This window comes from Achroia grisella, unplaced genomic scaffold (genome assembly GCF_030625045.1).
Source record: "Achroia grisella isolate CSIRO2021 unplaced genomic scaffold, CSIRO_AGI_Agris_v1 utg903, whole genome shotgun sequence".
In the NCBI taxonomy this organism is placed as follows: domain Eukaryota; kingdom Metazoa; phylum Arthropoda; class Insecta; order Lepidoptera; family Pyralidae; genus Achroia; species Achroia grisella.
In genome coordinates, this window is record NW_026713061.1 from 813795 (window position 1) to 885883 (window position 72089).

General features: G+C 32.0%; 8 protein-coding genes and 1 non-coding gene across 14 annotated transcripts; 5 read left to right on the forward strand and 4 right to left on the reverse strand.

Moving 5' to 3' along the window:
• Window positions 1-257: 257 nt before the first annotated feature.
• LOC131853601 (diacylglycerol O-acyltransferase 1) lies at window positions 258-14328 on the reverse strand. 2 transcript variants are annotated; one of them, XM_059204547.1, is made up of 11 exons: window positions 14022-14328; window positions 12744-12872; window positions 12149-12252; window positions 11183-11235; window positions 10179-10287; window positions 9939-10088; window positions 6941-6967; window positions 5693-5834; window positions 4613-4778; window positions 2375-2647; window positions 258-1638 (listed from the first exon to the last, which is right to left on the reverse strand). In XM_059204547.1, the coding sequence occupies exons 1-11, from the start codon at window positions 14135-14137 to the stop codon at window positions 1423-1425; spliced, it is 1485 nt and encodes a 494-aa protein (XP_059060530.1). In that variant the 5' UTR covers window positions 14138-14328; the 3' UTR covers window positions 258-1422. The 2 variants fall into 2 exon arrangements, with proteins under 2 accessions (XP_059060530.1, XP_059060531.1); XM_059204548.1 differs by lacking the exon at window positions 6941-6967.
• A 1541-nt stretch (window positions 14329-15869) lies between these two features.
• On the forward strand, window positions 15870-18793 carry LOC131853507 (protein slowmo). The gene is made up of 4 exons (XM_059204413.1): window positions 15870-16064; window positions 16136-16301; window positions 16624-16818; window positions 18500-18793. The coding sequence occupies exons 1-4, from the start codon at window positions 16033-16035 to the stop codon at window positions 18791-18793; spliced, it is 687 nt and encodes a 228-aa protein (XP_059060396.1). The 5' UTR covers window positions 15870-16032.
• A 2000-nt stretch (window positions 18794-20793) lies between these two features.
• Window positions 20794-21392, reverse strand: LOC131853509 (mediator of RNA polymerase II transcription subunit 11). The gene is made up of 2 exons (XM_059204415.1): window positions 21198-21392; window positions 20794-21125 (listed from the first exon to the last, which is right to left on the reverse strand). Exons 1-2 carry the CDS (start codon window positions 21271-21273, stop codon window positions 20794-20796), a joined length of 408 nt encoding a protein of 135 aa, XP_059060398.1. The 5' UTR covers window positions 21274-21392.
• A 718-nt stretch (window positions 21393-22110) lies between these two features.
• On the forward strand, window positions 22111-25380 carry LOC131853490 (large ribosomal subunit protein uL3). Its single transcript, XM_059204381.1, has 7 exons — window positions 22111-22198; window positions 22479-22671; window positions 23069-23237; window positions 23645-23967; window positions 24277-24456; window positions 24859-25037; window positions 25149-25380. Exons 1-7 carry the CDS (start codon window positions 22196-22198, stop codon window positions 25341-25343), a joined length of 1242 nt encoding a protein of 413 aa, XP_059060364.1. The 5' UTR covers window positions 22111-22195; the 3' UTR covers window positions 25344-25380.
• On the forward strand, window positions 22330-22408 carry LOC131853687 (small nucleolar RNA U43). The gene has a single exon (XR_009358002.1). It is a non-coding gene; the product is annotated as a small nucleolar RNA U43 (small nucleolar RNA).
• A 1393-nt stretch (window positions 25381-26773) lies between the features above and the next one.
• LOC131853613 (chromatin complexes subunit BAP18-like) lies at window positions 26774-33390 on the forward strand. Of its 4 annotated transcripts, none has more exons than XM_059204566.1 (5): window positions 26774-26858; window positions 30783-30886; window positions 31224-31318; window positions 31647-31767; window positions 32685-33390. In XM_059204566.1, the coding sequence occupies exons 2-5, from the start codon at window positions 30866-30868 to the stop codon at window positions 32787-32789; spliced, it is 342 nt and encodes a 113-aa protein (XP_059060549.1). In that variant the 5' UTR covers window positions 26774-26858; window positions 30783-30865; the 3' UTR covers window positions 32790-33390. The 4 variants fall into 4 exon arrangements, with proteins under 4 accessions (XP_059060549.1, XP_059060547.1, XP_059060548.1 ...); XM_059204564.1 differs by lacking the exon at window positions 26774-26858 and adding an exon at window positions 30096-30119; XM_059204565.1 differs by lacking the exon at window positions 26774-26858 and adding an exon at window positions 30355-30451.
• On the reverse strand, window positions 27191-30017 carry LOC131853611 (FMR1-interacting protein NUFIP1). The gene is made up of 4 exons (XM_059204561.1): window positions 29481-30017; window positions 29084-29312; window positions 28379-28649; window positions 27191-28055 (listed from the first exon to the last, which is right to left on the reverse strand). The coding sequence occupies exons 2-4, from the start codon at window positions 29297-29299 to the stop codon at window positions 27256-27258; spliced, it is 1287 nt and encodes a 428-aa protein (XP_059060544.1). The 5' UTR covers window positions 29300-29312; window positions 29481-30017; the 3' UTR covers window positions 27191-27255.
• Window positions 33169-34512, reverse strand: LOC131853612 (probable RNA methyltransferase CG11342). The gene has a single exon (XM_059204562.1). It carries the CDS (start codon window positions 34322-34324, stop codon window positions 33608-33610), a length of 717 nt encoding a protein of 238 aa, XP_059060545.1. The 5' UTR covers window positions 34325-34512; the 3' UTR covers window positions 33169-33607.
• A 5462-nt stretch (window positions 34513-39974) lies between these two features.
• Window positions 39975-42606, forward strand: LOC131853593 (uncharacterized). 2 transcript variants are annotated; one of them, XM_059204533.1, is made up of 4 exons: window positions 39975-41502; window positions 41584-41776; window positions 41871-42090; window positions 42263-42606. In XM_059204533.1, the coding sequence occupies exons 1-4, from the start codon at window positions 41230-41232 to the stop codon at window positions 42348-42350; spliced, it is 774 nt and encodes a 257-aa protein (XP_059060516.1). In that variant the 5' UTR covers window positions 39975-41229; the 3' UTR covers window positions 42351-42606. The 2 variants fall into 2 exon arrangements, with proteins under 2 accessions (XP_059060516.1, XP_059060517.1); XM_059204534.1 differs by having other exon boundaries at window positions 42249-42341.
• The last annotated feature ends 29483 nt before the right edge of the window (window positions 42607-72089 follow it).

Consider the following 72089-nt stretch of genomic DNA (forward strand, 5'->3'; position numbering starts at 1 on the left):
TATTGATTAGTTAAAGCGTACTTAATTGCATACATTAAATTATTTTTTAACTTATATCACACTGTTATTGTACTAACAATTATGAAAAATATTTGTTCGAAAATGAATCCATCACCTTGTGTTATGAAAATCACTAAATAGATATATTATACTAGACATAAAATTAGTGAAATTATTATAACAGAATATTAATAATAAACTAACTAGCACATGTTCTTCCGATTCAATAATGAATTGTAATTATTTAAGCATATAAATAAATTAGTAATTCAATATGATAAAATATAAATTTTCAGTAGTAAAAATAATGTTCTATTACATATGTTATGCAGGTTCTAAAATCTTAAACTAGCCAAGTAATAAAATATGTGTTTATGGCATTACAGAATCATGCACCATACAACTTTCATAACAACAGTATAAACTCTATCAAACTTCTATTCAACACTTTAAAGTATACTTATCTACTAAATATCTTACTTATCTAATAATATATATATCTAAAAAATTGTGCATGATAATTTCATAACATTAAATTAAATTCATTATTATTTTACCAGAAATTTCTACAGACTCGTCTACACCGGTTATTGCCATCGTTTCTATTATATACATACATATATCTCCCAAGAAAGTTGCTTTGCGATACACCTTAATGTTTAAGAGATTTATACTAAAGGCATAAAAACGTATTTTGTTATTTCCCTGATGCTGTTCACACCAGGTACATAGTCTAAACTTTCCAATATCCATTAATAGGGTCCAGTGGCATCGTTTGCCATCATATATCATAAAAAATATTTTCTTGTTATTGAGTTAACAAATAATAGCAATGTAGAAAGAGCATAGTACTCTAAGTGCGAAATTTCGTAAAATATAAATAAACAAATCATAGAATTAACAGGAAAAATAAGATAGAGATAACAAAGTTAGATTACAAGCAACATAAAAAGACGTCACAATGAACGAAGCTAACAATTAATATAAAATAGAAACATACAGAGTGCTCAAACACAGAACCTCATCCTTTTTTGAAGTCGATTAACAACTTATATTTGGAAGAGCAGAAGACAAATTATAAAACTATTATTATACTAGTACTATTAATACAAAATTTACAAACATATATTTTTTACTACAAAACTTGTAGATGTAGTGTCATGCTAGTAATATATCCTTTCTCTCTTTGATGAATAATGTAAATATAATTATATGAAAATTACAATAAGACTAAACATGAGACAATGTCTCGGAATTAAATGCTTTAAACTTTTACCGCAAGGATGCGAAATTTATCAATTTTCATATTAATACATCTAAATATGAATTATTGCAGAACGGACCAATTCCGATTAATTGTAATTCAGGTCACATTCTCTTATAAATATTTCATGGAATAATTTCATCATAGTAAATAAAAATCTAGTCTTGTTGAACTGCAAAATGAACCAAAGCATAATCATGGAAGTACATCATAATTGCAAGTGGTTGACCAAGGATGAGAGAGCTCCAGACGATGATATTGCCCCAGCGAGGGCCCCACGTTTTTTCCGCGAAGCGTGAAATAATAGCCAGCGGTGGCTGCACCATCATGCCTAAGAATGCCCAAATTCTGAACATTTGCAGCGGTACACTCACCTGTAATGTTATATTTTACAATATTAATGGTTTGATATAGTCTACTAGATTTAGTATTGAGTACAGCACAATTTAGGTGGTACTCTATACGATTAACGACATTAAATTTATTCAATACATTATTCATAATTAATATAAGTATATTATCAGAGATGTACAGAATAGGTTATAAAATCTATTGGATACAAATGCAAATAATTTATATATTTTTAGTTTTAAATGAAAAATATAGTATGTCGTAATAATTATTTAAAATAAAAAACTTTTATCTTAATTTATTTTATTCGTATAATTTTAACCAGTCAGTAAAATATAGGCCACGAATGGCAGTGTGCACTTGTAGTCATTCACTTTGAATTCAAATAAAAGTAATAATACTTAAATCCATTTATTATACTTATTATGGTACTAGTGTATCATATAAGGTTATCTTTTGACATAATGGAGTAAGTCCATTTGGTTCTTTTTGACAGTTTAATAGTTAGACAGCAAGTTTTGGAAGTGTTTATAAAAATATGTTTATACTATTTAAAAATTATTTTAATTTTATTTGGAATGGCGAACAAGTTTACGATAAACCTGATCGTGAGTGGTAACCGCTGCATTTGTACATAAATAAAACTTATACTAACTATTTATGTATATATACAACGGTTACCACATAACATCATGTAGGTGTCATCATTAGCTTGTTTGCCATTCTGTAACAATACATTACATAAAAAGAATGACTTACCAAATATTCGTGGAATAAAGCCGATATGCAGAATACTACGAGACTGGCAACAAATCTGCTATGACCTCTTTCCGTAATAGGTTTATACACGTGGCGTACAGCCCACCTGTGCACAGGCAAGTTCCAGCTACTCCAAAAGATGGCTATATTATTCGCATTCCACCAATCGCCGTAGAAATTACGGTCAGCAAAATGTAGTAACTCGCCCAATAAGTTCAGGAACGAGTGGAAACAAAGGTAGAAGAAACACAGCCAAATGAGATGATTTGGAACCTATAATGAGAAAATTCCACGTAAGCATATTTTTTTTCAAAAACCCATCTGATTTAAATCATAGATTAATCAAACTAATGTAGAATAAGACACATATGATTATTGTAAACTGATAACTTTAACCATATGATACGCATGAATAATAATTATTTGTAGGTCAATACAACTGTTTTCCTAATTCCTCATTTAATGATAAAACATTATTATCTAAGTTTCATGATCATTACCAAAGTATCTGTTTTTAAGTTAATAATAGTTTTCATAGAACAGGATTCGAAATTAAATAATCCTGTATCCAATGAAGTACAACGTACCATCTCAACATTTTCTACAGCGGAGAGTCAGTCAGAGATAACAAAAATATAAATAGTATTTATATTTTTTTCGGTATCGGTCAGAGTTGAATTCTCGACATCGTGGCGTAATTCAGGATATTAAACCACTAGGTCACGACTCTTTGAACTTCGCTCGCAACAAAGTAATCATTGCGGATTACAGAGTATTTGTCTGTACCTATATGTTCGAGAACTACTGCGATGATCTTTCATGGATTGATAGATATGGTGTAGTTTTAATATATTTATGTAATTATTATCACATACATAGTATACATACTACTACAGATTTTTAACTTACATAATATTCATCAAATAATAATATGTTAGCTAGTTTCAGGACATAATATACCTTTATATGGTAATTGTATACATTATATAAATTGTATACTGGTTCTAACGCCAACTTGCTTTAGGAAACATTGGTCTTAACGTTAAACTAAAACTACTAGATGGCATCGTAGTCATTACTTGATATTGCAATGCTATTCTCTCAAAGCTCTGCTACAATTATAGTTTTGTACCCATATATACAAACTGTTTAATTATGAATAAGTTAAAAATTATTAACAACCGACTTCTTTGAGTTCATAGCGCAGAAAAATATCTTATATATAAAATCCTCGTGTCACGATGTTAGTTACCATACTCCTCTGAAACGGCTTGACCGATTTTTATGAAATTTTATATGCATATTCAGTAGGTCTGAGAATCGGCTACTATATATTTTTCATACCCCTAAGTGATAAGGGTTGTCCACCCTAAATTTTCACCCTTCTATCACCAACCCCTATTTTTTATAGCGTTATTAATTTATATGGCAAAACAACGTTTGCCGGGACAGCTAGTACGAATATAAATTTTGTAAAACTTCACACATTTTTAATTTTTTATTTACTATGATTGCTTTTAGAAATAAAATAGTTTCATTGTTATATACATTTTATGTTTTTAATGGAAAGGGCTATTTGACAAAAATAAAACATGTTAAGATAATTAGGTCCAGATTTTTTTAGTATTTGTATTAATCTGTCAGTTAACGCTGCAGAGTTGTTGTAGCCATTCCAAATAAACTGATTAAAAAGTAACAAGTTTAACCATTATGTAGATAGTTAAAGCTCTCTTTATTTACAATTAAATTGTAAATATTTACTTATCTAAATGTCATTAACTGATAACTAACATTTGATTTATTAATTTTATACACATTATCGTCGTAGACGATTTATGTGATACGGAACATAGACAACGTTATTGGTCCGTCGCCGTCCCAATTATATAAAAATATATAGTACAATTTCCAAGAAAACAATACTTATAAAAAACTGAAATTTTAACCGACTTCAAGAAAGGGAGGACGTTTTCAATTACTCTATATTTTTTTATTAGAATTACTTCAATTTTTACCGGGAGGACTAATTTTATACATGTTTTTTTTTGGATCAGCTTCTCATGTACTATATAAATTTTATCAAGATCTGACCAGTCGTTTTTTTAGTTACTCCTAATATTGCGCATTTCATTATTTCTTATCGATGTATACATTATACTATCATGAACACATTGAAGTCGTTTTTTTGTGACTACAACACACGTAGTTATTTTAACATCGAATACAAAAAATATTTACCGCGAGTTTCAATAACCTCTCCGTCATCTTCATAGCATCCATTTGGGAGAACGTATGTATTGAAGAGGTCAGAGAAGGTATCATCCATTGTTGGAGCAATCCCAAAACAAGATGCGTACCAACTATCACTTCTAGCAGCCTTTTAATCAAGAACCTTTTTCGGATGCTGAAATATTAATACACAAAATATTATTAAGTGCAAAAAATATTATAAACTACACAAAATATTATAAATTACACAAAATATTATTATAATGCAAAAGTGTCATTTAGTACTAGCTGTGCCCACGATTTAGTATAACTAACCAGTTAACTCATGTTTTATATTAGTGTACACAAACAGAAACAAAAAAAATCAGACAAAATATTTTTTGTTGTATACCACGATGGTAGCAATCAACACGACCCATCTGATGGTAAACAGTTACCGTAACCTATGAACGCTTGAATACAAATTTTTGATAGTTCATACGTATGCACAATTTTATTACCCAATAAATTATCATTAGACGGTGTGTTATCTGTTATCCTACAAATTATTATTTAGATAAATAATTACTTAAAAAAAGTTTTTGTACATTGATAGTCACAATTGCGTAGATTTATAATGAAGTTTGAGGTTTTAGACCATCTATATATTGTTGTGATATTATTTTAAGATCTAATTAAAGGCCGTACCTAACAAAAAATCCCTACTTATAATACTTATGCTTTTTAATACTCTGTACTTAATGCGACTGGTTTTGTTATCAACATATCTAAATATAATATCCATCCTGTGACACATTTATCACATTATTCCACTGTGATATATATTAGAAAAATATTTTATAACATTGATGTATTTTTTGTGCAAGAAATACAAATTCGATTCTAATTAATTAGATTTGTAGCGCACTAGCTTTTTATATTTCATTTTTACGGTCATATTTATAGTTTTTTTTTCATTATTTATTACATCACAACTCTTTCAAATTTTACCTCTTAACCCAAAAAATACAGTCAGAAATCCTTATCATCTTCAATATATATCTGCTTTAAAGTTTTTCTTTATTTATTATTTGGTTATTCGGTACTTACCGTGCAGTTCGTGGAAAGTTTAGTTCGTAGCACAGCGTGGGAGCCAGCATGAAGTAGAACAGATCCTTTAGTGTCAGGTTATCGGGATATTTGACGAATCCAGCCGCAACAGCCGCGTCACTTTTCTCTTCTTCAACTGTCTCTGCAGATTTAATATAATTGATTGCACCCGTAAACTAAACTGCATAAGCAGCATAAAAATTAATTTTAGAGAAATAAACTTTAAAGTTAACTATTTAAACTCCATTTCCCAAAAATCTAAATTTTTGCGTTTATTAATTCTAGTATTAAATGTGCGATATACATAGATGCCTTTTATATGTTAGTCACAGAAAGAAAAATATATGTTAAAACTAAATATTGATTTCTAGAAAATATAGGAACATATTGGACGATCGTATAGACCGACCGTAAGAAACAATAATAAATTAATTAATTACAACACAGAAGCGAGGTGGAAAGTTTATTATATAATTAGATAGGTGTATCAGAATGGAGAAGATATGTATTATATCATAACTATTAGACGATTAATTCCCAAGTTGGTTGGTTATTACTTTCGATTGTAGATGATAATTATAGTAAATGATGATGCTGATGATGACGGCAGAGAAAATATTATACCAAGTTTTCCGTGTATAAGTAAAAAATTTATTACAAGTAATTATGAATAATAAAGTAATTATAATCTATTTTTGTACCATGACGTTTGATTGAAACCCTGTGGTAAACATTTCATTGTCTATCGATGCAACAGATAATAAATAACGCATAGCACAAAAAGGTTATTAAAACCTTTATTTTTATCATCATAACAACGGTGATAACAATATCTGTTACGAAACTACGAATTTATGTATTATGTAATAAGGAACTAACACAATTTTATATGTATAAGTAAACAAGTATACAGTTATATAAATAGGAAAAATAAGCTAAGCTGAAAGGAAAAGTTTAATGATGAAATGATGACTAGGTACATGATAACATGTTAGATATTAAGTTTTGAAAATAAAAATACTAAAACACGCTTTCAAGGTGTGAAGGTTATTTGAAAACAGAGGAGAAAAGCAGTAAGCAAAACAGTGATTTTAAGCTAGTTAAAAAAAAACGTCAAAAATAATGATAACAAACGCTGTCGCATAAAACAATAGATCGAAACTAAATAAAGCCACAAAGACACAATAGGAAAGAACGCAGAAACCATAGAAAACCAAAAAGCAGGGATGTATTACAAATTCAACTTACGCTCATGTTCAGCGTTATTGAGTGCATCTGTAAATATAACAATATGCTTTAAAGAACAATGAATAAGTGTCCAAATACAGTAATTGACATACTTAACATTTTTTTTTCAATCCTTGGAACCTAAATGCGTTTTTGTAGAATTAAAACATTATTTAATTATATTTTACAACTTGTTTGCGTTTACATTCGCAGATCGACATCATTTCGAATTTAGATTTGAATTATTAACCCGTACTTTTTTCTATAGCCTATATGGTGACCCAAAGTCAAGGGCATATTGTAAGAAATATTTGTCGTAATCCTCACGCCATTTATGTGTAAAGTATTAACACAAACAGATTGTTTTCACCTCGTCGCGATTTTACAATTTTATTATATGTAAAGATAAAGATTATATGTGAAGATAAAGATTATGTCGAGTAGCAGTCATTTCAAAGAAAATAGCACTTATTAAATAAAAATTGTTGTTAAATAAACACATTATGATTAATATTTTAAATATAAAGTACATACCTATATATTTTATATAATACAATACACACAATTGTGGGTAGTTGTATAATATTCATAAGTTATCACTGCAGTAAAGATATAAATGAAGATCAGAATGAAATTAAAAAATTGTAACCAAAATTTGATCTATTAAGTCGCAATTTTATCATTCAATTGACTGCTCCTATTAAAACTAACAACAAAACGAACTTTACAAGTCCGGCTTAATATAAATTTATATAAATACTGATAACCGATAAGGTCTTGAACAACAAATGGAATTAGACATATCGACCTTGGTGATAATTATAAAGACTTCATAGTACATCAATATTGTAGTAACTTTAGTTACTACTAGAGTTATTACTACCGCCCAAAGTTTCAATAAGAAAAAGAGCATTATTGTAGGAGAAGGCCTACCCTTACTTTTATGTAAGGGTAGGCCTCAAAAGGTAGTATGTATACGGTTATGTCTGTTACCCTTACCCGTGTAACAGACATAACCGTATACTCGTACACTGATAACAAAATTGCACCCAATTTGATTTTGATATATATTTTTAATGTGTACTATACATGTTATACTATACGAGTTGCCACACAAAAGGACTCTTCAGAAGCTTTTTGTTAAAACAAATAATATTAAAGAAACAGAAATATAAAATGCATGTCTCATAGACCAGCATTCCGTAGTCTTTTAAAAATGACTAGGTATTCGGAAGATAAAATACTTATAACATGAAATTTAAATACGGCATGTGCCATATTTAAATTTCATATTATAAGTTTATAGTTAAAGGCTTGTGTGACTTGTAAATTTAAAAAAAACAATCTTACTAAGGAGTATAACCTCTCGTAATCGTTACTACTACGACACCATATATACGATCTACGTATTACACCACCATATCTGACTACTAAAATTCTATAAAAAAAACGACGGATTTCATCATTTACTGTTTTAAAATAAATTTTGCCCAAAAACAACATTGTTATTTCGTATCTTTTGAGAATAAGGTTAACAAGAAATACTTACAAATTAAACAGGATATAACAATACGGAAATTAATTTATCATTATTGGACAGGTATCTATAAAATTAAATCACATTAATTACTTTGATAAATTGGTCAATAATATCCTATCAATGCTGTGTAGATAATTTAATATACTATGTAATGGCATTTGAGCTCCAGCATACAGTATTTTTTTTATTTCTATTAAGGGCTTTGGGCTTATTGCTAGGTTAATACCTGTAGCACTGCGACCTACATAGATCTATTATGCTCGCCCTTTTTCAAAGTTCGCTAACTAGGCCCGGGGATAAGGGATAAGAATTGAAGGATATTCTTAGGAGCGATGGTTTTTATTTCCTCAGGTGTATATTTATATTGTGTATACTTTCCAAAGTATATATGTCGCTTATGCATGAGTGGACTAATAACAACCACATACATAGAATGTGTAATAGCGTTTCCTCATCTGTTTGGCAAAATATGCAATTGTTGTTAATCTGAGGTCTAATTTTGCCATGTGTTTATTCAATTTGCAGTGTCCATGAAGGGCCCTAGTCATTATGTATATATTTATTTTTATTCAATAGTAATAGTCTATTGGACTATTGATTCGGTAAACAGTCTCTCTCTTTTTGTACCATCTAACAAAACAAAACCTGCTGAACACATTATATCACATGCATACTTTGAAGAATGGCATGCATTATGCTGTTACTTGGAACTGATAATATTGAATTAAGCTCTTAACGTGGTTTTATTATTGCATTTAGAGGTTGTATTAGTGAATCTGAACACATTTTGGAGCCAAGGTTAAAGGATAACCTTTTAAATTGAATTCAGTACGCTTGGAAAAAACATATTTGTTTGTAACCCCTAATAAAACATGTACTAGTAATTAACACGTGCATAAGCGTTATTCGACCGCACCTATTCGAGAACTATATCCGGTCTAGCAACGAGACGACCGCACCCTACTTTAAATTGTATTTTATTATTAAAAAGATCTAGTATAGGTACATATTTTAAATAGTAACTAGCCAAGTTTTAAAAGCCCGTTTGTATATTAGAGCTCATAAACATTAGATATACATATATAATTTTAGGCAAAACGTTCGTATTATATACTCCGGCATTTCCGGTAATACCTATAGTTAAACGTTATTATTTTTGTATAGATTAACCAAAACTATATGCAAAAGACATTCATCACTTATCGATAGGAAATTTTGAAAGAAATAAAAGTATTATAAAAAAATATATAATACCATAAAGGCATACTAGTAATAAATACAATATCGCATCACGGTTTCATGACCCGGTATGGTAACATGCCTAATCTGCTAAGATTAATGTTCGACGATTATGAAACAACAAATACCTACACACTGATAAAATTACGACTAATGTCGAACAACTTTGTTTAGTTGAAATATAACAATGATTCCTTATCTTTATTATCACAATGTCTGAAAGTAAATCATGTCACTTACTCCAATTGGGTGCTGATAGACTTTGACGCCGCAGTTTATTTTTCGATGATTTCCCTTTAAATGCATTTCGACACCAATGATTAGTTTGACTATAGCTCCATAGCTTGAGAAACAATATTAGATATACGAAGCACACAGTTGTTGTCCCAACTGAAAACAAAGAGAATTTATTTAATTTAGTAATTGTATACACCGATATTCGAAATAAAATAATATGTATAGAAAACATGAAAATATTACCGAAACTGAAATCATTGCCTTTAAAATATAGTACAATAACAGGCAACGTTATCACAAATATTATGTTGGACAGTTGTAAAGTAATGCCGATAGACTGAGAAAGTATACCCTGAAAAAAATAAACAAATTTAAACAGTGCTGATACGTAGATGGGGTCATTGATCGAAATCATTATTTATATTTTGAAAATGATATAGTATATGAACTACAAAAATAAGTATGTAAAGCTTAGAACAGCTAACTTTAAAATCGTGATTTTAATAATAACTTTGTTTATCAGACTCGTTACATTGTCCTGCTAACTGATTTGAATAAAATTTGACATTTGTACTAAGTTTATATACAAGGTTAATCGGAAAGGATATATTGATATGAAATTACCCCAGGTAACGAACAAGTTTTGTCCTACAACTTCCCCATATAATTAATTTAAAAAATCGCTTTCTGAAATAATATTATGCAGGATCAATTACTTATTAGTTATATGTAACTGTGCTTGCGGCTTACATACTAAGCCGCCCTTTCCCATTCAACCTATATTATGTGATATGAATTTATAGTTTAAAATGCATATTGCATAAAATTTTATACTGAAAATATCCCAATAACCAATACATAGGTATATTATGATGACTTTTGATGACTTTATGAAATTGATAGACAAGTGAAGTGACTAATGATAGGTATTTATTATGACTAAAATACTTTGAAATTTCATGTTCTATATTTAATTGGAAAATAATGACTAAATAATAATTTCTCTTAGTCATTAATTTAATTCCGTGTCACAATTGTTAACCATAAAAACAACAACAGTTCATGATAATATTATGTAGGTAAATGTTTATTTCGCTGTAATTATTAATAAGTCATGTCATGTCATATACACACAACCCGTTTATATGTTTATTTGTAATTCTTTCATTACTAAATTAAAGAACATATCAAAAAAAATATATACGAAATCAAGAATATCATAATGCTATAAAGAAAACATAACTTACTACTGCAATACCCTTTTCAATCAAAAGGGTTAAAACCGTGGGTACCACACAAACTGAAATAAAAATAAGTAACTATAACAATCATACAATACGAGGAAATAAATTTAAGTCACAGCATAGACGTCTATTGTTGTACGTATTTTCTAAAGTTTGTGCAATTGTAGATATATACACACAGACATGTACACAAACAGCTACTACTTATGTAATTAGCTACTTGTGAAAATCTATTTTTGTTTGTGTTTTCTCTTTATCATCTGCAATTATCTCTTCCAGTATATAGTATAATCAAAATATCAATCCAAATAAGGGATAGATAACTAACGAGAAAATGACAAAAAATCTCTTATAAGTATGTATAAACGATTAATTAACACGCCCAGAGGTGGATATCGATTTCATTTATAACCGAATCACAATATCAATTTAAATCCACAAAATTTTTGCAGTGCTGTCGCTTATAAATTTAATTAAAAAACTAAACTGAATAAATCTATAACAATTTCATATAATGAATTTTTTGATCACGAAATATGAAATTAATATGTTACTAGTATTTCATTTAATAATATAGAAGTAGCGCAATCCGATGTCATTTTCTCGAAATTAGTTTCTGTGGTAGACAAGTTCCTGGATGCAATGTCTTTTCAATAGAAAGGTGTAGTGTATACTGCTAAATGTTTTCAGCTACTTTAAATTAATTATGCACTGCTTGTTACGTTATTTTATTAAATATTTGGATTCTTGTAGAATAATATTAATATACGTTCTATAAATAATCCAAAGCATAATTGCTGTTTTAATCTGTACTATTAGTATTACTGTATTTCTCCACTTACTTATAAACTAAAAAATAGATTTTAATTTAATATTTTATTATAATCACACTGAAACTCCCTTATATACAAGTACATCCTTGTGAACCCAAGTTTAGTGCCCATTAAACATAATAATTAAAAAACTTACATATCAAGAGTACAACTGCAGGGTATTGCCGATTCTGCCCTAGTTCCTCGCTATATCCAGTCAATACAATGACCCATTCAATAGGGTTTACGCGTAAACCATATCTGCAAAACCACAATAAAATATTTAACAATTGCAAATAACAATTTTGTGAATGTGTTTTTAAATAAATTTGTACAAAATAACACATATTTTGTACAAATTTATTTAAAAAGAAATAATATATAAATGTAAAATGTAATGATAAAAACTAGTTATAAAACTTATATTTGTCTGTGTCTAAGCTGAAGATACTATTTGAGTTTATACTAAAAGATTTTATGTCCTTGCATGTAAAAAAAAAAGTGAAAGAAAGCCTAGTGTAGTCAAATACCAGAACTAAAATTTGTATTACTTATAATTTATATTTGTATCATTTATAATTACCTTTGCCTATATGGAAAAAAATAAAAGAACAGACCTTTTAAATAAGATATATACAGAATTCTATCAATTCTATTACTTATTGTTATTTACACATAGATATATCATAATATTTAATGAAATGTACCCTCTGGTAGACCACCTGTACATTGTGTTTTCAATAAAAACTTACTTTAGAAGATTTTCAAGGAATAGCCGGAATCCTCCTATTGAAAGTAATAGGAAACCCCAGTTCACTAATCCTGTGAAATTTGTGAAGTTTGAACTCCATGAGAACAATGAGTCACGTGGCTTATGGCACCTATAAAAAAATATTTTATTAATTTATTTTTGTATAGCCAAGATTGTCCTAGATCAAGCATTTTTAGCTTAGATCACAGTAATAAAGCCTAAAATATCTTGTAAATAATAAAATATTTTAGGCTTTATTACTGTGATATAGACGAAACTGCTGCGAAATTGTTGAACTATTGCAAATGTAGGAATTAGTTTCCAAATTAAAATAAAAGTGGTCATTACACACCAGCCATTCTATCATATTTTTATTTTGCATTAATTTATTGTGCGTAATTGTCTACAAAATAAAATAAAAATGCCCTGCCATTAACTTTTGGAATGCACTTGCCATTAACCTCAGAAGATGTCAATCCAAATTCTCCTTTAAAAATAGAAATCAAATTATTATTATTCAGCCAAATTACTCTCTGAAGATATATTCCCTGAGACTATATGAACAGTAGAGAATGTCAGCACGCTTTAAGTGCATGCACAATTTTGTGTGCAATATAATAAGCACATAAATATGATATATATAGTATTTTATAATACATAAACCAAATCTGCACATCAACAATATAATAATTACAACAATAAAATTAATTTTGTTATTAATATTATTTTTTAACAATTTTGAGAATTTGTTGTGTTATTCTATATAAAGCAAAATTATTTAAAAATATATAATATATAAGTTAAAAAGATAATCATAAAAACTAGATGTTGAACCAATATTTATTCATTTTATAATTTTCTATTACATTTTTAAAAATTTTATGGTTAAATAAAAAATTACAAAATAAGAAGTATTGATTATACACCACGATGACAAACAGGAAAAAAAGTCTGTATTTTTTGTCTCTGAAATGTAGTTTTGTTTTATGAATTGTATAGTATAACTGCTGTTGTTTTTCTATTCATTTTTTTTCTAGGCACTACCAAACTACAATAAATATAAAATGCTGGGTTCATAATATCTATTTAATAAAAGATATTTTTAAAAATATATGCAATGTATTAATTATAGTTACATTATCAAGTTATTTTTATTAAGCTATTTACGTGAGGAATAAAGAGATTCTCACCATACATTATAGTAGGGTACTTTTATTATAGGATAAATTAGCTCTATTAAATTTAGGGACACATTAATTCAACAATAATAATTACTTACGGTTTATCATATTGCAGATTACGAACTCTTTTCTCCTGTTCCGTAATTTCTTCCGCTCTAGTAACACTTTGAGCTCTCCTATATCGCAAAGCAGTTTCTTCAGCTTCAGTAGTCATATTTTACATTTGTTATTCAAGGTGTAGGAACAAGGTATAATAATATTTATTTTTATGGTTTACACTAGCAATTAAAAATATTGAAATAAATTGCCGACTATCCAGGAACAGGTAAATTATTAAATGCAAATTGTTTAAAACAAATTAAATAATTATTTATAAATATAAATAGATATATGTAGTACCGCAAAACTTTATGAGAAAGAATGATAAATGATATGTCAAAGTCAAAGAAGGGTAACTTTCAGAAAATATAGGTTGCCAAATTGGAAATGTTTGTCTCCAAAGATCTAGAAGCCGTACCACAGACCGTATATAATTATATAAATTACTCTATGATACATTACTGATAAATTGACTGACATTAACAGTGACACCAATTATTTTATGCAAAGTCTATGAATTGACAATAGACATTTTTTTTTTTTCCCATATTCGTCCATCTCCTTTTCAGTGATGGAACAGGCAAAGATATAATTAGACCGTACAGCCTAGTCTACTTTTAAACTTCTTCATATTTGAACAAGTGATGAGGCCAAAGGCCAATTCTTATGTATATTTATTTATTATGTTTTCATTCGTGTTCAAAATTTAAGTCTTATCCGTAGTCCATATCCTTGTATCAATTATTTAAAGTTTCATCGATATCGAGGTAACGTATAAATATATAGGTATATATGTTTCAAAATTAGTTAGCATGTCTTGGATGTCGCGCGGGATTTTTTCCGGTTTCTTGTAAATGTTCAGTAAATTATCAATAAAGACCAAGCGTTGAATATTATAAGCGGAACATTCGAAAAATATGTGATTTAGGGTCTGACTGCTGTTATTGCACTCTTGACATGCATTTGAATCAATTATTTTCATTCGGCACAAATGACTATTGAATCTAGCGTGACCAAAACGAAGTCGTATAAGGAGTGTGTAAAATTTCCGGTTTTTATATTGACAATAGACATCAAATAGACATTGTCGTTCTGATTATTTTTTTCTTCTATTTTGTTACGGCCAATGTTGCCTCCTATGGCACTAAAATAAAATACACAGTGTACTCAACTAAGAAACTGTAACTATAGTTTTTGTTGTCACTAGTTTCAACCCTATCTTTAATAAAAAATTGTAAGTAAACGTAAAAAATTTACAATAGGTATAACTTATTATTAAAAACAGAATATTTCATTGGTATATAAATTAAGTCTCCTCTTATCATCCTCCGAGAATATTGTTAACACAGGCGACTACTCCATAATCACGTAATCCTCATAAATATTAATTAATGTCTGCCTGCCCTGCAACATGTAACAATGAAGGCCATCGTCGCCGAAGTTGCAAAGGAAAGTTGACGCGACCCTACTACTGCAGCTACGTTCCAGCACTGGCGTCTCGAAAGTACACCATGTGGTTTTATTAGATAAAAACTCCATACACCCCAACTGTCCTCCCTGTTACGAGTGGATAATATTTGGAACATTTTCCCCACTTAAAAAAATGGGTAAATCCTCCGTAATAGCACAGATATTTTATAGTCAATATTTGAAACTAATAACGAAAGGACGATTTTATATTATTTATCGTATAGTAGAACATTGTGTTATTTATTTATACACATTTAGATATAGTATTAAAAAACTAGGTAACACGAGTTGAAAGCAAAAGCAGTTCTTAGTTACAAACTGTAGCGGGAGTAAACGTAGTACTCGATGGTAGCTAGTTTCCGAAACTAGTTGCATTGAAGTACTTCCGTATCTATTTATTTTATCGACTAGTAGTGCTTTTGACTTTCGAGATAAGGTATTTTTACTTTTGTCAACGTAATGTGAGAGAACATAAAATGTCTATTAATTAATTAGATCCATAATATAGTACAAAATATAACGCTACAGAAAAATATTAACATGAAGATTTGGACATCAGAACATACATTCAAGTTAGTATGACGCAATCAAATCGTTTCCTTCATAGTTTTTGGGTAGAAAATTAAAACTTTTTTTATAACAGCCATCCATGGGAGACAGTTGCACAAGCAGCATGGAGAAAATATCCCAATCCTATGAACCCAGCTGTCATAGGCACTGATGTTGTAGAAAGAAAAGTGGTTGATGGTGTGCTGCACTCGCACAGACTAGTCAGTTCTAAATGGTATTTTCCGCGTTGGGCGCAGGCGGTAAGTCCAAATTCCATATCAAATATTATCTATAAGTTATATACAAAAAATGCTTCTATTTATATAATTTTATTCTGCATATATTTATTCTGAACTTACATTGCATGGTAATTAAAATGTAAATATTAGTGACATTATTTTTCAATTTCGAATTTCTACAAGATAATCTTACTAAAGTGACTGACTATGATGTATATAGAGCAAAAGGTGTGAAATTAAAAATTGTGATTCTTATACCTCAGATTATAATTATACTTTAAAATAACTTACTACTAACTAAAAATTATCTTCAGCACTGACAAAATATATTTTTCATTTACAGCTCATAGGAACTGCAAAAATTTGCTATGCAAGTGAGAAATCTGAAGTTAATCCTATACAGCGACAGATGACACTAAAGACCACTAATTTAACATTCTGTCATTACATAGCTGTGGATGAAACTGTTAAGTACACTCCACATCCTTCTGATCCATCAAAGACTCTCCTCACACAGGAAGCAGTAGTCACTGTACAAGTGAGTAAATATTAAATATATTTTTATACTATGTAGTTGGCAAACAAGCATACGGCCCATCTGTTGGTAGGAAGGATAAATTTTAAATGTTTTGGCAATAAATGTGTATATATAGTAAAACTTATTAGCACATAATTGAATAATAAGCAAATATACCAATTATATATCTATATACACCTTTTCATTTCGTGTATATAGTTGTCAAACCACAATTTATCAACAGTACATATTCACACAAATATTTTATAAACAAGTTTGCAATGTTATGATGGCAATTATATAGTTGTTGATCTACTTACTGAAATAAAATTATTTAAAATAAGTATATAATATAATTTTTATTTATTTCTGGTACCATTAAAGCATCACATATACAATGTGAATATGAACAATGGTTCAAGAATATAATGTACATAAATTCCCAATACTAAATTGAGCATGTTATAAATCTATTTCTATTTTTTTAATACAAACTTTGTCCTATATTAGACAAAGTTTGTATTAAAAAAAATATTATGAACAAGTCCCAGCATGAGAGAACCCTACAAATTGCTCAATAGTAAAAGATTTATAACATGCTCAATTTAGTATTATTAATTACTTCCATCTATAAATATTATTGCTCAAACATTTAATTTATTAACAGTCCATTGTTTAGCCTATCTATATAAGAGAAATTTGATTTCTAATGCTGACTGTGATTCTGTAAATTTCTGTCTGTGTTTGTACCTGTGACATTTGTTTATTTTACAACGAGGAATAACAGCATTCTAGCTTCTAAAATTTCAAATTTCTGTAGAAAATTTCTTCTCCTATTTTATTTTACCTCCTTTAGGGAAACTTTTTACAAAGTTTAAAAAATCATATCTATTAAATTTAATCTATAGCTTAAAAAATCAAAAGAAAATTTTTTCTAGCTTCTTACTTTAAAAATTATACTTGCGTCCAACATTTAACTCACCTTTAAACCTTCCACAGCCTTTTTTCTTCACATTAAAAAGTAATCTATGTACTTTCTCAAGGTCTACACTATCTGTGTACCACAATTAATTTAAATCGGTTCAGTAGTTTTGGCGTGAAAGTGCGACAGTCAGACGGAGTTACTTTCGCATTTATAATATTAGTAAGGCTATCCTGAATAACATATGATAATATGCACTTTGCACTCTTTGTATTAGTAGATATAGATAATAGATATCTCATAAGTCCAAACATATAAGCTAAACATTGTAGTTGAAGGTCATCTTTTGTTCATATTTATAAACCAGTCTCTTTATCAGATTTAGTGCCAATATTTCCTATCAAACATTCATATAACTCTTTATATTTTACAAATACAATATGTTATATATACATATTATGTATATTTACAAACATTTGGTTTTTATTTTATTATCAGACATAATTTAAATAATTAGCATCTGAAACAGGCTGTTAAATTAATTAGGGATATTTTTTAAGTGTGCCCAGTGGCAATAAAAATATGTATAATGACAGTAATTGGGACATCATTATAATAATGTATATTTGCTCATAATTATGAGCAATCTAAAAGCCTTTGGTTCTCTTTGATCTTAGTTAGTATTCATCACCCTATTTCAGTATGGATGTGAGATTATTTTCATATAGTGTTTAATATTGTTGTTATTGAAGATTTCAATTTGTATTTTCCTTACTTCAGGGTGTACCACTCAGCAGTTACATGGAGGATTTATTAACAAACAAAATTTCATTAAATGCTGGAAAAGGACGACAAGCTATAGAGTGGGTCATCGGTAAAATAGATTCTGAAATAAAGGAACTTGCAAGCACAGCAGCTAAAAGTACAGATGAGCTGTTGTCACATACAAAGAAATCTCTGGATGATATAACATCGACTGCTAGGAGATCAATGGATGACATATCATCTAAAGCAAAGAGATCACTTGATGATATAGAAAAATTCACAAAAGCTAATGCTAATCAACGGAGCTGAAAAGAGGATTGACTCCTGCAATTCTTAGTTTCAATTGAATATATATTGTGTATATTACAGCATGGACTGGCACTAAAGCACCAGATTTGTGTTAAATGTAATTAATGCTGAGCAATGTAAATAGTATAATGATAGTATTACAAGAAAATATCTGTTTTATTTTCTTTATTACTGCAGTCAAATATTAAATTTGTCAAACATTATAACAGGAGGTAATATAAATTTGAGAATTAGACAGTAATGTGGTTTTTAAATTTATTTATAAAATACAAATCTACCTACATTGGCTTCTGTATATGTATAACATTCTAATGTACATATTTAGAAGCAGTTAATTTATTTTTATATAATTTTAATCATAACCTCTTTACACTATAAAATATTAAAATAGACTGGTACTACTCATTGCTCATGATGTTAATATTTCGAAGTTTTTTTATAAATTACCTCTAAATTTTACCTTTTTGTAAATAAATGTACAGTATATATAAAAAATATAAACAAAAAAATATTGTGGTATTTGCAGTAACTATTCCATGGTGTCATTGAATGAAAACTTGGGAGTTTTAAATGTTTTATATTTGTTCATAATACCAAATGATTTCTTTACAATCTATTATTTTAGAAATATTATTATCATGTATACAGATGGAAAGAAAAGATTGATATAATTGTATGTAGTAAAAACATATTACAACTGGTTTTCAAATTGTTAGAGCCTTATGACATTGTACCTGCCTCATATTTAGATAAATATCACTAAAAATGACATGTTAAATAAGGTAATTTATAAAGAGAAATATTTGTATTTATCTATTTGTGTTTGTTTACAATAAATTTCTGTTCAAATTTTGTGTTTTAATACACAAACTTTAACATTATGCAATTCAGGCCGCAGCTCTCCTCATGCAAAGTCTAATTCTTATCACCTTATATACCTATATCAATAGATAAAAACCTATTTATAAAAATAATAAGCAATTGTTTGTCGGCCAAAAGATTGCCCACTACTGATAAATTATTGGCTTTAATAAATAGGTTTGGAACAGTATTTATCTATACAAACTACATAATAAATTTGACTGATACAATGGAAATATATACAAAATTTTGCAGTGCACCTTAGCAAAAGATTATTTGTTTCACAAAGAAATATTACTTTATATACTATATTTAAATATTATTAGTTTAGTTTCCTTAACATTATCATTAGGTTCTGGCTTAACACATACATTAGAACCTCATATTATTATTAGAATAATCAATTACAATCATCCCCTTGCTTGATGCAGGTCTGCTTATAAAAGATTGATTTAGCCTACTTAACATACAGGTTGTGCTATTTGGCACAGGATTTAAATTTGAATTTCCCTCACAGGCCAAAATGTTTTAAGTTGTTATTCATAACCAACATAAATTAATAAAATTTATACAAACACTGATTATGAATAATTTATAATGTTGTTACTATATTTATCATACAGTATTGTGATATTCATTAATCAAGTAATTATTCGATACAAAACCAATTCATATAACAGGTTCATTCAAAGAATATTAGAAATACTAACCATAGGACAATTTCTAAAATACTAAACAGTTTTTAATTGGTGACATATGGCCAAGCAGATGGTGACAATACTGTTATAAATTTAGAAAATGGCTAATAGCTAGCCAATGCAACTTTTTTAATTTTGTATTTGTGTTTATATTTCTATAATAGTAGGTGTCTATTTACAAAATTACCTACTTAATACTAGTACTACTAAATGATAATGTGTGGTAAATAACCTAGAGGTTATTTATATTATCTATTTTCTATTTAGATTGAGGTACTGGCAGCACTATTTTCATCTAGCATGTAAGTGTACTAAATTTAACTTTTAAATTATAATTCTGTACCACACAATGTATATTAATTAACTTTTGAGAATTATAAATTCATTCAAATGAATTACACAAGCATTGAAGCTCTATTCTAAATATAAATTTCAAAAATATCATGTACTCGTACCAGATGAAGTCATGTTACCATTATGAACACCCCCTTGTGTAGATCTATTTGCAGCAGCTAAATGAGATGCTTTCAGACGGTCCAGTTCATTTACCCATGACCGCACATGCTCAAGTCTATGCCAGGCCATCTGTAATACCTTCTGTGATGCATATCCTGATCCTTCATGAGGCTGACCAGTAGAAACTTGTGTAAGATAGTTTATTTGATCACTCAGTTTAGATTCAACCTGATTGAGAGTTCGTAGAAACTGTGATGTATTCGTTTCAGCTTGCTTTTGCCCCGACTTCTCTTTACTTAGTTCTAGCAGTGCTTGAGCTGTAAAGGAAAATAAGTATAAGCTAATGTCTTAATAAAATCCTCAAACAATATTATGAGCGGCTTTTTTACCTGCACATTGTAAACACGTTATTATATCTTTTTCTATTTCATCGAGAACTTGAATTCTTTCCATGGGACCACCCATAATTACAAAGGTATAATTCAATTCTTTGTAAGTATATTTAAATAATTCGAAAGTACTTAATAATTATAAATTTCTTCGACAATGACAGATCAGAGAGACCTGTCTTTTACCATCGAGTATATAGACGGATGGATTCAATGGATATTTATAATTAACCATAGTCCATCTCATCAGTGAAACACATATCATAGTAGTATATTTTATCCGCAAGTGGATAGGCAAAGGTACGAGACCATACAGCCTAATCTTCAGTACAGGCGGGCTTGGTAGAGATGGTTATTTAATCGATTATAGAAAAATCAATTTCTAATGTGAATTTCATGTTAATTAGCGATATGCTAATTAACAAAAGAGTCGATTAAATAATAATAGATTTTTTATTGTTTTATTATATACATCTGTACGGCTTGGTGGCACTTACGGCAACAGATTATTTAGACCATGTGAGAATTTTTTATGATTAATAAAATAGTGCTCCCTCCTGTGCTAATGGTATACGCTGGCTCTTTAGCCTATCTGTCATGACGAATTGATACTTTTTAAGTAATGGAATACTAGTCCTTAACATATAATATAACATCCCTGCACACCCGATTGCTGTTTTGCATGTGCTAGAAATAACTGGATAACGCATAAACGTACAACATAAAATATTGGGTAATTGGAGTTTTTAGATCACATTATTAATAAATAAAATAATATTGAATTTGATATAATATTATTGGTATAAAAACATATTATAATAACATCAAAATATAGTTTTATACTTTCAGACAAATTTAACCTTTATTGAAGCACAAAAAACTTATAAAGCATAGACAAATAGCACTTTTGGCTATGCTTTATAACGTGAATTTAAATCTGGTCACACTGTCCGTCTGACTAGATCGGCCATTTCCTCTTTCGTTCTCCACCCTGTGACATGGTACGTTCTTAAAAAAGTTTAATCAATATTTAATTTTATAATCTGAATATTTTTCAATAAATCTCGTTAATTATAATGCTTATATTATTTCTGATTAATTATTCGTATTTATATTTACGTTTTTACTGCAAATGATGATTTCTCTATATCAATATTTACACGGTTAGAACCTGAATACATGTGAAGATTTATCTAGGGCGGACTGATGCTTTTTTGGAATAAAAATCTATTTCAAAGGCTATATTTCACTGTTTAATTTCCATTACCTTTCCATTTCCAGTCGCACAGGAAATTTTCAGCACCTCGCCATGGGTCGATGGGATTCTATCCCAAGAAGAGGTCCCGTCGTCATCGTGGTAAAGTGAAGGCTTTTCCTAAAGACGATGCCAGCAAACCGGTACATCTTACCGCCTTCATAGGTTACAAGGCTGGTATGACCCACGTGGTTCGGGAACCAGATCGTCCTGGTTCAAGTAAGTAAACCTAACCTATACTTGATAAATATTTAAAGTATGTATATTTCCTCAATAACATATGAAATGTTAGTGTGAAAAAGTATTTATATTTGCCTCATTTTAGTACGGATTAGGGGAATGGGGTTATATGGGACTTATTACGGTCTATTTAGAATATAAACTTACCTTACAATTACCTTACTTATGGTGTATTTAACAAATAATACTTATCTCAAATTGATTAATTTGAGATTCATCTCAGCCTGGAAGCCTGGACAAAGGCACTCCCCCAAAGATCTCAATTTAATATTATTTTCTAATTACGATTTTTTATTTACTTATTATATGCATGCTGAACCTACTAGAATCCATGAATAGTAGTTAAGTTAGAATGTTTTTTAATTTTTTACTTTAGAAATCAACAAGAAGGAGATTGTAGAGGCTGTGACCATTATTGAAACCCCACCCATGGTGTGTGTGGGTGTAGTTGGTTATATTGACACACCTCATGGTCTCCGAGCTTTGCTAACAGTTTGGGCCGAGCACATGTCAGATGATTGTCGCCGTCGTTTTTACAAGAACTGGTAAGATTTATCCAATCCATCTTAAAAAACAATTTATAGTTCTATTTATTTTCAACCAAAAATTTACTACATAGAAGTATCCAGTATTTTATCCTATACAACTGTTTTTGTTAATTAAATCTTATTTGTTCAGTATTTGCTCATATACTCTAATAACTATAATTTTGTTGTTGAGATTTTATTTATTAAAATTAGAAAACATTTATTTCTTATCATTGTTGAATGAAACTATTCAATCTTTCATTATTATTATTATACTCTATTACTAATTTTTAAAACTAACTCTCCAATCAGCAGATGAGAGTTGACTCAAAACATGTGTAGAGCATGTTTGTTACCAAATTGTCTCCGCTCAACGATGAGGCTCTTTGGTTTCTCTTACAGCAGGTGCTTTTATAATGTAATAGGTACAAATGTAAGAAGAAGGCATTCACGAAGGCCAGCAAGAAGTGGCAGGATGAGCTCGGACAAAAGTCTATTGAAAAAGACTTTAAGAAGATGATACGCTACTGCAGTGTAGTCAGAATCATTGCTCACACTCAGATGAAGTTGTTGAAACAACGCCAAAAGAAAGCACATATTATGGAGATTCAGCTCAATGGAGGATCTATTGAGGATAAAGTGAAATGGGCTAGAGAACACTTGGAGAAACCCATCCCTGTGGACTCTGTTTTCACTCAAGATGAGATGATTGACTGCATTGGTGTCACTAAGGGGAAAGGCTACAAAGGTACTAAAGAACATTTACCTTAAAAACTTACTCAATAATACCTTTAATTATATAATTAGTTTTAGTTAATTAATTAATTATAATAAATTTCTTAACTTAAAATAATCTATGATCCATTATTTAAAGTATATTTGAAATGATGAACAATTCTTTTCAATTTGGTATGATAATTTCAGTGAATATGTTTAATGGACTATATATTCTAACTAATACTATACTACTATTATTATTTTAGTATTAATATAATAGAGATGCAAATTTTTTTTTATAATAATGTAGGTACTATATTTTGTGCTATCTGTTTTACAGGTGTGACCTCGCGTTGGCACACTAAGAAGCTTCCACGCAAGACTCACAAAGGTCTCCGTAAGGTTGCTTGTATTGGAGCATGGCATCCTTCTAGAGTGTCATTTACTGTAGCCCGTGCTGGTCAAAAGGGCTACCACCATCGTACTGAGATGAACAAGAAAATCTACCGTATTGGACAAGGTATATTTTTAGGACTTGTTATGTAGATAGAGCAAAATGATGGCTGATAGGGATCAATGGAAAAATATATCATACTGTGTCACCCCAAAATAATGGGATAAATGCAAAAATGAAATCAGAACTACATATAACTTAGTTTTTTCTAAATAGTAAAAAGCAACAGCATTATTTTATCACTTGCTGTTTATACTAAGGCATCATCATTACTCTGTTTTTCTACAAAAAATATATAATATTACCACTAGTTTCTCCCTTAATGTGGTCTGTTCAAACAATAAATTTTATGTAATAGGATAAGTGGTTATTTTATTACCCTTCCCATAGCTGGAGTGACTAGAAATTAAAAATTCATATAGTATTAATGTAAATATGTATTTATTCATCATTTTATGTTTGCTATAGGAATCCACACTAAGGATGGAAAGGTCATCAAGAACAATGCATCCACTGAATATGATTTGTCTGAAAAATCCATCACTCCAATGGGTGGTTTCCCCCATTATGGTGAAGTAAACAATGACTTTGTGATGATAAAAGGCTGTTGCATGGGACCGAAGAAGAGGGTTATCACTTTGAGAAAGGTAATAAACAATCTGAAATAGCTTCTGATGGTGTAAAATTTAAAAAAAATATATAATTCAATATATCCATCCTTACCTTACATATTTCTTAAATATCTTATATAATTACAGTCTCTGCGAGTACACACAAAGAGAGCAGCTCTTGAGAAGATTAATCTCAAGTTCATTGATACATCATCTAAGTTTGGACATGGTCGCTTCCAAACGCCTGCTGATAAGGCTGCTTTCATGGGCACGCTCAAAAAAGATCGTATTCGGGAGGAAGCCGCAGCTGCACCCGCGCCTACAACTGCAGCACAGTCCTAAATATTTTGGACTATAAATAAAATCATTTGAAATATATTATTATATTGACTTTTGATATTGCGCCCTCTAAAGCATATTCAACGAGAACCTACCTCAATTAAATTAAATGGTGAAAATATAGAATGAAAGATATTCTATAAAATATGAAAATAAATGAGTCTTGGGTCAGTTGCAATTTATTTTCACAAGTTAACCCTCAAAAGTGAGTTCCAATATAACTGACGTCGCAAAATAAATGGACATTTACTATTTCTATATAGCAAAGTGAATGCTTACGCGTTATAGTAGTAGTTACTTGTTAAAATTTGCATTATCATCAATCATGTACATTTATAGTCACAGACTGACGTTTATTACATCATGATCAAAAGTAACATCTACCTATTATAAAATATGGGAACATGGTAACTCATTGTAGAAACGCACCAGAATACGCAATGATGTTCCTGCTGTGTGGATGGCAGACTACTATTACCCATGAAACTGGCGCCCACAAGAGCCTGCGTATTCCGATGCGTTTCTCCCTCTTCACGTAACTTTATATGCGTTATAGGGCACACAAGGTAATTTATTAATTTTTGTGTCAATCCCCATCACTAACGCTTTTAATGAATAAACTATAAATAAGGAAATTATTGACTTCTAAGTCAAATACTATAGTATATATTCATCAATAATACCTACAGCTATTAACGGCATAGCATAATTTACGCAACCTATCTTTGGATCAAATTTCATGAACTTTATAGTTTCTCCATCCTGAAATAAACACAAAAATGGGAAGACGCATCTTGCTTTATTGCTGCTAAAGAATAAATTAATTTTACCGGAGAATGTTAAATTTCTTACAATTATAAGGAAATCATACCAGCCCTTATGGAAGTTAACGTAGATATGATGAAGCCTACTTTTCTGGATGATAATGAAACTGTACATCCACCTGCACTAACGGTTTACGCTGGCAGAGCACCGGTGGAGGACGATATGATGAGTTAAGAAAAGATAAAGGTTTCCAGGGAGAACCGTGTGGAGGTCAACCTGACATGATACATTGTTAGCTTTGAGGTCATTTAGTCCACATTGCTAATAATTCCCTTCTCCCTTGCAGAAAAATTAATTAAACGTAAAAAGTAACATTAATTCTTCTGAAATGAATATTTGTTTTTAATGAATTTTACAGAGCACTCCTTATAGCTGTGTAAAATTAATTAAAATACTGAAACATAGTTTAGGAAATAGTAGGTTAAAAAATGTAGTGACAAACACTGAATAACTATGCTTTATGTCCGCCGGAGTTGTGGTGATAATGCAAATGAGATTCAGACAATGGTTTAAAGGTCTGTGGTTTTTAATGGATAAGAATGCTACAGACATCTGACGGGTGGAGTAAGGAAAATTTCCCACGTAAAAAGTAATAAAGAGTTTACTGTTCTTGCAACTTTCAAACGATTCATGCACAATCAGACCTTATTTTAAGATTTTAGAATGGTTAAGAACAGTGGTCATTATATATAGGTATGTAGATTATTATAACTGTACTAGACAACTGATACAAATACATTTTTTTTTGTAAATATTTAATAATAACCGTACTTATTAAGACAACTGATACAAATACATTTTTTTTTTGTAAATATACAAAGAATCAAAATTAATACATCCAGGTACTGAGACAATTTTATCATTATTAATAAAATGTTTGTAACAAAATAATCATTTTTATAACATATCTAATACATTGCAAAACTCAGTGGTGTGCCTTTACAGTAGTTTTTGAAGAGGTCGTAATTTGGTTTCTTGTTATTATTTTTAAGTTTATAGGTAATTTATTTAACAAAAGACGGAAATCAAAATTAATATTATCCAGGTACTGAGACATGGTTTTATCATTAATCTTTAATAAACATAGTTATCAATTAACAAAATAATCATTTTTTATAACATATCTAATACATTGCAGAACTACATTACGTTCATGTTGCATTTCTTTACTAAGTAGTTTTTGAAGAAGGGTTGACGGTAGTTTTGGTTTCTTGTTATTATACTTGTTATAATTAGTTTCATGAGCACCCATTTTTCTTTTAGGTAATGTTTTATTATTAATGGATTGAGTCTGATTAGTGTCTGTTTCAATATTATTGACACTCTTATCAATTTTTACTTCTTCTGGGCCACTGTCACAATCACTCTTATTGTTGTCTTCGATCATATTATTAGCATTTGGAACACTTATATTGTTTTTGTTTATTGCATATTCAATTTCCAGTTTCTTCTTTTCTAACATTTTTCCATTATCTCTTGTTACACAAGATTCTTTTTTTACTAGATCTGTTTTTGTTTCTTCATCAGAGGACTCATAACTGCACATTAAAGTTGATAGGGCACTGCAAACTATGGGTTGTTTATCATCAGTAACATCTTTATTTTTATTAGAATATTCTACTTCATCATCTACTGAGAAATTGCTGTCTGAGTCTTCTGTCTCTTCATTTGTATCACTATTCTCTGTCAAATCTTGTATTCCTTTAAATGGTTTAAGCTTTCTTTCATTGTTGGAAATCGACAACAAATTATCTTTAGTTATTTTTTTATTAATATGTTTAGATGTTATTACTGGTTGCACTCCCATTTGATCCTTTGAAAAACTTTGTGGAAGGTTTTGTCTATGTCTTGAGTTATTATTATAACTGTAATCATGTTTCCTTTTTGTATCTGTAATCAAGTATTATATTAACATAAATCATGTTGTTAAAAATATGTTAATTTCACCAATAATTGATTAAAATTATTAGGTGACTTATGAAACAGTTTCTTACAAAGTAGTTATTCTAATAAATTGTAATTGTAAAAAAAGATATAAATGTTAGTAATACATATTTATTATTTTTATATTAAAACTCTAACAATATTTTATAATCAGAAGTTGTTACTTTGTCTTTTTTGGATATTTGTTAGATAGGACAAATAAATCACCAAATTTTATATAATGTATGAAATATAAAATGTAAAAATGAATTACATAAAAAAATTGTTACCTGGTTGTTTGTAATTATTATGTAATTTGTAATTCTTTTGTAAACCCATTTTTTCGCCTCTTTCAATCTTTTCCTTTATTTGAGCTGTTTTTTTCTCAATATTATTCAAAGTGGGATATTTCTTTTTTCTTTCCTCTATCCATTTTTTTATTTCTTCTGGATTGTTAACATTTGCAATTTTTTTGTATAATCCAGATGAATGTTGCATTTGTATATGTTTTGTAATAACATTAGGGTGTGCAACAAACTGGCAGCCATCAATATTACATTTCTAAAAAAGAATAATTATGAGTTATGTATATATTGATAACTATTTTACAAGTTTCAGTGAACAGCTAACATTTTTTTATGTCATCAAAATGAAAATATAATAGGAATCATTAAGTTTTACCCTTGAGCATATATCATAAATATACTTCAGTCAGTTTTTCATCACAAAGTCTAATCAGTGAGTGAATCTTGCCAAATTCATCTGGAATTTATCACCAGGGGTCCTGGGTGCAATCTGACATAGTATACTGCTAGAAATGGCTTCAGTAGGCATTACTAATAATATTTCCCCCTCTATAGTTGGATTTGGATAATGACATTTAAAGGACATTAGAAGCATTTCAGTATTCAAAAATAATTTAATGTTCTTTTATGAATTGTACTTATATTGAAACACTATTGGGCTATGAATGATTATTATATGTGTGTAGTTACCTCATGTTGCTTTTTATGTTTTTCTAATAAGTCAGCATTATTAAAATTTCGGTCACATGTTTCACACCAGTGTTCATCAGATATTTCAGCAGCTTTTTGCATATATTTATTTCTTCCTGAGTAATTTGTCTTAAATCCTGAATTTGGTCTCCATTGAGGGTTTCTATATTCTCTTTGGTTGGTTTTAGCCATGGATGGATGATATGAATATACCATTATATTTGAAGTTCTGTAAATTACATATAAGACATAAATATTAATTTTATTTATATTTAGGATATTATGTCAATGGAACACGTTCTTGAGAATGTCATAGTCAGCAGAGGCTAAGGCTAGGCTGACTAGAAAGATAAAATTAAATGTAAAGACAGCAGAATATTTTTGAATTGTTTTGTACCTTTTTGGCGTGATTTACAATTAAAAGACTTTTATATGATATATGATGCTTTTGATCTGGTTTGCGTGTTTTTCTTTTCCTCCAAATGTATGTAACATTAAAGAACGTGTGAAACGCTGTGGTTGGTAGCAGTTCTTTCCACGAGGACTTTAAAGAATGGCTGGGTAAGTACTTAGTTATAAGTTTGAAACTCAAGTTTTTAATGTTATAGTTTCACATGAAAAAGTATACCGATAATTGAATTATAATATTAAGAAGTAGATGTAAGAATATATGTTTTTGGAGACTAAATTCAACTTGATAGATATCACAAGTATAAATAATATTAATATTTACCACAGAACACCAATAATATTAACCGTACAAATGTCAAATTTCCAAATAATGTTACCAGCTGGACCTGCGATAGTGATTTTTCTTAATCGTAATTTTTTATTTTAGAGGATGTGTTATAAAGCTGTTTACAACATACTACAATATTTTTCAAATTTATATCTTTCCATACAATAGTGTTTCTATTATTGTCTTGATATTTTAATGGAATAATGTTTCAGGTGGACGGAGCGATTTTTTCTTATAAATTTGTTCGAAATGTTTCTAAGGGTTAGGGTACTAACATATAAAATACCACTCAACTATGTAAGTCCTAAATATGTAACATAGATGAGATAGTATTTTTGTAACATAGTTTTCATTTCTAAATTATATCATGAATAATTTCCATTCCAACATCAATATCTGGAAGCTTACTAGGAGTTCCTTATAGCAAATCTTAAACAGAACTGGCCTGCTAAACTACTACTACGAGCTGAAGGCCGAAGCGAGAAGGCCTTTTACACGATTAATTTGTAAACAATTTTCTTAAAATTTGTCATTGGCAAATGTACAAATATCCAAACCACTAACAAAAGAGAAAAAACGTTTTGTGTTAATAATTGATTTCTTTTATGTATGTTTTGAATGTCTAAATTGTAAGAATTTTGAAACAATTGCTTGCTTTGTTTGTATTTATCTATAAATTTTAATAATATAATTTTATACTTCGTATTTATTCAATTTTAGGTAGATATTCGTTCCTATCTCTTAATTTTTTAATTATCAGTATAATATAATATTTCTATATAATGTACATTTGGTGTTATAGTATTTTGCTTCACATTTCATATTCAGAAATATATTAATTTTAACTTCATATCTTGGTCTCAGTTTGTTGACCATTCAACAAACTGAGACCAAGACTCTTTTATATGTACTAATGAAATTATCAATATATGTAAATAAAGAAATATTTTGATTTTACAGGTGCCTGTTATTATTATGTTCTTCGGATAAAATAAGAGTCTGATCTCTTAGTTTAAAATATTAAAGACTGAAAAATTAACACCATGAATAATTCAGCGGCAAAGGTAACTTATATTTAAAAAAGTTAAATGGTTTAATTTTGTTCTATTATGAATATTTTCTTAATGGATCATAATGCAATGGTGCATCCGCTTTCTCTGACGGTTTACTCTAGCAGGACACTGGAGAGTGATGAGGTGACCATAAGGTCACGTCAGTTAGATAAGAATTTTAATTTGTCTACTCATCATGGTAAATTTGCCTAGAATTTATCACATGCTTCTAGGGGGAACTGCATGGAAGTCTACCTGACATGATACATTTCTAGCAATGGGTTTATTATTGTGAATTACTAATAAACCATCTTCCCCTATACTGCTTTTACATAAAAAATTTGCACAGGTTGGAGAAATATTTACTGAAGCTGGAGCAGCTTTCAATAAATTAGCCGAAATGACTATGATGTTACACCCGATAGCAGAGTCAACAACAACCAGGTAATTATTGTAGGCAATGCCTATAATTATAATTTATATATATAAAATTTAGTCATTCCTTACTCCTATAAGATTGAATTGTGATAGTATGCTAAATCTATACATATAAATAAAATTGGAGTGTCTGTTTGTCATATTGAAATAACCATTTTTTACTACATGCATATGAATATAAATACGAAACATACACCAAGATAACATTTTTTTAAAGTTTTGTCTGTTTGTTCCGGCTAATTTCTAAATTGGCTGGACCAAATTACAGAGGAATAAAATGCAGATTATATTTCAAGTTATATTTATTAATAACATCAAATCTTCATATTTACAGTTCACAGTCAAAGACACCATTAAAAAGGAAAGCTGAAGAACGTATACCACCACAGAGCTCAAGTCCTCCCCCATCTGGTCCAACTCAACATAATTTGCATACACCACCAATTTCACAACAGGTCAATAATTTATATCAGTATTATAGTTTTAATAAAAATGTTTTACAATGAGTAATTGATATGATACATGACTATAATAATACAATTGCATAGTATGTGGACATGTTTGAATGAGTCATGTATTGTAATATATGTCAATTGTGGGTTTTCTTAGGGTAGTAAATTTTATGAAAAGAATACATGTACTTATCTTTTCTTATAATCAATTTTTCTTATAAATATCTTTGAAATCTGCATTCAAAAATTGACTCTAATAATGCCTTGGTATATCCTATTTATATTTTTCTTATGTATTTTAAGATTATTTATAAATTTAATCTCTACAAGTACACATAGCCATATCCTCTCCACTGTTAATCTGTCTTTGTCTTTAAATTCTGCTTGATTCTTGTGAAAAGTTGTGTGTACATAAACCCATATATTTATAATATAATCATTATGTTATTTGTAAAGATTATTTTGAGAAAAACATTATAAATCTGAAATTGTATATTTTCATACATTGTTTGTTAGCATAGTTCTGTTATCTGTAAGAACAATCTTATACTGTTGTATAATATCTCAATTAAAATTTGTGTCCTTGTACATTTAATATTTTACATATTTCAAAGAAAATAAATTATTTTTAAGTCTTGGAAATATTTTAAATTCTATTTGTACATTTTTTTTAATTTATGAGGGAATTAAAAATTCAGAATTTTAAACATTATAAATCTGAAATTGTATTTGTACAAAACAGAAAATACAAAACAGAAAATACAAAGTTTTTATTTGTATAACTACATCATTATTCCTTTAACATAAACAAAATAAAGCTATGTTCATTTTGTATAAGTTTGGATATTATATTTAATATTTGACTTGATTGCTGTGTGAATAAGAAAAAAGTTATGATGTTATTTTTATTTATTTTTCAGGTAACACTTAACATGTTGAATGCCCAGGAAGCAGAAATGGATGTTGGACTTGGCAATGATGTTAAATTAGAATTTGAATCCAGTACCGATGAAGTCACTACATAGTAAATATTGGTGCATTATATAACTTTTTTCACTTTATTTGTATCTCAACTTAGACCTTTGATTACATAATTGTTCAGACAATGTTTTTTTAAACACTTAGACAAAAACATACCAATTTTATAATACTATTATTGCTGTATGTGAATATATGTTGACACATATACATTATTACTTAAGTATGTTTATGTCAAATTTATGTTTGTTTATGAAAATATGTTTCAAACAAAAATCAACATCTTATTCCTATATTGTAATAATGAAGTCTGTGGTTTGTTATCAGCATTTCTATTACTGGAGGGTTAGTTATAAAATTTGTTTCATAAACAATATGTTTCTGTTGTAGGTTAAATTATTAAATGTTTGTTCATTAAAATGGTCATTTACTATTTAAATTGTATATGGATCACAGTATAATAATACATACTGACTATAGAATGTTAGCTGTTTGATGCCTACAATTTTGTTTAAGAGCAGCCATTGCCTATGTCATGAACAAATTTCACTTAGGTCTATTCAAAAATGACACCCAATTATAAGTATAGACATAAAAAAAATTACAATCAGTAAATTTAATATATTGGCTTGTCATTCATAATTAGTCTTTTTTACCTAGATTTATATATAACAATATAATATTATTATTTTCTTGAAATATAAAATGAAACATAACCATGTACTTACTTGTTTTCTTGAGTCCACAATATTTATTTAATAATTTAGTATACATTAGGTAATTATATTTACATATTCCTAATAAACTTTATAAAAACTGATATACCTATAAGTATATAATGTTAAAATATTTTCTAGGTAAATCATTATCTATCAATTTGGAAACTTTTGATTTTTCTATTCCATGAGGAATTAATAGATTCATAGACTTTTTTATAATGATCATCAATAAAAAATTGTTCAATCGTTGATTCCACATCAGATCTTATTCTTAACTCATTATATAAAGGAAAGCTGCCACCAGATTTCTTTACACGTCTCTGTGCATTTCTATAGCAACTCCACGGTTGTGGTTCAATGATAATTAATTTGGAGAGCTTTTTTAAAAAACCTAGAAACTTCTTTAAGCCTTCATCACCATTATTAATGTGTATCCACATTGTGACTGAGAAACAAAATGTTATGTCAAATGTTTTTCTTTTATGATAGTCTAAAAACTTCTCTATGATTTGAAATTCTTTTTCATTCATCACATCTAGAGGAGCAAATGTTATATTGGAATTGCAATTAGTCTCATTAGCTCTTTGTATTAAATTGTTATCAATATCAATACCTAGCATATATATCTTATTTGTGTAAACAGTTTCTAGATATGTACAAAGTTCTTGTGTAAGTTCACCTGTGTTACATCCAATATCCAGACATAGTAGTGGTTCATTAAAGGATTGTGTTGGGAACATATCCGGGTGAAGGTTCTCGATTCTCTGTTTAGCACTATGGAAGGAATAGTAGTTGATGAAGTTTCCAAATTTTACGGCACCTGGGTCAGTGCCCATAAAATTAAGTTCGTCCTCTTTCGGCATTTTCAAAGTCCCTCGTGAATGATATATACGTCAGTAGATTGCTTTTAATAAACTTAAAGGTGGGCCGAGTTATAGATGTAATTTTATGATAATGACCATATCACAGGTGAAGACTTTTTAGTGAAATGATAAGTGACAAAAACATAATATTTATTTAAAAATTTTGTTTCTACTCATATTGTTTTTTCAACGTCTGGAATTAGAAAGTAGTGATGACTAAACGAACATTTTCAAAATATTGTAACAATATTTTTAAAGCATGAGTACAATCGCAAAATACAACACTTTCCTTGAGTAGTAATTACTGATTCTTGATTTTCACAATTTAAGTATTCACGTGTCTTCTGTTACCAATCTGTCATAAGATGACAGTCTGACATTGACAATCTTTGACATCTAACGGCTATGGCTACCTTTAGGGGCTATGTATGATGGGCCGCTATTATCATCATTACTCCTAGCATAAAATCGCTACCGCTGTCTGTCCCTTTATGCTTAAATATTTTAAAACTACGTAACGGGTTTTTTTAAATAAATAGAGTGATTCTAGCGGAAGGTTTATATATATTTGCGGCTAAGATGGCGCCGCTATTATTTGTGTTGGTGTTTGTAATGTAGCAGCAGCAGGAAAGGAGATGAAGTGATAAGTCCAGTGATTGCTATTTACAGTATATATATATTAACAAAATATTTACAATTGATATAGGTATGTATAAGAAGGTGATTCGGTCTCGAATGACAAGCTTGTTATTCTTCTTGCCCCATTGTAACTAGGCAACGGTGTTGCCGCACGATGATAGCAGGTAGATTCGCCACATATATAATACATGTACACCCCTGCGCAGCCGGGGCGAGTAGCCAGTTTATGTATATAGAGTGTTTTCTGTAGCAGCAGCACCAGGAAGAGGGAGGTGAAGAGAATGAGACCGTTGTGGCTATGTAGATACATATTCACAATGAATATGTATATAAGCAAGCGATTTGGTCTGAATGACAGGTTTGTTTTTTTTTCTTGCGGTATGGCATTCACCCCAATTTTAGGGTATTTCGCTAAAAACAAAACGGGGAAACGTCATTAATTTATATCTAGCAACGAAAATTTTGTAGAATAGGGATAAGGATTAGGTTAAGAAATTATATAGAATATGATATTTACAAATAATATATATACAATACGGAACAAATTACATTAAATTTTAATACTATTTAAATATATAAATTCAGTTAAAAAAATATAAATAATAGGATTATCCGCGGAAAGAAGAAGGTGAAAGGAAAAAAAAAACCTATAAATTTAATATATCATCAAATAGAACTCTGCGTTATGATCTGGTAACCGATGGTTTTGCGATTGTAGCAGGTTGATTGTATGAAGTGGTGGCGAATTGAGATGAGCGGAAATGATGAAGAAGTGAAAGGAATAGAGGAAGGGTGGATGGTAGTGAGGGTTCGTGTAAAAGCTGAGCAGGACTCATGCATCCCGGTTGACCTCCATTTTGATCTTCTAGATGAAGTGGAAGGAACGAAAGATGAAACTATGGACCGTAGTGAGGGCTCATGTAGAAGATGAGCAGGAATCAAAATATCCCATCTGATCATCTGTTCTGTTCCATTACAGATGAAATGGTAGGAAATAGAAGTGAAAGTGTGGGGCTCATGTAGAAGACAAGCAGGACTCACAGAATTCCGGTTGATCACTGTTCTTTTTCCCAATGATTAATGGCTTGGTGGAAGATGGCTGATAATGAAGTTAAATGTGATAGACTCAGCCATATTACCTCAACATGTGTAAACTGTGTATAATGCCAAAACAAAAAATATTTTCCTCCGGGGCAGATAATGTGGTAAATTCGCCACAGACCTAATTCTCAGTCGTTGGACCCAGAATAAGAAATATAATCAAAGTAAAATAACGCTTATTATTTAATTAAATTAAATGCACTAAAAGAATAAAATATATTTTGCCTAAACCTATTTCTTGACGAAGTGTTTTATTTTCTAATCACCATCTCTAAGGGCGTTGTGATTATAGTAAAGTCGAGTTCCGTAGTCACGGCGAAAAAAAGGTCAGGTTGGTGTCCAAAAAGCTCGGACTGCTCAATATAGAGCGAAACTACACTGTAGACTTGAGACATGTCTCAAGTTCGCCCCATATGGAGTATGCTATCATTTTTGGGCAGGAGTACCTGAATACCCGCTCGGTACTACACGGAATTATGGATCATCCCGACCTCAGGTGATATCGAACCACTTACATTGAAGCGAGACTTCCCATTGTTTTGTGAGTTCTACCCAATATACAACGGATTGTGTTCTGAAGAAATGTTCGTCATGATACCTACGGCAACCTTTTATTATCGCATCGATGTCGATAGACCATTCATCCCTACACGGTGGAACCTAAGTGGTTTCGGTCAGTCCGGTTTTAGAGAAGCTTGCTCCCGTGTATATCGCACGGGAGGAAGCTTTTCTGAAACCGGAAGACAGGAAGGAAGGAAGATTATGGAAAGGCCTACCTGCCGAGGTTTTCTCGAGAGACTAGAGTATGGGGTTTTTTAAGAAGGGTATATTAAGGTATCTTAAGGGTTAGCAACGCGCACGTATGGTACGCGTACCCTGGTATTTCATTTTCAGGCGTCCATAGGCTACGCTAACCCTTTACCATCAAATGGACCTTATGTTTCATTACCAACATTGTAGTATAAATTAAGAAATAATCCATTTATAAAATAACGTCTACTATAGTTCTTTTAATACCTATATGGTTAACATGTTTAACGATATTTACATGTTTTTTTATGTAGTAAGTATGTATTTATCAATCTTAAAAAAGGTCTTGAATACGTCTGTATTTTTGTATTAGATATCTGTTAGGCAATCGATGACTAGCCTGGTTAGTTATGGCAGACGAGTATGTCTGTATATTTTTTAAAAGAGAGCGTGTGTCATCTTCTCTGTTATCATGTTGATGTAACTTATCTATATTGTTGTGTATCATCAAATATATTTATTAGTAGTATTTACATAACCTAATTGAATAAGAACCTAAAATTAAAAAGTTTAAAAAAATCTAATATTCTAAAATATATTTTGTCCAAGAAGATACTGGCAGCGTTCCCCTCTTTGTCAGCTCTTCGGTCTTCTGTGATGTCGACTAACCTTTTCGTTATTTCTTTGAAAAGTCTTATAACGCTAGGACTCCACGGACGAAGGGTCTCGACACCGAATGGGACAAATTCATATTCGGAGCCTAGAAAAAGCGGCTGAAAAAGCCAGTAAATACAGGGGGTATTTACATGTCTTGGCTTTTTCAGCCGCTTCACATGCCGCACCAGCTCTGTTGTTGGTTCCATGTAGATGGGATGGGGCCAGCGTGTCTGCATAGGTTGCATCCCATACCAGCACCCGGCCCATCTTCCATGGAATCAAACTCATACCGTCCGGTCTCTTACCATCGTCTCTTGCAATACCAGTCGGCTCAAGTAGACTTGGTACGTTGACGGTGGCAAGGGACCGGCGTATGATATCGTTAAGTGCGGCATGTCTCGAGAAACGGTCTGCACTTTTTTGGCATGACAGTCCGTGATGTCCTAGTTTGTCGACATCACTGCCACAGGGACATTTGTGAGGAGCGCAGACCGGAACCCCAAGCCGTAGACAGGTTGCTATTCGGAGCGTGTCAGGCTCAAGAAATGTTCCTGTATTTGACGAAGGGTACGCGTGAAGCCAGTAGCCGGCCTCATGCGCACCCAGGGCCAAAAGCCTAGCACGCATCGAACCTGTACTATAGCTCAATTTGGAGATATTGGAAAATTTTGACATGGGCATGCAATTAAGAAAGCGTTCCTAGCTTCTTCCAAGCCGGCAATCTCAAATTTGAAGGGCATGCCCTTAAAATTTTACTTATGAGAATTGCTGAACTATGGACAGAAGATAGGAAAGCTGGTAAAGCGACAGAGGAAATTTTGCGAATCCCTAAACCACCATAACGGATGGGTCCCTACCCATCCGTTATGGTGGATTCGCAAAATCTATCAAGCATCCCTATGCTTGGGTCCAAGATGGCTTGTTTAGCTGCATATTAAAATTTATTAATTTAATTAAAATTTTCATTAAATCGTCTAGTTGTGTCAAAAGATCTGGGTATTTCCAGAAGGAGCAGCAACGGAGCACATACGTAAATTTTGGGACGAAAAGACAGAATTTTAAGATGCAAAGTGCATAATGTGGACTGATTTCAAGTAGACAGTCAGCAGAATTTTGAAATTTAGCAATTGAATTATTAATATATTCAGAAATAGATTCATCAAAAATTGGAGATCCTAAAAGGAAAGGGAATTACTGTTAACTATTTTAATATTTGGATCCAAAGTATTAAATTTTTGTTTTACATCGTTTAAATTTATGTCGTAGTTATTTATAAAAAGGTCGCATTTGCTAAAATTGAGCTCCAAACCAATGGCTTCAAATTTATTTTTGATTTAAAAAAGGTCCGAAAACACAGTGTCCACATCACCTCCCAGAGATCCGTCGTCCAAATATCAAACGTTAAATTTAGAATTTTGATTTTTGATTATCGGATTTATAGCCAAACTAAAAATTGCAGGCCCAAGGGGATCACCCTGTTGACAACCTACTTCCGAGGACAGTTCATTAGAACGATATAACAATTTTGTTGGATCAGCGTAACTGAGAAGAAGATAATTGTGTATTATATTAAATATGTTTTGTTAATCAATATTTTCTATGTTATTTACTTGGACCACTATGTTAATGTGAGGCAAGTACAGAGGCAACTTCCTTCACAATATCGCAATATCTTTCTTAATTTGGAATGAATTTCGATAGTTTTATATCTACTCTTAGCTCCTCTATAATTTATATCCATTTAGGTCTTATACCAAATTTGTAACGATTTAACCTGGTTGGTTAGGTATTTGGTTCCCTTTTTAAATTAGTAAGCATGGGTGTAAAAACAATTTTGATTAATATTAGTAATTCAATAAATGCTATACTTTGTAGTAAATACTTTTTGATGCCATGTATGAACGAAGGTAAATGAATTAAATAAAAAAAATGCAAACATTGTGTTGTATTGGGTTTTTTAAGTGCGTTACTTAATAGACTTATATAACATTTGTTAGATTTATACAACTTCCTTGATGACATGTTGCCCGGTCATTCTAAGTGTATGTATACTATTCCATCTTCTTTAACAAATATTGTTTCTAATGCAGGTAGTTACTCCTATGGAACTACAATACTATTTATGTACGAATGTTGTTCTAATATCTTTATTGTAGAATTTGCTACCGTCATTGTTTCTCTTCATTACAAAGCTATTTTAGTATTTCTTTAAGGTTTAAAAAGTATACCCACCACACGACACCCGGTAACTTGATTAGTATTCGAGTATTCGACGTTAAAGAATATGTAAGTAGGTGATATCTGTATATTATTCATACAACATTTTGTGATATTTTGTTCAGGTGTTGTTTTAATTTTTCTAAAATTATTTTTTTTATTTTTCATACAGTAGAAAATTTATTCAAATAATAATAGGTAGATATAGGTAGATATAAAAAGTCAGTAGATCATATGCTGGTCTTCTGCATCTCCCTAGGGGGTGAAGACTATACAGAAGAGAGTCATGATAATAATGAAATAATAATGACTGGGATATACATTAAGGACGCCAACTTTAAAACACTTAGCTTTGTACCAAGAAATCTCTTATAAAATCTCGTATTTTAATTGTTAATTAATTAATTAATCTTAATTTGTCTCCTTAACCTCATACGTATTTTGACGAATTTTCGTACAAAATTATACAAAGGAGAGCCCAAAAAAACGCGTATTGTCATGGATGGTGCACCCATCTGCGTTAACGGTATATGTTGGTGGGGCATCAAAACAGGATGATAGGATGATGAAGTCATTTAGCCCATCGTGGCGAATTCACCAGGAATTCATTATGATGATTTTTGGGGAGAACATTGTTAGCAATGCAAGCAATACTTCTACCGGCGATTTGCAATCATAGGAGTTAAATTTAGAGACTACAATGCAAAAGAGGTTTCTGCTGTGGGTTTCAAATCTGCGATCATCCTGTCAGTTGCAGCAAACTGTGCTTAATAAGTAAATATACTGTCCTATATCCTAATTTGACTATGAAATCTGTAGGTTACCTTATCACTAATATTCTCATATGCCCATACATAGAGACTGTATATTATATAGTAAAATATGAATTCTATTTATCTAATGAATATTTTCTGCCGATACGGTTGAGTACCGCTTTTACTTTCCTTTTGTAGTAAACATATAGTTCCTGTTTATAATGAGTAAAAGAATGGCTAATCGTGACTGCACCTCTATCCTTAAGTACGATATTCACTTGCATGCGATCTAACTGTAATTCAAGAAAACTAACCTCCAACCATGCGCGCACGCCGATAAAGCACGAATTGATTGTTACTGAAATTTATACAGTCGACTAATATATTAAAACCGGTCGTCCGTGAGTGAAATGTGGGACTGAATGGTCCTCAATGCGCACGCAAACTCATCTGTAATTATGCTTTTCACACATACGTAGCTGAACATGAAGACCAACGCGTGGTGGAATCGGCAACAGATATGTGTCTCGCTTTTTGCCGTACATTTTATCGGAGAAATTCACTTGGAAAATGGTTCTCGATCATTTTCAAGTTCAGTTACGTAAGTACGCGTGTGGAGAATTAGTGCGGAATAGCGGATGTTTGGTGGTGCTCGACGGCGAAGTGGCACACAGTTATAAGCTCTCACCCGCTCCACTGCCCGTCAGTTGCCTCTAGACCACCCTTGTACACGTAGATTTTGTTTTTTTTTTTTGTGCAGTGTGTGTAATTTGTAATAACACAAACATGTGCAACTCATTTCGGATAGCCGTCGTGTCAGTTATCTATGTGGTTATCGCCTCCGGTCATGTACATGGACCCAGGAGATCCCGTGTAGCAAACATGGAGGATTATGCCCAGAATGAAGTAGACAGCGGAAGATCCGATGAGGGCTCTTGGTGGCCCACGGCCGAATTTAGCGTCTTACAAAAAGTTTATGACGATTGCAGTGAGAAGAAACAGTTCACAATGTGTCTTAAAGGCAAGGCTTTAACGGCTCTGACACGAGCAGTCGAGATGGTGAATAGTGTTTACATCTGTTTGTGAAGGTTATTTTTGTGTTACGATCAGTGAATGATAAAATTTTCTTGTGTTGTACAGGAGAGCGTGCAGCTCGCGGATGGGTTGACGTTAGTAAAGCAGGCTGACGCGCCCTCTGCGATATCGGAGCCTCGTTTCTTTTCTGGCATGTCTACAGAAGAAAAGATCGATACCATGTTGCGTTCTAAATTCGAGCAGTTGATGAATACTCACACTGTGTCTATGGATTTGGCTTCTGAAGGTAGAGGTAGAGGTACGTTCGTTATTAGGTTCTTTCTTATATAAATATACCTACGTTATTAGTTTGAACTAGAAACAATAATCTTTATTTCCTAATTTCTACGCAGGTAAGAAGGTGATGCCTTATTTATTGCTTGGAATCTTCACGACTCTGAGCATAGTGGGAGGTATGGCTCTGAAGACTTTGGCTGCAATTGCTGGCAAAGCCCTTATCGCCAGTAAGGTGGCTTTGACGATTGCTGGAATAATCGCTCTCAAAAAGCTATTTAGTCACGACGGCAGCCAAGGTGAAACAACATTCCAAGTACACGCAGATGGACACCATAGGTCAGTATGATATAATAAAATCAAGGTTTTAATAATAAAGTAATATTTTATCTTTTCTGACATATTTTCAAAAAAGTCAGGCCTATATTAAACCTTTTGGTCGTTGAGTTGAAATATTTTAGATATGTTATTTTTAATTCCAAATATTTTAATTCTAGTCTTTAATTCGAAGGCGGAATCTTTATGTGGTGAGGCAAGCGAAGCCCGGCGCAATGGATCCTTACCGGTATTATTCGGAGCAGACGACCGCGAGCGCGTAACCTACGCGACTCTAGTCGCCTAGACACGGCGCGGACTCCTCCTGCAATCATCAGAATCTGGTGATAACATTGGATGACTCCGCCGCGCCGGCACCTTACACAAAAATAACCTCAAACCAAAGTACTGTTCATATTGTGAACATCTCTCTTAGACGAATCGGTCGTCCGTTCTCAACTTAAAATCTATGTCAATAAATTATTTAATGTAAATTATTTATTTATGACTGCGGTTGTACTATGTATTATATAATTTATTAAGTGATGTAAGATGTAATAAAAACAAGTTACACATAATATTGTTTAATTCCCAGATATTTCAGTTTCTTTAGTGATAACGGAAATCTACCTAGTCGTTAAGGTAATTTAGATACACGAAAAATAATAATAAAGTTATAAAATATATATTGACACTACTTATAATCGTAACTACCAATTTATTTTAGTCCATATCTAAAGTTTCAATGAAATCAGAATAGCAAATCAATAATATTATAATGACATAACAAAGTTATAACAAATTCAGCTAAAATCATATAAAGTACGCATATTTTTCTGAATATTCAGTCATTCTTATTCATAATTAATATCCATAAATCAATTACAATATAACTATTCTTAACGATAAACTATCGATTGTGTATTATAATATTAGTTATCATGTATCACAGATTCTAATAGATAGTGTTTCAATTAATTACAATACTAACCCGCTTTCTTTATACGCTCTGTTGGAGAGGACCGTAAAATGTGTTGAGATTTTCCGTTAATGTAGGTGCAACGGGTTCGAACGTGGAAAGTAGAAAGTTTCGATCAATTCACTGCACATACACGCATGCCATTAGAACACGTATGCATTTGTTAATATGCAGACTTTTTTTTGTTTCTAATGAATATATGATATCTCGATGTAAGTACTGTCTATATCTAATTACATCCCTACTGTCGATCTACGATTATACAACATTTTTAATATAACCGGGACTTCATAACGGTTGCATCGTATTGAGTTAGCTTCCATTTCCTACGGCAGGGGAGGCGTAGTGGTGGAGCGTTTGTTAGGCTGAGGAAGGTCAGCTCGTTGATTAGCCGTCGGCCATAGTAAAGGCCAACCACAGTGCGCGTTTGTGAGCCCGGATGCTGTTTATAATGCAGATATGTGTTTGCCCAATCGCTGCACGCTACGCTTGCTATATGGCATCGTTAATGCGGCTACTGTCTCTTTGCATACGCAAATATAGGGCGGGCGGCCCGGCGCTGATTAAGCGGTGCGCCGGCGGTCACGTTGGGCACATTTCTGTTCCAGGAATACTGACACTTGATTAGTCTTCCTACTTTCACGTTCATATTGTATGCAGTCTTTTAGTTTTCAATTTTAAACATTTAATTTATGTATCCTATGGGTACCTACAGTAAGTACCTACTTAATTAATTATATGCAATGTCACTAATACCTTATAGATTTAAATAGTATCACCTACGTCTAATAACTGTCTTGAAAAAAAAACTTAGGAATTATGAAAACTTAGAAACTTTTCGTCAAGTCGCTACAAAGAAAGCAATAGATATTACTGAAAAAAATCTGTCTTTAAAAATAATAGAGATACAATAAAATAGGTAGATAGTGGAATAATAATAAAGCGTGGAGATAAAAAATATTGAACAGTATCAGTAAAATAAAAAAAATAGTTTAGACGGAAAATATTTTTTTAGCTAATTTTTAGTCTCAAGATTAGCATGGTTAGATATGTATTAATTGTTGTAGAATTAAAAAGTAAGAAAAAATTTTAAAACTTAAAAGTAAATTGTAATTGAAGTACTCTCTGGTATATTGAATATGTTGAAAAAGAAATTAAAATATTTACATAAATATTAATCTTTATAACAACTTAGATGTAGTTTAACTGAGATGTAGTCCAACTAAGGTAGGAAGAAAAGGTAGTATTAGGGGAGAATCAGGTCACTTTGGCACGCAATGTGCAATGAAAATGAGGCCTATGTTTTAATTTTAGGCGAACAGGTAAATGAAATATCACTTGACACTTTTTTTAATTTACCTCGTATAATAAAGATTAATTAATTTGACTTGGTATATTGTACCGTAAATTTGTAATTATGAAATATGATAATGTTAGAATGTTCATAGCAATGATGCAATTATTTTGCGGCTTTACCATGACAGACCGACACACTTTTGCATTTTTAGTATTAGTATGGATTTCCACTGTGGTTTTTCGATGCACCCTTATCAGTGGTAGTATAGGAACGAGCTAAGAAGAAAAAAACAACATTTACTGATATTTTATTGGAACACTAGGTAAATATGTATGTAGGAAGTATAGAAAGTAATCCAACTATACGGTAGTAAATATATACACACAACAACGAGTGTATGTCTGTCATGAATATTGTAGATGAATGTTGAGAGAGTTCCCACGAGGCAAAGGGACTGTCTAGTGCATTAGCTAATAATATTAGTTATTAACCAATATAGGTGACCGCAGCCCATCTCAAATCTTCAATAGTTGATGGCCGTCTACGTCTCTAATTAGTGGTGCTGTCATGACAGATGTTTGCTCTAATTACTAATTAATTAGGGGTATTGACTATATATATATGTATAAATTAATTGCTATGATATATCGAGGGGATTCCTTTGACTTAATTAATCTTATTAAGTCGAAGGAATTATACATATGACTATAGTGTGTTTATATATTTTTTAAGCATTTTTGTAATTTAGAGGTACGAAATGAAAATAAAGTAGGTTGAATTCGAATAAAAATAATTGAAATTAAATACAGAATTTTCATAACTATATCTTTTTTAGTACTTATATTATTAAAATTTATTTATATTATATTATAGAATGGTGCAAGTGTTTAAGTATATGAATAGTAATGTATAAGAACAACAGTATGATATATAGAATAAAAGTGTTATAATATTATATGCTTCTAAAAATACATTTTTCTCGATTTGTTTATAATTTATAATGTAATTTTACTAGAGAATCTTTTTGAAAAGCAAAGACGAGAGTTGGATATGAGTCGGCCGTCACGGCAGTCCTACCTACAGCGAAGTTACTTTACGGGCGAATGGTCAAAGTATCCGACATAAACCTATTTTGTTCTGTTCTTATATTGGATGTGGGTGCTTCCGCTCCCTTCTTCGCCCGCGCGCTGCCGTCCACTGTCCCTCTAACAGGGTTGTTCATGCCTGTATAAACAGAATATATATATATATATTTATTTATACAAATAAATATAATAATATATTTTTTCGAATTTTTAAGTATGATTCTTTATGTACCTATATAAAGATTATAAATATTGATTTTATAACGGAATACTAATAATAAAAATGCTAAGGATCTACTCTTGCGAAGACCAACTCTTGTCTAGTAGCAGGTCTATATGTGACGGTGGTAGATGTAGGTAAATATAAATGTATTGAGTATATTGGTTTATTGTGTACAGCCCTAGCACTGGGTGGGGTGCTGTGAGGAAGTTTTGCCGGGAATTATGTTGGTACGTGCCAAAGCCATTATTGCTGCGAGAAAAGTTCATCAATTTCATTTGTATCTTCGAACATGCTGTCGGGCCGCAAGCAAAAGCTCCCGTTCTAGAGGATTTAATTTATTTTTTATTGTATAGGTATATAATATGTACACGCTATTAATACATATACTGGTCGGATCTATTCAACTGAATAGAAACTACGTTTCAATTTAGTGGTAGATTTAACTAATTGCTGGTGTTTGTAATGACTTACGGGTGTACATAAAGATATGCTGAACGTATTTAAAATCATAATCTTAATCCTATGTTAAATACAGAGTATAGAACAAATTCACCGCCTGTATCTGTACACTTAGATCTTTTAAACTACGGAACGAATTGAGGAGGAGAAAAGTTTATACGTATAATACGTGTCATATCATAATACAGAAAAGTCGAGAAATTCAAAGATTTGTATTGCACCTGTACGAAGCTGGGGCGGATAACTAGTAAAAATATATTATATATATTATACCTATAGTTGATGTACTCGTAGATATTTAGACATAAAGAACCACCCGATTCGTGTCCACTATACGTACTATTAGGTAGATGTTATTTTTGTGTACTTTAATATAGACTATAGATTAAAGTGTAATGAAGTGAAAGTATAATTTGAAATGTACGCGCTTGTTTGTAATGGAATTAAGAATCTGAAATGAATTTAAAACAGTATATTTATGTAGCTACTCGCCATTTCGATTTCTAATTGTTGCTATTGCTTCTTGATTTTGTTGAAAGTAGTTACAGGTACGAGGGAAATAACGTGCATTTAAACGTTAATAAGTAATTTACTCGTTGGCTCGTACTACACTTCTTTATTACTCTCACTTTAATAATTACGATTGCATTTATGCCAATATTTATAGTTGTTTTCTTTAATGTTTACGATTCATCAAATAAAAAAAAGTACAATGTATATTGTTAATTATTGTAAAATAAATTAATAAAACAGTACATATTTTATTTAAAAAAGATAATATCATCATGTATGTTTAAGAAGGTACGAGAACTTAAATAAAAATTATTTTAGGTATGTGGGTATAATATCAAATTTATAAAAAATAATTTTAAATTTCTTAATCCTTAATTATTGATAATGATCAAGCTTTTCACCGTGATAATCTTTGCAGAAAGCCTACTGTGTGGGTAGTAGCACTCTCATCTATGTGAGCTGTTTACCAGTCTTCTTTAAGAAAATATTTATATAGAATTTTGCAATTACTATGTCAATCTGCCACGGTAGCGGTGGTATACGACTCTCTGCAGTCAGTAGTCTTCCTTCACGAAGGTGGACAGCATATTGGTGGGAACCCAGGTCAGAAATGCTTTGAAGTTCGCGTTTTCGCCTGTTCGCGACTCTATTCCAGCTGCGACACCGTCAATGTCAGGTTACTTTTGGTCCAGATATAGTCGACGATGTCCTCTTTCTTTGTGGCGTAGTGTAAGCGAGATGGGTACGTGGCCGGTGTTGGAGCACGCAACAAGAAGTTGGGCTCAGTCGGTGCAGGGCCACAATGGTTTCGATTGACCATCTTTAAGCGCCTTTTCTTTTGTACCATGACAAAACCATGAGGTCAGCAGACGTTGAATACATAAAGACCATTTTCAGAGCCACTTTAGGCTTATGCTGCTGTGCAGTTATGTGGCCCGTCAGCCTATTTGCTATTCCAATTACAAAAAAAGCCACAGGTACATAACTTTAATACGACATAAAATTGCGTTTTCGATGCGTGTACGCAATTACTATACCAGTGCAGTAGGACAGGGGCTCGGGCACGGTTAAGATGCAGTGAACCGGATTCGCGCGTGCTCAACCTTGAAATATAGTTATGAATTATTGTAATAACGTGTTCTCCCCGTACAATGATTTAGCATACTAAGAGTAGTGCTAGTTTTACTAGCACTACTCTTAGTATGATAACTATGTGGAAGCGTGAGGTGACCGTCAGTTCAACCAAGGGGTATATTAAACTGTAGACACACACCAGTACTGTTTAATAGACAGGATTTTAATATTTTATTTTGTAACGTCTGCGCGACGTGATCATGACGTGAGGTTAGGTTCGACAGTCACAGTACAAATGAGGTAACGAAGGGTATAAAACATGAAAGGAACTACCTACTATAATATATTTTATCGTTTTGTTTGAGGAATAATATTAACATTAACAGTATTCACAGGATTTCGATTGCTCTTAAATCAATTATACGAAATAATTAAAAACTAGTTAATCAGCTATTTTATACTATATTACTTTTTTATTTTATGACGTTTGAAAGTTATCACAATTATTATTGAATCAAATATAACGATATAATCAGATTTTTTTAAAGATAAACAAGGAAGTAACTTTTTAAAAATTATTATACTTTGATTTAGATGACTTTGCATGTATCTATTCTTGTAATATTCCTTTCCACTGTAACCATGCAAACGACTTTCTAAACAGGTAAAGTTCTGGTAAAATTTATATAATATCGAAATTTGATTAAGTATAAAATATACAGTTATTACCACAGTACTACACAATTTTATAATATTTATTTGGGTCCCTATATCTCATAGCCTATGTCGAGTATCTTTTACAATTTAATTGTATTTTGTATTCAAGATTTGTGTGATTGCTTTCCATTAATCATTCTAACACTTTGGCAGATCATGAATGCAGTAGTCGCGGGCCTTGCTAGTGTAGCGTGATCAAATATTTCTATTGCAAACATACCTATGAAAGTTTGCTTTCGATTACAGTGAAAGCGAAATATATAAAAAATATCCATACTGACATTATAAATACGTAACTGTCTGCCTATATCTTGGTATCTTTTTACGACGAAAAGGTTGAACGAATACTAATGAAATTTTATACGAAAATAGATTATAGAAAGTCCCGTCAAGGGTATAGGATAAGATTTAGGTTATTTTTTATCAAAAAAATAATCTGGAAGAGGTTGAATAAGGGATGAAATTTGTGCTAACGAAGTAGTGGGTGAACGCTGTACATAGCAATTAATTAGATTTGGGAATTTCCTGAGATTATCATGTTTTAGGATATAATTTCAACATCATCACCAAGTAAAGCCTGTTGATATTCATATATGCTTGGAAGAAAAATCCGAATGAGTGAAAAACATCTACTATTCAACTTCTATGAATATAATCACATGAATGTAATAAAATAGATATATAGTATAAGATTTTGTTATGTTCTTTGTCAACACTACAGTTTTTTAATTTTAATGTTTTTTTATTATAATGAAAAATACCATAGAAAATTATTACAAACCTGGAATACTGAGATTAATATTTAAGTGTATGAATAAAATACGTTGCGTCAGTTAATAGAGTTGTAATCGATTGCTTATTAAGTATAATGTCACTGATGATGTATTAGGTACCTATTAGATAAAGTTGCTTCCTCGACAGAGGTGTAAAAAGTAGCGGAACATACGAACGAATGGTGCCAATGAACGTTAATGTTTCTAATAGAGCATGCGAGCCATATACCTGACACTATTCAATCAGAATCGTTCCGTTAGTCATATTGGCATGGATATTCATTTTTATTTGTATAAAATTCAAACATTTATGTAAGTGCATACTCATTTGTAAAGAATAAGAGCGAAGTTTCATATCAATCTGTTTACATTCCGATCTGAAGGCAGATTAAATTCATCAGAAATGTCTTTAGTAGACTTACATAACGGGAGGAATTTTCATTTCATTTTTTTATTTAATACGCTAATATTAACATAATATAAATGTACACATACTCGTACATATATGGCAAACTTAATAGCTAAGGGCGTTCATAGAGATAACGGAGAAAGTTTTCATAACCTAATACATTACAATTCGTAATAGAACAATAATTAAAATGATGTTGTCTAAGATAAATACATATTTAATAATAATATACTACAATATGTATTATCCAGATGGGGTAGTCATAGATATTGCTGTAGACATTGGTGAACGCAACATATATATAATAAATTTGGTATAAGTAAATATATCCAATAATTTGTACTGACTAATTCACCAAAGCTCAGCCTGTAATCAGGATATTGTATGAATGGTTCTTCAGAATCTTTTAATATCCGATCATTGTATCGTATTGTTACAGAGCTCCAATTAGCAGTGGCTGTAAGGTAGTCAGGTGGTTATAGGCAGTAGCAACTACATCCAAACTGGCTAGACCTCCCAGGGCGACCAACTAGTACACTTGATTGATGTCTGTTCATACATTGTAATTCTACTCTGTACGTAATAGAGTTCTTTATTGTCTAACGCGGCGTACATTTCTAATCTAGTACAACGCAGTCCCCCTGGTCGCCAGCGCGCCAGCACGACCATCATTATGTGTCATTAGTTTTGCGACACTGACCAAATGACTGGTCTGCGATATCGAATGACTCATTCTGTCCGTGATTAGCTTCTCTGGTTTTCTCGATGTACATACATGTACGATTGAAATGGCTTTTAGCACACATATTAGGTTATGAAATTATTTTTCATAATAGTTATTTTTTACCTTTAATAATATAGTATGTCAAATACTGTTACTTAAGATTAACAGAATTGTTGATTTATCTTATTGATTTTGAAAAAGTATTTCATATAGTGAGAAAAACACGAAACGACAGTCAAACAGTAGTACTCTAAAGTTATCTCCAATGTGTTTGTTATCAATTCGTTATAAATTACTAGCTGTTACCTGCGACTTCGTCTGATTTTTATGAGTTTAAAGATGTCTATAACCGTCTTGTATAGCCTACGCGGACTCATAAATATATCATTAAAATGCGTTCAACTGTTGAAAACGTAAGAGATGGACACAGACTCATTTTCTCATTTATATTAATATTTTTTTTGTGTTTATGTACCAATCACTAATATGTATCTATTTAGTTGGATTGGCTCAGAAAAAGTTACGAGGCGTTATGTACCTACTCAGCAAATGTTCGGCCGCTCTAATTATACGATAAATTTCACTTAGTAAGATCAACGAGATGTTATTGGAAATTTGCCATTACTTATCGTCTATATAGAGATAGGTACATGCAGTACCGCGGGGTGAGGACCCTCTTAAGTGATGCTTTTCGGGAAATTAAAGTACTGATAGAAACGACAAAGGGAATTACATTTATCGATAGTAGTCTTATTTAGTTTTCCTACATAAAAAATATATGTAATACACTAGTGTTCAAATGATCAGAAATGCATAGTTAATCTATTGGGGGCCTGTGCATATAATAATTTGAAGAAGTATTTAATTAACGGTCATTTATAATCAGAGGCATGTCTAATTAAGCAGGTTTTAACAACAAAGTAACCAATTACACGCACGGCTAACGAGAGCGCGCGCTGAGTGGCGCGTGGCGGCAGCTCTATGTTACGTAGTCTGTAGAGCCTCTACGGCGAGCAATGCAAAGCGTACATCTGAAGGAAAACGTTTCATTCCCGCCGGAATATAATCGTCCGGTCGTAATTTATATTGTCTGCTGCAGAGGCGAGTCCCGCTGCACATTCATTTATTTTATGTGCCATTTACAATTGTCGGTCGATGGTCAAGGGAGCGGGTGAAGGCGGAGGGATGGAGGCCATGCGGGGCGGGGAGGGTTCCGGACGAAGTTGCCTTCGCATTATAAAACCGTGCGGTCATCTGCGAACTCCGTAATGGTATTTGTAATAGGGCCGCATGAATTGTGATGACCGACCGGCGCCGAACACATGGGCCTGATGGTTTATTTATAAGATTAATTTGACCGCATCCAACGGTAGGATGCCTTCAGTATACCGGATACATGTGTATTCATACGTAAAAGTAGCGATGGCATAATATCTTCTGATTTAAATGATTTGGTTTACATAGCAATATACTATAATCAGTATAAATACATAGTTATAAAATAATGTATTTCAAGCAATATTTTTTAATTTCAATATCTTGGTTCAGTAGGCATATCATAGTATTCAGACCATCTTCAAGTGTATTACACTTGAAGATGGTCTGAATACTATGATATAATATTAACGAAACATTTTTAAAATTGCATTTCAATTAAAATTAAACTTCGGTAATTATATACGTAGTTAAAAACTGAAATGTGATATAAAATGTACTACATTCAGTCGAAGAAAGTGTCTATTTAGATGTAATGCAAGGCGTGAATTGACTGATATGTAGTTTTGTAGTTCTAAAATAACACGTGTATGTCAAACGTATAAAAAGTTTTATTACCTTATTTTTACACGAGTTACTTTCTTAATTTGAATATAAATGACAAAACACTATAATAGTTAAAACAGTTCTTTATTTTATAATATATCATATATAAATATTATAATTTGCAGTAAAAGTATTAAATAAATGAACCCTTATTCTATGGTGCATGGCGATTGGCGGCGGCCAAGAGGCTGAGTGGCTCTGTATTCTTTTGTTTTTAATTATAACGCCAGCGACTGTGGGGTGTGGGCCCCCCGCTAAGTTTCTGGTGGAGGTGCTTTCTTGTTAAGTCGGCCGGGTGCTCGCCTCCTACGTGCTTCGGCCATTCATTTCGTGGAAACTTATAACCTGACCCGCGTACTTATGAGCGTCGCCAATAAATATAGCGATGACCGGAGGCACGCTACGGTCCTTTTCGGACGTGGCCGTCTTCCTACAGGAGGAGAGGGATGGAAGGCTGCCCGTGGCGAGGCATTGTTAGCTAAATATCTAGGTGGTCAGTTGGGCGGACGGGGCCTGGGAGGGTAGAAGACGGGCGGGGCGGCGGACGTGCGGGCCCGGCGCGGCGCCGGCCGATGTATTGAGCGCGTATTGCAGACGCGGTCACGCGCTGCAATATTGCGTTCGCTGTGCGATATTGCCCCTCAGTAACTCAATTTGATAAATTGTGCAAAGTTTCACAAGTCGAGCATTGCCATGAATTCTATTGACGTGATGCTGAATATAATGAAACATTTCAGGCACTTCATGCATTTCTAATATATGCACTTACAGTCTGACTAAATTTAAAGAAGTGTGTACATTGTACCTACATATGTACTGATTCCGTGACTCCAGTCAATTTGAAACATTTGCAATTTTTATAAATAATTCAATGCAAGACAATATTAAATGTTTATTATTTTATTTTATACTAATTATGACCATTTAAACAAGTGCATTGTTTTTTTTAAAGAGAAAGTACTTGAAAATAAGTTTTTCTTATCTTGAATAGTGTTATATATATTACTAAGAGGTAGCTGCTAGTTGAGAAATATTGCATTGAATAATAAACAGTTGTTTTTTTCTATATCTACTCAGAATTTTACACATCTCTAGTAATAGTAATATAAAATATCTATTTGTGTTCATTGCCTAACGTTGGGTTTTAGTTTCTTACAATAAACTGTCTCCATATCATGTTATTATATTAAGTAGTACGTAATTTTTTCGTGCTAGAATTAGCTAGAAATATTTGATTTGAACAAGATACTTATATTGATTAAAACACTTATTTTATATATATATTAAAAATTATTTATAAGTGGTATATTTTAAAATAAATACTTTATAACTAAATCAACTCCATACAAATCCAAAATATTCCATTACGTTTTCAGTTATATACTGTTGACAGAAATTGAAAAGGCTGTTTCCGGTGCAGCTCAAACGGCAAATCGCGAGGGCTGAATGCGGGTTGCGTGTGACCGCGGCTTCGTCCGGGAAAATGATTTATATTGTTTGTGTAGCGGTGGCATGGAGTGGGGGGCAGTGGAGGCGGCTTTCTCAAGCAGATCCAGTCCACTGCAGATATGGGCGAGTATTATTATTGATCCAGCTTGGGCGGTCGGCATTTCCTACCGCTCATACTCGGCGGGCGGGGGCGCCTGCCCTCTTCCCGACATATTTATTGAGGCGCGTGTCTCGACCATACGAATGTAATATACGAACAAAATAAGATTACTGTGTGACCTCATTCAATTAATATTATATAAAAGTAATTATTGTTATTATATTTAGACCTAGGTATATCAACATCTTTATTTTGTGAAAGTATATATGTATATGTTATGTAACTTTAATTGTAATTGAAAAATTAACTCAGTTATTTTTGTGTTTATTAATTATATATTTATATACATGGAACGTATATGATCTTACATATATAGAAATTATATACAGTAAACAATACTATACTTTAGTACAGCCATAAAATAGGAATAAATAAGTACAGAATGTATGGAAGGAATAATGCCAAATATTTTATCTTAACGTATTTTTTTCGAGTTGTAAAACTTAAGCATGAAATATATTGCAGTAACGTTTAATGAGAGTCGAGGGGCGCAGGGCAGGCATCTCAACCCTCCGCCAATCCGGGTTCGTTATGATATTATATCAGGCATATTGGCCAATGGCGAGCCGTTATGATATTGTAGGCGGGCGGCGGAAGTGCAGTTTTTCCTCGTTGGGCGCCAGCTTATGTTATTATATTGTGTTATGATTATAACAGGGGTGAAAGGCCTCCAATCGTAAATTACATGGATTGTATGATCCTTAACTTATCATCCATTAAGGTAGTTGATTGTAGAGTCGGTATATAATACGTAATATAATAATTTTAAAAGTTAAGTTACTGGTATATTTTGGTCCTTTATGTATGGTTTCTAGGTTTCAATATTATATATAGAATCGGATGATTATCAATACGGATAATCATCCGATATTGGAGAAAGTTTCTGGAAATACTCCTGTTGTACAAACGTCATTTTTCAGATAAAATTCAGCAAATGTGAAATTTACGAGATATTTTAAAATTTAGCATAATTATGATTGTCATTGTCACGCAATCCATAGAGTTTAAAAAATGTGTACGCATCTTGAAAATTGGTTATCACTAAGTGTAATTTATTAAGCAATTAGATAAAAAAGTCAATAGATACGAAAATTGAGAAAAGGTCAATAACATAAAATTAACAAACGTCTGTCGATTGAACAAAAAATAAAACCTATCAAAGTTGAAGCTATGGTGTAGCATCTACCAATGTAGTTAAAGTTTATTTTACAACTTAAAGTTTTTAGAAGTAAGTAGGTAAAACTCGTAGAAACAAGTCCGCAATTCCTTCGTATGGCTCTTAAGATGTTATTCTGTCACTTTCCATCGATATCACATCTTCCCTTTCATTTCGAAACGGGAGGACGTTTGATTTTATAGGTATTTGCCGATTTTCCACAATCGTGACTTGAAACCTTGATACGGATATGTAGCGCAGTTTTTGTCGATGTATGTACATTTAAATTACTTCTTTTAAATATAGTATTCCTCCTACAAGGTACAAGTTTATTTATCACAAAATTTCACAAATTGTTAATATTAGAAGGTACTTGAGTGAAGTAGTCATATTTTAATAACAGTTATTTGCCCTTAGTATTTAATTAGTAAGATAAGTTGATACAGATATATGTAGTACTTGGAGAACAGCAATTACTGATCCAAGAAAATACAGCTCAGAGCCAGAATCAAATGGAAGTAATAATACAGTACCTAATAGTACGTAACTAGAATTGAAAAAAGCAAAAGATATTGGATGTTGCAAATGAATGACATAAAAGCGTATTAAATTAAACGGCGTCCTTGTTCAGCAAATGAGTAGATAATAAAACGATAATAAACAAGCGCCTTTGTAACAAACTATAACAGATCGGTAATTGCTTCCACGATGCCTCCTCGCGTTATTACGCCTTTTACGACGCCGTATGGGGCGAATAAAACATTTTTACGAGCGGCCATGGGTACTATCATACATACATACAGACATCAATATGTGTCCGCGCAGGTAATAAACAAACTATATGCTCTTATAGGTATATTTTTTGCAGTTATCTAATATAGCAGTGCATTAACTAGTATATATCCACATATTTTCGTCTGTATTATGAACTTAAACATATTTTGACGGAGTCAAGTATACTTTAAAAGTTATTGTATTACAGAAGATAGCTACAAATGTTGCTCTTAAATGGTGTACTTAAAGTGTTCATTACTGATGTGTCATACTGCCTGCATTATTTCATAATACAAATATCTAGAAAGTCGACGTGAGTGATGAGGTAGTGAGTGTTTCGTTAAGGAGAATACGTTTGAGTGCACATGGCTTCGGTCACTCAAATAGATTGAATCATAGAGTATGGCGTCCCACTGCGCTAAACAATTATAGGTACAAAATGAATAAAGTATCAACCGTCTTTCTTCGCATTCTGTTACCGTTTCATGTCCGCCGACTTTTTCTTTGTCATCCACTGTACACTTGTAATGTAACATTTGCCGAACGTGGATACAATATACATTTTTTTTTATTTTTTACTCTGGGGACACTTTTTCGACCCTCGTCCGAGCGGCCTCTTTGAAAAGTGGACATCGGAACGCGAGGGAAGGAGCCCCCGAGGACACCGGACAGAAAATGCGTTGTAAACATTGCGACTACATTCAATTTCCCGTCATTTTTCAAACTGATAAATAATTCTGTCATCGAACGCTTGGACAGGGGTCGCTCGCTATGAAGTGATTGTCGACGGAAGGACGCCGTAAAAAATAGCGGCCGATGAGACTCGGCCTCCGCTCCGTATGTGTGCGATAAATTTCTTTTTTATTATCAGATATCGAGGGACTCGGGAATCGAATAAAGCGCTCATATTTAATTCATAAGATACCGGCCATATAGCACTAGCCAGAACTATTTTATTTAAGATGTTGAAAGATTACGGACACTAGGCCCGTGTGTTATGTTTGGTTATAAAATGTACCCACTGTTTATGTTATGGGTTTCAAATGATCACGGAGGACACCTAGAGCTGCAATGGTAACGTGTGGCTTTCTCTAATAAAGTCTAGATTTATGTTAGTCAGTTAGATAAATTCTGTAAAATGTATGTTATAAATATACTTGTATATATTTCTACTATAAGATAAGATGTCAGTAATTCGATGATAAATATAATAATTTATGTCAACATTAGGCAATCCACACACCTCCATCATCTTAAGCAAAGGGGGGCTTATGTTGTATATGGAATTAAACAAATGATAGAACCACATTTTTTTTAAACACGTACAGATTAATAATACAAATACGTTTTAATATAATATTATATTTTTTAAGGTTTTTAATTTTAGGTTCTTAGTTGTACAATTAAGATAAGTCAATAATAATAATAAATTTGAATTAGAGTTGAAAAGGAAAAAAAAAATGGGTATTTAAATTAATATAATTTTCCCATCCTGTCTGGAATCGAACCAGAGAATATCTAATAAAATAAGACTGTCTGATAAACATCGAGATCACCGAAACCGGCATTAAAATACGAGCCTTACATAACACAGATATTTAAGACTTCCCAGTCTAACTTACATATCTTCGTACGAAAAAAGTAGTTAATAATATGGGTAAATGAAATATGTAAGTAGAGTACATTTAAAATTATCAAACGGTGGATCATTGATATCAATTTTTCAATTTAATATAATGGATCCGCTCTAAATGTCCGGCAGATGTGTTCAATACATTTACGGTGTCCACGGCAAGAGGCTGAGGGTCACTCGCAGTATTAAATAACTCTCCGACAGCTAAATGAGTAGGGGACGCGCGTAATGCCACTCGCTAGTGTTATTCTGCGCTTTTCGTATTTCATTCGTCGGTGCTGGGCGGCGGGCGGGCGGTGAGTCGTGCCCGAATGTATCTTAAATAGTTTAACGTGAAATTCTCATTTTTTTGGAATGCTCGCAACCGTGTACCAACATATTTTATCCTTGTTACCGCATTTTCGCTCTTCTATTACTGATTACGAATTCAGTATTGTACTCGTTTCATTAATTTATGTAAACACTATCTGAAAAGTGGATTGATGTCCATTCTTCAGGTACGCACCACTGTTTACAACGACTTGTTGAGCCGCTAAAGTGCAAAAAGGTAATAAGTAAACTGAAATAAGTGTCTTTTAAGTTTTTGATATTTACTAATATCAAATAATAAAGAGATATCTAATTTTTAACAGAACCTTGAACTTTATAAATGTAGATTGATTCTGTTACTTTTTTATTTATTTTTTTGGTTAAAATAATGGGAATAGACTCAGAAATAGAGCCTCATATTGGGTTTTTAATTTAAAACGTGTAGGTAGTTATTTTTAATACTTTACGGATGTTTATCTTGTATGTAATTTAAGGCATTAATATCAATCCTATTCCTAAAAATATGTTGATGAAAAATACTAATTATTTATCAGCTTATCATCATTTCGGCTACTATTAGCATTAGATAGAATTTTTCCAGAGTTTCATATTTATGTATTAATAAGAAAATATAATTAATATTAATGAATATGATAAAGCAGAGAGTTTGCAACTGGACTTCCAGTTTCGATACAAGATAGAACCAGTAATTTGTCTTTGCAACACAATTAAGGTTATTGCTCTATGAAGTTGAGGTCGTTTTTCACTATATTTAACTATACAAGATTACTGACCCTTACAAGACCCTTTCTTTACTTACTATTATCATTTCTGCAAACCTGGTTAATAACCTTTCCCAATCAAGCAATTACCTTTCAATGCCTTGGTCGAGTGTCTTGAGTAGGCATGCTCACTAAAATGTCAAGAAATGTGATGGCGTGGTAGGCCGGTTCATTGGGTTCTCTAAAATTTGGTTTAGCACAGTGATGGCTGGGTCATCATCATCGGCTATATACGTGAACAAGTCCATCTTGTTGGAGTCTGGTCTGCTCTCACTATGACTGATTAAATCTTATGTATTTAATATTTTGACCTTAATAAATTAGTGCTAGTTGGTAGTTTGTATGTAAAGTTCCAACGATTCAATGACGCGCAAGTTTCTCGTTCTTCTTATAATGAGACAGCTTCCCGAATGATTTATTTGAATAAATTTTCTATTCTATTCTAATATAGTTTTTTCTGGAAATTATATTGGTCAATGCTTGTTGAATTCACCACGATTAGCAATTTCAATATATAAAATATAGTTATTCAAGGAGCTCCGCTCATGTACACCATTAGCACAGGCAATGACATGATACTACCGTCATTCTTAAAAAAATGTATTTCAAATTTTGTTTTGTAAAATATACATTATTTATAGAAATTGTATAAATCTAAAAAAATGTATTCAAAATCCGCGCGGCGATCGTCGAGAAACAAGTCTGATAGGAACTTAGTTTATATTTTATTCATACATTGTATTGTTGGAATATCAATTGCCTCGCCCGCCGGTAGGTAAAGGGTACATTTCCAATCCGCACGGGATTCACTTAGATTTGAAGGAAAATAGATTTCGATTTCCAAAGCTGCGACAAAGCAATCCGATATATTTTTCAGACAGATATTGCCAGCGATTTCTTTTGAGCTTTGAAATATAGGGAGAGAATTTAAAAGATTCCGTATATGTTTCTGCTCATGCGAAGCCTTCATGTATTTTTGGTTTTCCATGTAGGTATTAGGAGATTATGGAAATGAGAAATTTTTTTATACACCACTCAACTTTAATTTTGGGTGTAATGGTAATTATTAGTAAAAGTGATTCTGTTTACTACGTGGACTTGAACCATTAAATAAAATTCATTATTTTTTAGGATTAGGGCGTGTCCTAATTATGCATTTGTATTAGATTAATTATGATTATTATACGTGGTGCCCGCGATTGATTTGTAAATCACTATCTGTTGATTGTAATGGAAGAAAGAAGATTAATTTATAAAAACACTGATTGCAGTATATCTACTATTAATAAATTTAACGACTTCCATAGTCCAGAGAGTTTGTATTATTGAAGTCCCAGCCTCGACTTCTGGTTGAGCCTATTAAAAAAATAAGTTTCTGACTTATATATATTATATTATATATACTATATAATTCTGTCTCCATGCGTACATCTAGTTGCTGATATCTGACACCTTATGTATATTGTATTTCATAGTCTCGAAGGAACCAATGGCTTTCCTATGCTGGCCATTCTATGTTATGGAATATATATTATTTATTTATCTATTTCAGGCTACTAATGGCCCATATTATAAATACTTTATAGACTAACTTACGTATGTAATAATATTGGGTGGGAGGTCAGGCAATTGATGAGGTTGCATTGAATTTATATACTATTTGCATACTATTTTAAATGTAAGATAAAATTGAAAAATATGCCGAACCGAAACGAACTGTTCGTATGTTAATAATTTTTCAAGTAAATACGTATGTAGTTTAATAGGGGTCAACATATAACGTAAAGAAAACTTTCAAAAATACTCTTAAGGAGATATAATGCATTTTGTATTTGCGTAAAAAATAATACACGATTTCTATGCTATTTTATCAATTATTTTTTTTATTTAATAATATACGGTGCTTATGGATGATATTTTAATTGTTATTGTTTAATTTTATAATTAATGGATGGCAATCTACAAATGTACATGCGTACGAAGTCGCGAGCACCACTAGTTAATAATGTATTTAAAAAAAATACAATAAAAGGTGTTCACAATAGTAAAAATTTCTCTATGTAAGCATGTATAAACACAGATAACAGACTGATTTCATCCCCAAGGCTAAATAATTGCGTATCGAGTAAACAACGAGTGACTGAGAGGTAAAGGTACCTGCAGAAAGGTCATTGCCATTTAAAAATGGAGACGGGTTGTTTCCTCTTTTTAATTTTGGCTGCCAGACAATGCACTAAAGGAAAACATTAAAGGGGAGACCTCCGACCCCTTTTCGATCTGATTAATTTATTATGTTCTTTGTTTCTATTTTGATTTTGGTTACCCAAAATGAATAAAGGAAGTAATAAACGTATCTGTATACATTAATAATTATTATTTAAATTACAAAAATAATTAGATGTTTCAACATCTAAAACATGCTATGGATCTTAATGGACAATGAATTATAGTTAGTGAAAACGTAATGTAAGTATGATAGAAACATGTTTAAAGACGACTTCTGAGAACTGGAATAAGGAAAATGATGAATTTAAACAGTTTTTCTTTACGATGAGTCATCGTGTGTATAAAAGTTTCTGGGTTTGAGATTTAAAACTTAGCGTCTATGTGTTTAAGTATATATCGATGATTAGATATCTACAGTAATAGTTTTAAAAACTTGAGAACCTTAATCTAAATTGAAAATTAATCAAACTAGATTAGACTTTAAAATCATCCCAAAAGACATCTAACTTTTGGGATGATTTTTAATATGCTTTGTAGGTATCAGTTTTATGGTTTTTGGCTTACTGGGATGTTATTGGTTATGTACTCAGTGCATATAATATAAATACAATAGCCTAAGTAAACGCATAACTTATGTATCAAACCCGTAAAAGTATCACTCGTGCAATATAAAAGTTAACGACACAAGAAAACGCGTTTTCCACAACATTAAAGATAACAACAATACGGGGGCGAGCGAGTGTAGAGCCTCCACGAGGGTGGCGGGCGGGGGTCGAGAAAAATTCAATATTAATATGAAGGAGGTGCGAGTGAGATATGTTTGTCGTCTCGCTTGCGCGGCCAATGGCGAGCCCTGCCGCCGCTGCGATATGATGAATTTATGGATGTAATAAAAGCGAGGTGCGCGATTGGAGGAGCGGTCAGGGAGAGCTTATTTTCTTTATTTTCATATTTGGAATGTCGGTCTTAAGTCGCTTGGAGTTTCATGAGGACGTTGGACATTTCTATTCTGGGGCAATGACGTGGTTCACTCCCCGTACAGATGATTTATGGACTTACATAAACGATCCAGATTACATAATAATACATAGTACATGTGGCAATGTAGTCACAATTTTGAGGACAGTGGAGGTTCTGCGGCGTAGTTGAAGGGGCACTCGTCTTACAAAGGCTCGTAACTGGCAGTTGATTGAAGCGTGAACGACGCTCGACCGCCGGTCGGGGTTTCTTTCTTGATTTGCTACTCGAGTGGCCGAGACGACACTTCTATTTGCATGAGTTGATTTTAGGAATTGTGTCTCGGATTTTACCTGTAAACAATTCTATGTTAGCAATCAACCTCTACTTCTATTCTATATTTCTAATATTAAAATATCTTAGGTATAAATTATGAAGATTATTTACATCTAAATTAGGAAAATACATCATGTAGAAAATTTATATGATATTATTTTATTAAGTGCCTACTAATATTATGGGGAAAACAGGTATTATTTTTTAACAAGTTAACAACACAACTAATGTTCCTGCTTTTTTAAATACTCTATATTATCTTTTGTCAATCAATGAATTGTTCTGGATACATAGAAAAATTCGTAGGAAATTCTATGTAAGATATATAAATAGCAATGTATGTAGTTGGGGCTTATATAACGTGTCAGTATATGTGATGGCAATTGATACCGCCAATAAGTACAAGGCTTGAGAGATAGAAAAGAGTTCAAAAGGTAGTACAAGGCCTGACAGCAGCAAAGACAACGCAGACAAAATAAATAGGAGGGCGGCAGTGTGCGGCGAGCCAGCCAGGCGGAAGTATTGGGGATCTGCTACGAGCGCACAGTTTTGAAGTCCAATTATATACAGGTGGCACGAACCGGGTGAGCCATGTCGGCGACACGTCGAACTCTGTGCCATCTACTGTCTACCTTTACATGTTATAGTTATAGTTCACATTACAATTGAAATGGTAGTATTAGGAATTTCAATATATATTTAGTACTCGATGTCATCATATATCATCTTATAGAGTAAAGAAAAGTTTTCATTTGTCTGTTTCTTTTTAATCATGCACAGCATCATCAACAGTTTTTGATACGGATTGCTAAAAAAATATATTTTCGAGAATTTCCTTACAAAGGTTTGTATTTATGTATGTATAAATATGCTGTATTTATCATTTAGTACCTATATATATATATATATACTTATGGAACTGCGTGTGAATACATATCTATCTTTCTTTAATAGTTGATAATGTAATGGTACACCCGCCTACAATAACAGGTTGGCTATAGTGGAGGTTCATTAAATGGCCATAAAGATAGTTTAGCCCATTGTGATGTCATCGTAGTTTTTCAGGGATGATCGTGTGGAGGTCGACCTGATGGTACACATTTTTTATGTAATGGATTTTTATTGTAAGAACAGCACTCCATAGTTCTGTTCATGTAGTTTGATATAGGCGACGGATCGGATAATTTTCGATAATGATACTCATGAGTTGCCGGTTCCGTTCTGTAAATGTTCTTAATGCCTGAGGTAAGACATAGACGTCTTTTCACAATCTGTCTATTTTGATAAATAAAATACATATAATACTAAATCCAAAAAAAAATACTCATATGTATAGTCGATATCTAGGTACTAAGTATTATGTCACAGATGAATTTACAATGTCAGCTTCTGGTTAACTCCAATAGGGCTCAGAGCATAAGCAGTAGTGGCTTTGATAAACGTGTTGCCCCTTTTAAACTTAAGCCTCTAGTGTTGGAAACTGTACCTATTGATAAGGTTTCAGAACAAAACCACGTCGATGAAAATGATGCTTTGTGATAAACTAGTGGTCAAACCCTGCTTGTCTATGACTTTATGTGTTTCGTATATGTTTACATAATATACAGCCTATGTCTATCTGAAATAATTAACCTTAAAAACTGTGAATTATGTAAGAATTTCTCAAATCTGTGAAATGGTTTTAGAGATTCTTCTCTTCGTAAGAAAATGTATACTAATAATAATAATATACTCGTAATAATAGTAGGTATATGTAGATAAAACAGTTCGTAAGCAAAACAGGAAGATATGCCTATAAATAATTATTAGTACCTAAATTTTGCCCGGATGATTTGACTGTACAGTACATTAATAAAACTTGTACCATATAAATTTAATAAATTTTTTAAAATAGCGTAAAAGTTTTTATCTTGAGTATCGTTTAATTGCTCCCACGGGCCCATATCTTTCTTGTATTTGATTTCTACACAACATAATATTATTGTATTACTATTTATAAATTATGTAATATTTCTCTACCTTTTATATTTTAGTTTTGGTTTCGTCTTAATAGTTTGAACCTCACAAAGTTGTTTATTAGATGATAACGTCAATGGCGGTAAATATTTCTACTCGTTGGAATAATCAGAAAATAATATATATGTTTTCACTATTAAAGTGGCATGCAAATTACATTAATAATTAAAATAATTTAGAATAAAAATATATCTCCTATTTGGCTGACAAAGACTAATTTAACACTATTTTGGCAAGACCTTATATTATACTAATGTAACGACAATATTACATACGCATGTGAAAAGGCTTAAATTTATCTCCGATAAAAGTTATCAACAATCACAACTCCCGTGTACGGCACATAAAAACAACACTCGTACACACGAGTAGGTAGGCAAAGGCGAACACTTCAGCGAGCAGTGTAGTAGAGTACAAAAGGCGAAGTTTTCCCCGCAGCGAGATTCCTTTTTCTTTGTTTGGTGTATTTATTGTAAATCTACTCATACCAACCGCCGCGCCCGCGCCCACGTACGCTCCCGCTCACGCGCCCGCTCTCCGCCCGCTCGCGTCCGCCCGCTCCACTAGCCGCCCGTTACAAGTATTTCAGCATAACTTTTGGCTCAAGTACCTCGTGTATCCACTGTTGGCAACATTCTTTATGAAACGCTTGTTATGTGTACTTACTGTGTATTTTATTGTGAAAATTTGAATACATATACTATACGAGCTATGGGAATCCAGTAAATAATATCCTATTGAAGGGACATCTTCCTATGGAATGAGAGACGTTCTTTACGAATGATAGAGCATATTATTATTACAACTTATGTTAATTTTGTCTTTCGCGACAATAGTGTCTATTTCATCCGTAAGTGTTCTTCAAGGTTAGTACGGCGCGTAAGTCACAGCGTCTCGCTTCGCACTGAGAAGAACATCATAACATAATAATATGCAGAAGAGAATAGTGATCTAATAGTGACCTTGCGGTTTTATTTCTATCGCTTCAGAGTTTAATTTTGTGCATCTCAATTCGATTATCACATTCAATGGAAACAAGTAATCGATTCATAGTACACATTAGTATTTAAGCGAAATAATTTAAATTAATAAGCCTGTTTCCTTTCGACTATAAATCTCAATTATAGCTCAGAAAATACGTGAACTAAGCGTCTACGACCACAATTTACGAGCGTATAGATATGTACGAGTACATATTTCATAATATTGTTGTACTAGTATGTATGGAAAATTTAATAGTAATGTAATAAATAATTTAATAATAAGATAAACGAAAAGCAATTTGCATAATGTCAAATTTTTTCTTTTTAAATAAGAAAATAAGTATGCAAATTTTAAATACCTACAGTACATTATGTATAAGAACCTTTAAACAATATAAATTTCGAAAATTCAAGATGATATAGAATAACAAGAATAATATTTTTAATTGACTAAATAAATAAGATATGGTTGCCACTTTCTATCTGATAAGCAGTCAGCTTGTTATTCTAATTACATAAATAAATATAGTGTAGGTATAATTACACATTTACATTATTCGCATAATTACAAAAAAATCATATTACGTCTGAGGGTATCGCGTAATAATATTTTTGGTGTTTACTGGACTATGTATTCATTATGTTTCCACTAACCTAACAACATAATGTTGGAAAAATCTTAATGAACACACATAGTGCAGTAAAAGCAGCGCGGTGAAGCCCGTAGCGCCTCGTTAATATGATTTGCTGTACCGCCGCTGCGCACGTCGACGCTCGTGACATTTTAACCAAGTTAATAAACTTGCAGTACTCACGTTTCGCAGAATTTTAGTTATTCACACTACTGTAAATATATCAAGTATTTACGGTTTCTCTTTATATTAAAAACACTGAACATAATGCATGTTTTTTGATGTTTTTAGAAGTGAAAATTGTGTAGATCGCGTTGTCTAAATCTCTTTACGAGTTTACTAGTTTAGAATTTGTATATGGAAAAAGTTATAATAATTATTCAAATTATATAAGTAGTAAATGAATAATTATATTCAAAGTTGTACAAATATATAAAATCAGATACTTGATGGACACACACATATATAAATACTCAACAAGTTAAAATAAAATTCTTAAAATAATAATAATTATGATAAAATAAAGTAACTTAACATTATTACTTTTATTAAATATTCGCTAATAATAATTATTTAAGCTTATAGCAGATCCGTCACCTGACAACGTCAAATTTTGTCGGTGTACTTTAGGTACAACAAGGTCCAAATGTACAGTTTTTATTATGATAATGTTTCCTTACGACATAACATAAAGGCCCATTAGAGTCCGATGCGGCTACGGGAAGTGCTACAGAAGACGTGTAGTGGGCAGGGGGACGGTGGAGGTCCAGTCTTGAAGATACTTAAGGGGGTGTGCCCCCTCCTTCGGTGCCGGACGACTTGCTTATTCTATCAAGCGTGGTACACACGCGCGCATCTGCACCGACACATCCGCACACATCCGCGAGGCATTATACCGCCGGCCACCACTCTACTGTGTCAATACAATACACTCTCTTCGGCTGGACTTAGATTATTTAGAAAGCACTTGTAACGCTCATATAAGAAGCGCCGCGGAAGACGTATTCCACGTCACAATGGCTGGTACGTGTCCGCCGGCCCTGGGACGGGATACTACGAAAAGATTACGATCCTAAAAAAACAGCGTCCACTTGCTTAAGTATTGGTATACATATATAGCTAATATTCTTTGTACAATTGACTTTGCAAAGGTGATTTAGTATCTTTTTATTTGTGTTTCTCTTTTTCGGTATAGATAATAATGTAATAAGTGTTGTTTAAAAAACACTAAAGGAAAGGCACTTAAAGCTTATCATATTTAAATACTTAGGCTAAGTACTCAAATGCATTAAACATAACAGGGAAAGACCATCACAGTCATATCAACTGTCAAGAGGAGAGGGCACTCGTGAGAGTTCACCACTGGACGCGGATTATCCTCTACGCAGCTACGATGTAGCGCCTGCCTACGCACGTTGTATTATATTCTACATTGCAATATGTTTGTCTGTGGAAACATTTAGTATGCATTACACATACGTATATGTTATAAAATAACTAAAAAGTTAAAGGATTCGGAAACTGACTTGTTCGTAAATGTTACGATAGTTTAGTTTCGTAAAGGTTTACTATTGAAACTAATCTTTTGCTTATTCGGAACTTTAGAATTAATGATCCTTTACATTAATAAGTGTCAAAGTTTAGCGATACGTTGTAAGCGTGTGTGAGGCTTGTGCAAAGTGTCACGTCGGCGACGTGGAGACACTTGTGTGCGCGCTGAGACACCGACTCATGTGTGTGTACTTTCATAAATCTGTTGGGAGATATATGAGAGCGCAATTTCCGGTATCCGGCCATTAGCGCCGAGCTTTTATAAGCTTAAAGCTTAGGTTAAAGATTTTCTGGGTAGTTTAATGCGAATCTTGTAATAGGTACAATAAATTTTCTATAACGTATGTGATTGCATATTAGGTGTCGATTCGGGAACTTTTAATGTGTGTAACTTGCCTAATGTCTGTTTGCACTACCTGTGCGACGTTAGTTCAAGTAATTCGTTTTATGAGTTTTGTTATTTTATTTATTATCTTTATTGAGAATTTAATTACGCCATGCTGTTTAGAGACAAATGAAAAGTGTCACGAACAAAAAATGAGCGGTGTCCGAGTGTGGGCGGTCTGGAGGCGTGTGTTCCGTCTGAAGGGGGCGACCTGGTGGAGGGAAAGGGGCGCAGCGACTTATTATTTTTATCGACCGTAAAAAGGTGCCGGACCTCGTGTAGACCCTTCCGCGACGTCTCTTCTGGGGAGATTCCAATTATTTACGGATATTTTGTTCTAAATCCCGAAAAATACTGACCGGTAAAAGGGTACGGTACTTATCTTATGCTTGATTAGTACATACCTCTTAATAGATATTTGTTCGTAGTCATTATACGAGGTAGTAGATATTTTTTGTCGAATACTATTTATACATCCAAGTCATATTTAAAACTCTATTTGAATTTTTCGTAATTTAAAAATTGGTTTAGATATTATATATGTTCTTTACTACTCATGTTTATATATGAATTCAAATTAATAGGAGTACTATTTTATGGTATATGGTTATAGTATCTAGACTATAAAATTAATTATAAAATTACTAGAAAATGAAATAATATGAAGATTTAATTCTAGAAATCTGTAGTGTATATCGTATACTTTTATAGATGTTGAATTCATTTGCAGATTTATGTCAGTCGGTTTCAGTTTCACTTTACTACAACATTTATTTTTATAATAGGTATACTTAGTGATGTTGAGTCTTAGGTATGAATAAGGACTTTTTTGATTATACTGTATCAATATCTATTTCTCAATGATTACAGTGTTTAGTTAGTGAAGGCGTAATGTCGACATCATAATATCTTAATTTTATGAATTTTAAATATATATTTACTTCCTGCATTTAACACGATGTAAACTTAAGTATATACGTAGTTTTTACGGTAAAGGTGGTATGTACTATAAGTATATAGGGTACATGTTACGTAATAGGTAACATTAAAAACGACTCCAATCATAGACATCGTGGACACGGCAGGTCTGTAGTTAGTACTGCCGTTTTGCAGTGTCCACGATTGTGAAATTACTTTGAAAGGTCTATAATAATATCAAGTATAGCCATGCCGCTATTCACCTAAATTCATGTCATATTATACCTCGAAAATATTATTTAAACTAAGGTCCTTGATTACAGACAAAAATATCTGTATATTAAAAGTTAAAAGTCAATAAAAAATGCACTGTTTATTTTAAATTATTCATGAAAATTACTAACATTTGTTCCGCTTGTTTGTTGCTATTATTGTGACAGGGTAATCATGCGCCGAGCAGCTGCAGAACCCTCACTGTCACTTGCTACCTAATAATGCAACAATGCACACCCATTGTTCTGCGAATCTACTCGTATAGCCACGCACATGTATAAACTAAGAAAACCAAATGGGTTCTATTTGGTTTTCTGTATTATATAGCTACCTGTATTGTTTATCTCAATCTGCTACAAAAATCTTTTCTCAATTAAGCCGACAATCTTCATAAATCAATTTCCCCCGAATTGAATGTCAATAAGTAGGGACGATTGTTGAACGGGAGCAATGTAAAATAAAACTTTCCGGAGGGCGGGAAGTTGCAAGCAAAAAGAATATTTACATTAATTCTCTTCATTATGTTTTGAAGAATAATCATGGCCACCGGTTCCCATTCTACTTTCCCGATTGAGTTTTTATTTGAATATTTTTTCTCGTCCCTCTCCAAGTTCGTCTCTGTGCTACAAAAGGAAGTTTTTATTAGCATCTTAATGATTTTACGGCGAGTCCCCGGTTACAACAGCCTTTATGTCGTCAGATTTTCTTAAGTATTTTTTGTCGAGTTTTTTGCATCTTACATTATTAAAGTTTTCATTCCGTTGCTTAATGAAGCTCATTTCTTCTGTTCGTCCGAGCCTTGATTGCCTTTGTTTTGCATAAATGCAAGATTTCTATTGATTTCTTTCGAGCAAATCGGGCAAGTTAAAAGATTTAAAATTAGTTCTCAGAAAGTCGATTACCAAACGGTATACCTACTATACTAAGAAAAAAACTCTCTTTTCTAAATTGCATTATTAATAAGTGGCAATTTAGTTGTGTAGTTTCCTAAAGGACAGGTATTACAGATAGATAAGATAATCAGTGTAAAATGGTTGTTTTAAAATAATTAAAATAATATGGAATCACTAATTTCCCCATTTCGGATATACAGTATAAAATTCATACTGTATGTGCGAAATAGACATTTTTGGAATCACAGTGATAATATACAATTTTACGGTAAAATATTACCACTAATTATCATTACGATGCTATTCATTTTTTTTCGCTACTCTAATGCTGTTGGCCGCAGCTGACCTTTACAGCTTCACCGGATGATACCATATTCATCCAAGTTGTAAAATCACTTGTATATTCTGAATCTATTCAGTAAATACTTATATGTGTTTAGTAGTCAGTTTTTTAGTGAAGGGCACTTAATTTATCCACCATCTAGTGATTTTATGTATTCCCTTAAATCGGTGGTTTAGCACACCGCCTTACTTTCCAATGGTCGCTGGTTCCTCGCACAATGCAAACATTTATATTCATCAGTGTGATTGTTTATATTGGCTTGTGTGTTTTCTGAGTATATTCTGTTTATATTTACAAAAAAATGTATTTAAGCATTTATATAAGTTGACTAGTACCCATAACACCAGCTGGGTCTAGTTGGCTTCCCGGTGTAGATTATCCAGGTTTATTATTATTATTACTTATATTATACATAAGTATAAGTAGAAGATACTACAGTACAGGTATTATATTTAATATTGTGATTTTAAGTATCCATAATTAATCTCGTCTTACAAATCATAATTTTCATTTTATTACTTTTGGTTAAACATTTTATATCTGTAAATACATTTTTCAGTAATTCTTATTTAGTAACTCACAGACATTTTCATAGTATACATTTTCTTGGAGGATAACTAAATTACTCCAGAATATATTCCATAAGAGAGTAATTATGAATATATTGTAGTAGTTCAGTTTAAATGATATGTCTACTAGCCTACAGCTTTTATATTGTATACCTATTAGTGTAGAGTAGGCTTGTCTTTCCAAACGTTGTAATTATACTCAATTCAGCTCACAACTGATTTATGCTGCGTAGCGTATTGTCCTCCTTCAGGCTGTATTCTGCCATTAACTACTATCCCGGCCCTGTCTTACGCACCACAAAATAATAATTGTCCGGAAAATCGGCGCAAGCTGTATGTAATGTTATGAGAGGAAGGCCGCTCGTTTTTCTCGGATCGCAATCGAGTCCGAGATCTTGCTTTCTTTTTAATTTCCCTGCGGCCTCCTAATGAGGTCCCTGCGGCGGCTGTAGCGGCTCCGCGCCGTTATCTATGATATTCTTGAGGTTGATGCTTATTGTGCGTGTCACTGATGGCTTCCCTTTTATTATCCTCTCGAACACAATTCAGCGGACGGCCAAATGAGCTCTTCTCATTTGCTTTGCTCTTTTTATTTCTCTAGGCGGCAGTTTGTCTTGTGTCACTACTTTATTTCTTTTAATTTTATTGGGTTGGCCACAGCGTCACAACGCGCGGGTCGCATTTATTGTGTTGGCCCTGAAATACTATTACAATAATTTACATACAGAATGTTTTTATTATAAACCTTAATTAATCTTGCTTATTCTAAATACAATAGATAATATTCTCAATATTTACACTAGGGCAGATAAATACACGGACGCCACACGCTAACAAATCACGCGACTCCGCCTCCACTTATCTATTAAAATGAGAGATTATTGTCAGCTCAAACGTTGAACCCAGTAGGCTGGTGTTATTTTCGGTGTATTGTACAATATTGTTACAATCGCTATGGAAGGGCAATTAGAGACGTGTTACGCGTGTCAGACACGTGCCCGTGGCACGATGACGTCGCGCGTGGGCTTACAGCACGCGCGCACCACAACTATACACCCTCATTAAACTTCAATGTTTGGACTGCTTGCTACTCGAAACGACACTTGGGTAGCGATATGTGTAAACGAAAATTTTTTACACAACTATTTTTGAATGTACATACAATCATCAAATGGTAAATACTCGAGAACAAAATGTAAAACATAGACATCCAGAAACCGAAAGTACGTTTTGAAATTAAAATGACAGATGTTTCTCGACACCCTAACATGATTACGGTCGAGTTCGCTGAATTAATAAACGAAATTGCAACTGAAAAATTTGGGTATCAAGGAAATCCCCTTCGAGGAATTCACTTCATTTAAATATCGCATTTTTCTTGAAGATTATACCTTACGACAGCCATAAAAGAAAACAGGAGTCCCGCCCCTCGATAATGCGACGAGCCCGAGGAATTTTTATTCCGCTCAAATCTCTCTTGACATAGGTATATTTTTGCGAAATTGCCAAGAGATTTTAATACCAGATTTTATTTAAATTCGTTTAGGTGGTATGGGTGACTACGTCCCTGTAGACATTTAACGGGAGGGCGTGACTGCATTTAT

Excerpts from the sequence above, each read along its gene's own strand:
- LOC131853601 (XM_059204547.1), bottom strand. The coding sequence starts at position 14,137 with ATGACTACTGAAGCTGAAGAAACTGCTTTGCGATATAGGAGAGCTCAA. Across the intron at positions 5,835-6,940 it reads CAATAACGCTGAACATGAGC|AGACAGTTGAAGAAGAGAAA; the intron begins GTAAGTTGAATT and ends TTAAATCTGCAG. Across the intron at positions 4,779-5,692 it reads AACTTTCCACGAACTGCACG|CATCCGAAAAAGGTTCTTGA; the intron begins GTAAGTACCGAA and ends TTAATATTTCAG.
- LOC131853507 (XM_059204413.1), top strand. The coding sequence starts at position 16,033 with ATGAAGATTTGGACATCAGAACATACATTCAA. Across the intron at positions 16,302-16,623 it reads TTCCGCGTTGGGCGCAGGCG|CTCATAGGAACTGCAAAAAT; the intron begins GTAAGTCCAAAT and ends TTTCATTTACAG. Across the intron at positions 16,819-18,499 it reads AAGCAGTAGTCACTGTACAA|GGTGTACCACTCAGCAGTTA; the intron begins GTGAGTAAATAT and ends TCCTTACTTCAG.
- LOC131853509 (XM_059204415.1), bottom strand. The coding sequence starts at position 21,273 with ATGGGTGGTCCCATGGAAAGAATTCAAGTTCTCGATGAAATAGAAAAA. Across the intron at positions 21,126-21,197 it reads AACGTGTTTACAATGTGCAG|CTCAAGCACTGCTAGAACTA; the intron begins GTAAAAAAGCCG and ends TTTCCTTTACAG.
- LOC131853490 (XM_059204381.1), top strand. Across the intron at positions 23,968-24,276 it reads TAAGGGGAAAGGCTACAAAG|GTGTGACCTCGCGTTGGCAC; the intron begins GTACTAAAGAAC and ends TCTGTTTTACAG. Across the intron at positions 24,457-24,858 it reads AATCTACCGTATTGGACAAG|GAATCCACACTAAGGATGGA; the intron begins GTATATTTTTAG and ends TGTTTGCTATAG.
- LOC131853611 (XM_059204561.1), bottom strand. The coding sequence starts at position 29,299 with ATGGTATATTCATATCATCCATCCATGGCTAAAACCAACCAAAGAGAA. Across the intron at positions 28,650-29,083 it reads AACATAAAAAGCAACATGAG|AAATGTAATATTGATGGCTG; the intron begins GTAACTACACAC and ends ATTCTTTTTTAG. Across the intron at positions 28,056-28,378 it reads TAATAATTACAAACAACCAG|ATACAAAAAGGAAACATGAT; the intron begins GTAACAATTTTT and ends ACTTGATTACAG.
- LOC131853613 (XM_059204566.1), top strand. The coding sequence starts at position 30,866 with ATGAATAATTCAGCGGCAAAG. Across the intron at positions 30,887-31,223 it reads TGAATAATTCAGCGGCAAAG|GTTGGAGAAATATTTACTGA; the intron begins GTAACTTATATT and ends AAATTTGCACAG. Across the intron at positions 31,319-31,646 it reads GCAGAGTCAACAACAACCAG|TTCACAGTCAAAGACACCAT; the intron begins GTAATTATTGTA and ends TCATATTTACAG.
- LOC131853612 (XM_059204562.1), bottom strand. The coding sequence starts at position 34,324 with ATGCCGAAAGAGGACGAACTTAATTTTATGGGCACTGACCCAGGTGCC.
- LOC131853593 (XM_059204533.1), top strand. The coding sequence starts at position 41,230 with ATGTGCAACTCATTTCGGATAGCCGTCGTGTCAGTTATCTATGTGGTT. Across the intron at positions 41,503-41,583 it reads TGACACGAGCAGTCGAGATG|GAGAGCGTGCAGCTCGCGGA; the intron begins GTGAATAGTGTT and ends TGTGTTGTACAG. Across the intron at positions 41,777-41,870 it reads TTCTGAAGGTAGAGGTAGAG|GTAAGAAGGTGATGCCTTAT; the intron begins GTACGTTCGTTA and ends ATTTCTACGCAG.